The sequence below is a fragment of the Amphiura filiformis genome, chromosome 15 (assembly GCF_039555335.1).
Source record: "Amphiura filiformis chromosome 15, Afil_fr2py, whole genome shotgun sequence".
Classification (NCBI taxonomy): domain Eukaryota; kingdom Metazoa; phylum Echinodermata; class Ophiuroidea; order Amphilepidida; family Amphiuridae; genus Amphiura; species Amphiura filiformis.
The window spans coordinates 47214482-47286570 of NC_092642.1; the positions used below are offsets into that span (position 1 = coordinate 47214482).

Genomic DNA, 72089 nt, shown 5'->3' on the forward strand with positions numbered 1-72089 from the left:
TGTTGCTGATCATCTTTAATGTTATATTAATTAATAGATATGTGTACACTAAAGCAGTATACAGACTTTTTATTGTACGTACAATATTGTATGTACAATATGTACGTTATTTAATCTATTGCCATTCTATTTCCAGTACTGTTTAAGTTCTAACGAATGTTTGATGACGTAAAATCGATAATATATTTCTGCTAGGTATTGTATGTAACATATTATCGATTTTTCGTCATCAAACATTCGTTAGAACTTAAACAGTACTGGAAATAGAATGTTAAAAGTGATATAGAGGGTCTCATTGCGCGCTGAAATTTTGGGGTTTGAAGAGGAAAACTTTTTTGGCCCCCCCTTCCCTACCCCCTAAAACTTTTGGTCCCCCCTCTTTTAAGGTCCAAAACTTTTTACCAGCCCCCCCCCCCATCAAAGTATTTCTGAACACTCCCTTAAAGTGAATTTAATAAAAATTTAGTTTTTGTGACCAATCTAGACAAACTTTTGAGCAGATGATGGTGGATGCGATATCGCTATTTTTTTTTTTTTTTTTGGATTAACACATAATCATGAAATCTTCACAAACAATTCTAAATTTGTTATGTGGTGTCAAAGCAAAATTATCTTACTCTAAAACCGTTGGGGTTCTGCAAAGTACCCCACTGCAAGTATGTTAATTGTCCATTTCTAATCGCTAACCGTGTATTGTGAATGGGGCTGTCAGCCCTGTATCTTCGCCAGCCTCGTACGTCCGTGTTGCGTGTCCTATGCCGCCTGCTTTTGAGCTACAGGCACCTGAAAAGCGCCCTCACCAATTTCAGCCGACAATTTCTTCCCATTGGTTGCTTTTGCCGAGATTTGACTGTTCCATCTCGCCCCCCTAGGACACAAAGGGGACATCACTTCTCACCCCTCGGACACGAAGGGGTCATCACTTCTCACCCCCCACACAAGACATCTCGCCCCTTGGTTACAAGGGGACACCTATTTCAATTGTAACGCCTGTTCAATTGGCAAGCCAAGCGGGGGGGCAAGCGATTTTTGGCACACATTCATGGGGCGCCTTTTTAATAAAATGCTCTGAAAATGCTTGGGAAAACAGTACGGAAATGCTTTAACATGCAAATTTTCTTGCTTGCTGCACTCGCAATATATATCTAGACCATTTTTAAACTTGAAAAAGTTTGCAAATTGGGATCCCAAAAATTTAGCATGTTCAAAGGGGGGGGGGCAAAGATTTTTTAGCGGGCCAAGAGGGGAGAGCAAGCAATTTTTGGCAGGCTGAGAGGGTGGGTCAAGCAATTTTTGAAAGGCCATTTGGAAATTTTAATCCCCGGAGGGCTCATAATTATTGCACAGCACCTCAAGAACCATATGTCGGAGACTGAACGAACTTTACTTTTTCTGATTCTTTATGATGAGACCAATATATCGTTAGGTATGGTAACAAGATTTGATCAACTTTCAAATTTCACCCCTGTATAAGTGGCCATTTTGGATTTATGCAAATTAGGCACTGTTCAACTACCGTATTCATTCCATTAAGCACCAAAGTCATTTTGGGTAGACGCTTATTTTTTACCTTGTTTACCTAATTTTCGTAAGGGCTGATTATTATAAACAAATTTACCTACGTTATAATAGGGTCCCGAGACATTCTAGTAGCTTTTCTGATACAGTAAATCATAATGTATTGCAAGTTTACACAGGACTTCAAATCCTCAAGCTAATCCTCATTCTGGAATAGATTCTCGCCGAGACTCTTCCATATGTAGTCAAAACAAATGAGTGACAATTTTTTAGCATATCATATAGTGTTTCCCATTTTAAAATGGAATAATATATTTAAATCAAACATTTAAATATTAGTAAGTCTCCATATTGGGCTATTCCAATTGAAATCCACCCCACCCTCAGAAAGTTGACCTTAATCTCCCACACAGGGGGTGTAGATTTCAAATGGAGTCGCCCATTCAGGTAACCCCCATATGAAAATCACACTGTGTGGAAGATTAAGGTCATGTCTTCCATAGGGGGAGTACAGATTTCAACTGGAATAGCTAATTTGCTCTTTCATCCCCATACATTTTGTGAATAATACTTTACATCTCTCATTATTCTGGGTAAAATGTACATAACAGGCTACTCCCAATTGAAATCCAGACACCCTCTATGGAACACATGACCTTAATTTTCCACACAGGTTACCTGAATGGGCGACTCTACACCTGTTTGAATCTACACCCGTGTTGGAGATTAAGGTCATGTCTTCCATAGAGGGTGTATGGATTTTAACTGGATTAGCCCAACCAGGGCAGTACCTTGCAGTTATTAATGTAACTAGTTAGACTGGTAGTTCTAGAAATCAACAGTATGACCACACAAATTAAACAGCCTACTATTTAAGATTACCCACTTTTGATATAATTTTTTACCCATTAGGCAAGGAAGCCCCCAGGTGGAGAGGGGGGGGGTACTCAGTACAAATGACCATATGACAGGAATGTGCCTCAAACATGGGTCGCATTTTGGGTCAGTATTATCAACAACTCCTTTTTTACACCAATTTTTCAAAATTCCCCCAATTGTTTGGAAAAATTGCCCAATTGTGACCCAATACAGTCCACTTAGGCTTAAGTCATATTTTTTCAAAATTGAGTTATTATCAGGTTTATATAAAGTAACATACTCCCTTTTTGTCAGTCCAAACCCCATGTTTAAATTATAGCCTATTTGGCTGCAAAGTTAATAATTTTTACAGAACTGATAAACTAGGAGACACAAACTGAGAAATAAGCTTTAAAGTTATGTATTTATTTAACTCTTTTTTACCAGTCATTTTTCAACAACTCATTTTCTTTCACTTGGCAGGTATGTTGACGAGGCATGAGGTTTTTTCTGTGAGTACTGTCTGCACATTTTTGAGCACCCAACCCCCCCCCTTCCCCATAAGTAGTTTTCAAATTTTACCCCGACATCAAAATTGCCCATCACTGTATGCTAGTAAGCTTATGCTAGTGGGCATCTTGCTTGAAATTAGTCAATTTTGCCAAGAAATGAAGCCTTAAATTCATTATACAATGTTAATATACATTTATTATTTGTACACCAGACCAGCAGCAATGTGTGACTAATATTCCTTGTGACACCAAAATGAAAATATAATAAATACCATGTATGTAACAAATATAATAGGCTTACCAAGAATCAAGCTGGAGTTAGTTCAAACTTTGGTGGGAAACTCAAACTTATTCTGGTTTATATATCCATAATTTAGAGGTTACAAATGCCAATACGACTATACGCCTTGTAATTTAAATTGGGTCATGGGAGAATTGATTTTAACCCCCTGTACATTACTGGTCATCTAACAGCATTTCTGATAACTTGAAATACTCATTTCAATTGCCAATTGAATATATGAATACAAAACCCACCCAAGTCCATACGTTGGCCAAATTGAGTTAAGCATGGGAAATTGTTGCTATACATAGGCCTGTCATATGTATGAAAGAACAACTCAAATTCATCATCTGTGTCTATTGAGCATGTGAGAAATAGTATGTATGAAAGAACCACCCAATTCCGTGATTTGAGTCTTGTAACACATTGACAGAAATCCAGTATGTATAAAAGTCCACTTGTAACACATTCATTGCTGGAGAGTGACTTTTGAAAAAAAAATGGGTTTAATAAAGGAACGTATGTGGTTTATATTACATGGCCGAAGGCTTATCAACATTATACATACCTGTGTGCTTTATTTTGTATTATCTTACTAGTGGTAATCTCATTCCAACGTTGTTGTCTTTGTATATGATTAAAAAAACCACCCAAGTCCAAAATTTAAAATGAACCCTACAAAGTCCCTGAAATGCTAATCGTCATATTTTATACAGTTTAATCCACTCATTTGCACGTAAAACTTACCATTTTGACCAGGTAAATCTAACTTAAGGAATTAAAATGATACACGGGTTTTTCTTTCAAAATCACTTCCCATGGACTTGGGTGGGTTTTGTATTCATGTATTCAATTATGGCTAGGCTTTTAAACTATTTATGGTCAAACTTGCATTTGCAGATGTTCTTATTAATACTCTCCTTGATTGGTTCAAAATTGGGCACAAATGTTCATTTTGGCCAATCGGCAGGTAGTTCTCACGGGGTTAAAAAGATTAAAGAGGCGTAAGGTGTTGAAAACCAAAAACCTGTTCTATGACCCTGATTTTGCATTTTGGGAATTTGTTTAAAACAAATTCAGAAAATGTTCAAAACATTGTAAAAATTGTTCAAATTTCTTTCAGATCTTTCAAGCTTTCTGTGACATTTTTAGGGACATCCAGCTTTGTCCCAATGTTATTTTAATTACCCAGTCCATATTAGTCGAAGTGGGCAATATATATTAATTGATTGCCACTGTTTTTCATTAATCATGTTAAAGCCATAATATACAATCTTTTACACTGGAATTTGTTATTTTTTTCCAAACCCAATTTTTTGGAATATTTGTAACATTTACAGACATGTCCCAATTTACATCTAATTGGAATCAGACAATTTTGTTGTTTTAATTATCTTGAATTAATGTCATAATTATAACATTCAATCCCCCATAAGAACTCCATGTTAACCCGCTGAGAACTACCTGCCGATCTAACATTGCCTCTGATTGGTCAATCACACAAAATCTTCACTTCAATCACCAATCAGAATGGAGTTTTGCAAATAATGCACCCCATTTTTTGTGTGGTGAAATTATTCTAACAATGTTGCTGATTGGTCCAATTGATAATGAAAACTTCTTTTTTGGCCAATCGGCAGGTAGTTCTCATGGGGTTAAACAGCCAAGATTGTCAGTGGGGTTTATTTCATTTTACCTCATTATTTTGAATAAAAACTTTCCCGACAGTTATTACCACATGTAGTATAATTGGGGTATTCCATTTGAAATCTGCTATAAACCTGTGGAAGATTTAAGACAAGTCATACACAAAGGGAGTATGTTTTTCAAATGAAATTAGCTACGGTTAATTATTTTCAAACCCATAATCCCCTATATAAGATTTTACCTTTATCTTCCACAATGGGAGGAAGTATTTCAAATGGAAGTTACCCAATTGTCTATTCTTTTTGAAACTCATACTCCCCTGTGGAAGATTTTAGCCAAACCATCCACATGTGGAGTGTGGATTTCAAATGGAACAGCCTATTTTAGGGATTAGTGCCAGAAGGTCCGATCTGCAATAGCTGCCCCATAGACATTTGAATAATTTCTGCATTCTATATTGCACAACACCTGGCAGCTATTGCAGAAAAGGCATTCTTTTCCAAAACCCTCACGTATTTTTAGCATAAATTATGTAGGAGATAAAGTAGACATCCAGGTTTAAAGGCAAGAAGGCCCTATCTGCAATAGCTGCCAGGTGTCATACTAGATGTGTACAATATAGAATGCAGAAATTGTCCAAATATCTATGGGGAGCTTTGCAGATAGGGCCTTTTGGTCCTAACCCTCGATTTCATCATCTTTGGTAAAGTGCAACCAAATTAAAATTTGACTTAAATCATACATTATAGCTTTAAGTATTATATACTGTTCAGTTCATCATAATACACATTTTATATCTTTCTAAACAATAATAAAATTCTACAAGTGGAAAGAAGGGTTACGGTGATTTACATAAAATGGCAACATATGGACATAAAATCAGATTATCCCTTTTGAGCCTTATTTGTACTTGGATTTGAGAACACACACTTATCTTCATTAAAATAGCCAATTAATTAACAAACCTGATGGACCTCTTCAATCATGACCTTAAACTTAACCGAACCAAACATCAAAAAACCTCATTTCACAAAGCATATGCACGCGCAAATAATGCGATTGCGTCATCATGCGAACAAGTCATATGGCCACAGAAAATTTGGCCGGCCAAGGTAGAGACCTGTGGCAAGGTAGGCCTGTGCACACCTTAGGGGTCGGTGGTTCAAAACCATACCAAAGAAAAGAGTTTTCTCCTCTTCTTTCTTTCTTCCTTCCTACCAAGTTCCTCCTCGCCAAAAAGCAACTGTGGCGTTAGGGTCTAATCTTCCACACAGGGAGTGTGCGATTTCAAATGGGTTACCTGAATGGATAACTATTTGATATCTACACCCCCTGATAAGGGAAATGTCTTCCATAGGGGGGTGTATGGATTTGAACTAGAACAGCCCAATATAATGATGAATAGTGTATACTTGATGTATACACAATAAATTACTTATCGTGGGCTTACTGTTGCCGTTTCCTCACCCTATAAAAGCACTTTATACTCACACTTGTATTATAAAACAAAATTCAACTTAGGCAAATTTATCACTGAATTGTTTTCTGATAAGAGGTTACAAAATTCTAGTTCAAAAGCCATCATAGCAATAGTCTTGGTCCAAGGCTTGCAGGCTTAAGTCACAGAAAGCCATATGATATAAGTCTATTCAAAAAGACTTGGTCAAGTCTATCATAGCAACAAATTTACATCCCCAAATCCAAGTATAAATTGGGGCTATTCCAGTTGGAATCCATACACCCCCTATGGAAGACATAACCTTAATCTCCTACACAGGGGGTGTAGATTTCAAATGGAGTCACCATTCAGGTAACCCATTTGAAATTCACACTCCCTGTGTAAAAGATTAAGGGCACATCTTCCGTAGGGGGTGTATGGATTTCAGATGGAATAGTCCATTAGGCCTGGGTTACAAATCCTAAAACCACAGACAGTGTGCAAGATAATTTAAACAAGCAAAGCAAAACATAATATTTGAGTTATAATCTGACTTTCATATCAAGGAGTAGTGCAAGTAGGCCCTATCTGTAATAGCTGTCAGATGTCATATGTGTACAATATAGAATGCAGAAATTGTCAAGTGTCTATAGGGCAGTTATTGCAGATAGGGAATTCTTGCTCTGACACCTCAATATCAAAGGTATTGTGCAAAATTGGCAAATCTGCAATAGCTGTCAGGTGTCATGTGTACATTCATGACCATATTTGCGTCCCAATCAAATTGTTTGTTAGATGACATATGCACAAAGGCGAGGTGGATGTTGATATCCATCAATGATTATATCACTCATACATAAATTCTAGACAGTTCATTGGTTGATTACCATTTGCCATTTTTACTATCACCCTCTCCGTGTGATAGTCTTTACCATCACAGTGCCTGTCGTAGCGCGCCTGCGCCAAGCCGTGCGCGGACTCTTAGACTCGCCGATTTAGTTATGGAGTGGATCCCAAAATGTGAAGTATACAACGGCAAAACATGGTGTTATGTTGATGAAAAATGTATTTCCTACCTTAAATAGTATTTTAGTAATAGAATTTATGTATGAGTGATATAAAACAAATATTAACTGTCTTAGATTCGTGTAATGGTCGAGATATAATCACTCGGTGAAAGATGTATTGTTCCATTCCACTCGCCGTTCCGGCTCGTGGAATGGAACAATCCATCTTTCACCTCGTGATTATATTTCGACCATCACACTCATAGACAGTTAATATTTGTATACTATCGTATGTGACTTCCGCATGTGCCCATCCCAGGTGCCAGAACATTTCACACACATTTGCACACAGCGTGATTTCGCACTGCTGTAATTGCCAAATCTGTTTTAGCCTGTTCGATTTTTTGAAGGGTAAAATTGTTTGTTTCAACAAATTTCAGAGAGCAAATTTTGAGATTTGATTAAGTGATGAGTTTATAAATGACTGTTATGAATTTGATTAATGACTTACCATTAGTTATTCGCTTTGTGCATTGTAGCTTTAAAACCTGTGGCCTGTTTACACTGCACTTTGCATCAGTTATATATCGGACGTTAGAGAGATTGCGATTTCCAAACGTACATATCGAACGCCTGTGCTATCTATTCAAAATCACTCTCCTGTGACAGGTTTTTGAATAGATTGCACAGGCGTTCGATACTACGTTTGGAAATCGCAATCTCTATTGTGAAACACTGGGGCTATGACTCTCAGGATATTCTTTCACATGCACAATGCCCTCCACATAACTGATGCACAGTCCTTATCCCATTAATATAGAATACAGAATTGTCAAAAGTCTATAGGGGCAGCTATTGCAGATAGGAGATTTTTGCACTTAACCTTCATATGGTATACCTATCATCTCTACATAATGTTATACACAAGAATATAAGGTTTTGTATTTTTATAGAAAAAAGTTCATTATGGTTTTTTGTATATACAAAAGCTACATGATGAATTCTATCATTTGGGCCACAATTCCTTTTCCCAGTCTTTATATGATCATGAAGCACAAAAACCAAGAAATGCAAATAAGTGACATAAGGCATTTGATTGGTTTTGTAACTTCACTTGCTTTTTAGAATGGGCTTTTCATTCGAAATCCATACTCCTTAGATGGAATACCCTAAAACCTCGTCTACACGCATATAATGTGACTTTTATGAAAGCTAAATTAAAATGAGTCAGCGGTAAATATGCCAATACGATAAATTGGTCTTACAATAGTACTTGTTTTTGCTCAAACTCCATAATATTATAATTTTGTCGATGGATGGCGTCTGGATTAATCTAGCTTTCATCAAAAGCACTCTATATGCGTATAGACAAGGTTTTACGGTATGTGCTTTTAACCTCCCTCACAGGGAGTATGAGTTTCAAATGCGGTTATCTGAATTGGTGACTCCATTTGAAATCTACACCTCCTGTATGGAAGATAAAAGTCATGTCTTCCATAGGGAATGTATGGATTTCAACTGGAATTGCTCCATTTGGAATCTACACCCACTATGTGGAAAATAAAAAGTAATGTCTTCCATTGGGGGTGTATGGATTTTAACTGGACTAGCCAAAAAAATCCATCCATATCAGCCCAAACATACTGTGTTGTCCTCCTCTGGATTTCCCAAGGTGGTTCAGTTGGTCCGTTACTTATTTTCTTTTTATTATTACTATTATTCACTTAGTTTGACTATTCTCACCTTGATAACACCCAAAATTGTCAATTTGGGTGCATTTCATCTCCCTCTAACACCACCCAATGTGGAAAATGTTAGAGAACAAGACTTTGGGTCATTTCACATCTTAAGTAATAAACTTTGATCGAGGCTACGTTCTTCTCGAAGTTTGTTGCTGCTCAAAAACGCTATGACGTCCGTCCCAATGGAAACGCACCATAAGCTGTCAAACTATAACTTAGTCTTTATCCTGGGAAAAGGAAATGAGGCTCACAAAGAAATCCTGTTCTACGGGCCTGACCGACCCAGATTTTGCGTTTTAGGGATTTATGAAATTAAAACAGCTGTTTTGGGCCAAGCTGAATTGATTTTGACTGAAATTGTTTGAAAATCTCAAAATATGTTCAGATTTGTCAAGTTTTGGGTGATTTTATAGGGTCTTCTAGCCTCTTCTAGTAAAAACACAAAATCCTGACCGATCAACCCTACTTGGCAAGTCTGCCCACCCGTAGAACAGGTGTTTCTTTCGTCGTCTAATAGAGTATCTATTGAATTATTCTCAACTGAGGAGATTTCTGATTTCTTTATGCATGTGGCACAGGAAGTCTACATATGAGGATGATGCGTTGGAACCTTTGTCTTCAACCAGGAAATGACGGAACCAGGCTTCTAAGGTGTCGCGTTGTCTCACCAGGGCAAGCTGCAAATACAACAACAGGAGGAGAAATTCTTTTAAATGAAGTCAGGAATAATAATACATCACATATTAAAGAAAGCTTATGCTTTGTTCTTCTTTTTTTAATGTCAAAGCATTAGGCAAAAAAAAAGAAGGTTCGCCTCAAAGCTTGCGATTTAGTTTTTTCCAGAAAAAATCGGCGAAAATCAGACTTTTTTTTATTTTAATACCATGAAAAAAGTCGGGAATAAAAAAAAAAAAAAAAAAAAAAATTTGTGGTGTTGTCTGGTAAAGTAGCTTATAAGCTTCCTGGTAAGCCTCCAGTGCACACACCTTTTAATACCTTGAGAACTACCGCCTTTCTTACAGTGCACCTGATTGGTCAATTACATGATATAATACTCTGAGTAACCAATCAATATAGAATTTTTAGCTCTTAGCAATTTGATGCCCTACTGACTATTCTTACCATATCTCTGATTGGCTCAATGCATGATATTAAGCTACTTGCGGTTCCGCCATTATGCACTATGTGCGGGAGAGCCTCGAACTGGCAGCATACATGAATGGGAATTGAACTAGTCATAACGCTCTGTGTAAGGTTACATAATTCTTCCTTTCATGTATGCTGCCAGTTCGAGGCTCTCCCCGCACATAGTGCATAATGGCGAACTGCAAGTAGCTTAATAGCCCTCTTTGTAGCCAATCAAAAGAGTTCTTACTGGCCGATGGGGTTAAAACCCAAAACATTGTTGAGGGGCCTGTTTCACAAAGATTAACAACCAATCTTAGTCTTACGTTTAATTACCACATATGAAACGCTAAAAACCAATCGTAAGATTGATTGAAAAGTCTTTGTGAAATGGGCCCCGGATGTTTTCTTGTATGCACTCACCTTCATATACCGTGGCCTTTCTCTCCTGAGGCGATCAATCAAACCTCTGACCTTCAGAGATGTTGGATTATCCAAGCTGAGCATCTTGCTCGAATCGATGTCAATCTGAGCCGCCGAGTTGACCCCAAACACATTCTGTACCCAGTCATTGCTGACATGTAATCCTATCCACAGGAACATCATCAGGCCATTTTCTAGAATGTAGACTTCATTTTCTTTGAGTTTGTCTGAGGTGCATCTAACGGCGACTGGTAATTCACAGGTTTCAATGTTCTCAGGAAGGTCAAGCTGATGGGTAAATAAAATATACAAAGGTTATTCAGTGATGGTGTACCTCAGGGTACCATACTGGGACCCCTATTGTTATGTATGTAGTATGTAGACTTTATTTTCTGAGTTTGTCTGAGGTGCATCTAACGGCGACTGGTAATTCACAGGTGTCAATGTTCTCAGGAAGGTCCAGCTGATGGGTAAATAAAATATACAAAGGTTATTCAGTGATGGTGTACCTCAGGGTACCATACTGGGACCCCTATTGTTATGTATGTAGTATGTAGACTTTATTTTCTGAGTTTGTCTAAGGTGTATAATGAGGACTGGTAAGTCACAGCTGTCAATGTTTTCAGGAAGGTCAAGCTGATGGATAAATAAAGTATACAACTTTAGGTTAGTCAGTGATGGTGTACCTCAGGGTACCATACTGGGACCCCTATTGTTATGTATGTAGTATGTAGACTTTATTTTCTTGAGTTTGTCTAAGGTGCATATAAAGGCGACTGGTAAGTCACAACTGCCAATGTTCTCAGGAAGGTCCAGCTGATGGATAAATAAAATATACTGAGGATAATCAATGCTGGTGTACCTCAAGGTTCAATACTAGGACCCCTATTATTATGTAGTATGTAGACTACATTTCTTTTGAGTTTGTATAAGGTGCATCGAATGACAACTGATAAGTCACAACTGCCAATGTTCTCAGAAATTTACTGCTGCGGTAGAACTTACATTTATAGCAATGGTAATGGAATTGTATACGCATGTCCTGCCATCTGATCTACTGCAGATGTTGAGGGCACACCCACAGACATAACAGTGTCCATAACACCCCCTCCCCCCACACACAGTATTACTTACCAATGGCAGTAATCTTGGATAGAAATATGCGTGTGATGAGGCCACACCCATAGACATAACAGTGTCCATCAACCTCACACACCCCACCCCCACCAAAACCCACACCCCACCCAGTATTACTTACCAATGGCAGTAATCTTGGATAGAAATATGTGTGTGATGAGGCCACACCCATAGACATAACAGTGTCCATTACCCCCCCCACACACACACACACCCCCTCCCCCACAGTATTACTTACCAATGGCAGTAATCTTGGATAGAAATATGCATGTGATGAGGCCACACCCATAGACATAACAGTGTCCATCAACCTCACACACCCCACCCCCACCAAAACCCACACCCCACCCAGTATTACTTACCAATGGCAGTAATCTTGGATAGAAATATGCGTGTGATGAGGCCACACCCATAGACATAACAGTGTCCATCAACCAGCTGCGGTCATCTGTTGTGATATCTGTGCTACCACATAATGCATCACTCTTCAAGATGCAATTGGTATACAAGGGAAGAAGCTTCATACACTCTGGTAGAATTAACTGAAATTGGAATAAACCAAGTAGATTAGTAAATTAGGCTGTGCATAAAACCAGCGGCGTTGCTAGGGGTTGCGGCGCCCAGGGCAAAGATACAAAATGGCACCCAAAACTTGTGAATGTACTGACCAAAAATCTTTTTGACCAGAAATTATTAATCGTTGACCATAACTTTTTTTGCCCAGAGGTGGGGCTGTAATATTCTTCCAAACTTTTTTGCAACACACTTTTAATATAGACAGCGATACAAAGCCCCCCTAAGATGGTGCCTGGAGCACATGCCCCCTTGCACCCTTCTAGCTACACTACTGCAACATACAACATTAACAACCACAATCATACTACCGGCTATTCCATTCTTTATTATGCTGCATTCTGTTTTTTGTCAACCCCTATTAATTTCTTTCCATCATTATTTCGGCACCCCCAATGTGGCGCCCAGGGCACATGCCCCCCCCCTCCCCCCAGGGTACAACATGTCCCCGCCGAATCTTTGTAACGTTCCAGCTTAAAGCCGCATATCATTCAATTTCGGATTCGTGCTGATAAATGGCAGTACATTATCTGCGCTCCATGAGTGCCAACTCAAGATGGCGGATTTACCATAGCGTTACTTACCTGTCCTTGTGATGAGGGCGCTGCACAGTTGCGTCTATAGCATCCTAGGATCGTAGCACATCTGCTGATGAGGTGATCACGAATTGCTTTGGGGTTAGAGTTGAATACTGCCTTCATAGCTGAAAAACAACCAAAAAACAGTTATAAATTAAAAATCCTTAAAAAACCTCTAAAATGGTTATGAAAGTCTCTAACAAGGCTTAAATCTAGGAAAAACATGTTAACTAACCCTAACTGTGCCCATGGTTTTTTGCTATCGGAAGGGAAAGAAGAAAAAAAACAGGAAAGAAGATGAACAAAGAAGTCACTTGGTACCTCCGGGATTTGAACCTCAGACCCCTTGCATGCCACAGAGAATATCACCAGCCTCTAGCCACTGGGGTTAAGCTGGCCTGGCCAGTGATTTCCTGGGTATATACGACTTGGGCTAATTGCGTCATTGCATCACATGGAATACATGCACGAGCAGTGGTTTTAATAGTGAGCTTTAGTGAGCTCTGGTTGGGTTAGGGTTAAGGTGTGTGAGCAGATCAACAGCCTCATCTCCTGTGATAAATTTAGTGCTGTATATTTTCAGAATAAGAAGTAATTTCTATTCTACAGTAGGGTACACCCTGTCAGCCCGAAACCCAGTCAGTCCGAACCATCGCTAGTCCGAATTTTAAGCTTACCTAACGCTAACCCTAAAAATTTGGACTAGCGGTGGTTCGGACTGACAGTGTTTCGGACTGATGGGGAGACCCCTACAGTAGAGATTTCTTACAGTGTTTGGCAAGGTAGTTGACCATGCAATCGGTCTCACAGTTGCGGTACATATCAGCCATTTGTGTGCAGCAATTGAATGACAAGTTGAGTATTCGTAACCTACGTTGGCCGCTTATGCTTGTGTACAGGAGAGCAACCTGCAAAAATAAAAGTACGGAGGTGAGTTATTATAATGGGAGTTTATTATGTTAAGGCCCAAAAAAAAGGTTTGTCTCAAAGCTTGCGCGCATTTGTAAAATCGTGCGATTTGAAAAAAAAAAAGAAATGCAGAATTTTCTTTTTAAATAAAAAAAAAAAAAAAAATCAGATTTTTTCCCTCAAAATACCATAAAAATACCAAGTCGGGAATAATAATAATAAAAAAAAATTGCATTTCGCATTTGTTTTCAAACCACTCGAGAGCTTTGAGACAAACCTTTTTTTTTGGCCTAAGCTTGTGTACAGGGCTGAGTACAAAACCTGTAGATTGTATATTCCAGTTGAGGACTTGGGTTTTAATCTTCCACATAAGGTAAAGGTAAAGGAGACGATCCTGTATAAACAGTGATCGGAGTGCCCATCTCTCTTTCATTGGCGATTGGGCCAGACTCCTCCATGTACCGTATGACGCTGAGTATAGTCCCACCCCGCTTTTGGGTGAACATTTTTTCAAAATTGGGGGTGGGACTATACTCAATTTCAAAAAAATTTTTTTTATTTTTTCGGTTTTGTAGTGTCCCTGGACCTAGACCTAAATGCTAGGATCATTCATGGTTGACCCGAAAAAAAATTTAAAAAAAAAATAATTTCAAGATGTTTTGTATTTTTAATATGAAAATTGATAATTTGTATTCATGTCATAGTCTATTACCGTACTGACGCGAGTATAAGCCCACCTTCGAGTATAGTCCCACCCTAATATTTGGGGAAATTTCAGAATTTGTTATTTCCCCGAGTAAAGTCCCACTGCCAATTTTTAACAGAATGGTTCCGAATTTGACAACCCAAATCATGCAACTTCATTTGCAAAATCACCTCAAAATTATTTTTGTGACTAAAATGGAGCTTAATTTTCATTGCTAGATTATTTATTTACCTTGAAACATCCTCAATATAGTTCACATATTATTTTAAAGATGATATAAATTCAACAAAACATCAAGCTTTCACAAAACTCTCGCTGGAAAAATGGAAAATGAATCAGTTGTTTTGTTTTTGTTTACACTCAATCAATCAAACCACTTTCATTTTATTTTATTTTCAGTCTCATATTTGTTGTCAAAAATCAATCCTAAATATTTAAAATGCTCCACATAAATCATGGATACATGAAAACATTATTTTGGAATTTTTGAAGGATTTTGATGTGAGAAAATGAAGTCCAATTTAGTGAAAATAAACTCTACGGCCGTGAACAAGGCCTCCAGTAAATACCATGTGGCGAAATCTTGTTTTAGAGTAGGCGTAAAATAAATTAAAAATGATAGTTTGCATGTCATTTCTTTCAAAGAAATTGACATATTTTATTAACAATAATCCCAACATTCTATTTAGTGAAGGTAAGGCTAAAATTCCACCCAAAAATATGAGAAAATATGAGTTTTTTACAACTCAAGTGAGACTACTTTTTAAGCTTCTGGTGCGAATATCGGAGACCTTGACGTGTATTCACTGTTTGGAAAGCTTAAAGGTGGGCCTTGTTAACTAGCATTTCCTGGTGGAAAGTCCCACCCCCCATTTTCGGTCATTTTTCACCCCAAAAAAGGGTGGGACTATACTCGCGTCAGTACGGTAATGATTTCAAAATGCATTGAATTTGAATGCATTTTGAAATCATTAATAGAGTATGACATGAATACCAAGTATCAATTTTCATATTAAAAAACAAAACATCTTTTTTTTTTTTAATTTCTGAAAATTTGGGGGTGGGACTTTACTCGAAGGTGGGACTATACTCGCTTCAGTACGGTAATGTTGCTATAGGGGATCGCTACACCTCCTCTACAGCGAGTCTGTTACCTTCCCAGCATTTAAAAATGCCGGTACCCATTTAAACACCTGGGTGGAGAGGAGTAATCGAGATAAAGTGCCGTATTCAAGGGCACAACACGATGGCGTCGCCGGGGCTCGAACCCGCAACCTTCCGATTATGAGTCAGCGCCCGTTCCGCTAGGCCACCGTGCTCCCAGAGGTGGTGTAGATTTCAAATGAAGTCACCCATTCAGATAGCACCATTTGATATTCACATTCCCTGTGTGGCAGATTACGGTCCTGTCTTCCATAGGGGGTGTATGGATTTCAACTGGAATAACCCAATGGGATTGTATTATGCTAAGCTTGTGTACAGAGCCGAGTACAAAACCTGTTGATGGGCTATTCCAGTTGACATTTATGGAAGACATGACCTTCATTTCCCACACAGGGGGTGTACATGTCAAATGGAGTCACCCATTCAAGTAACCCCATTTGAAATTCACACTAGCTGTGTGGAAGATTAAGGTCATGTCTTCCATAGAAGATGTATGGATTTAACTATCCATTAGCAGATTTTAATTGAATTCAAATTCACATTTGCACAGAGTCGGTGTGAATTGCACTGGAAAGTATGGCGACTTTTGAGTTAAGTGACCAGTACAAATTGGGACTCGACTCACCTGAACAAAAGCACCAGCATCTTCGGCAAGTTTGTCGTCGTGTTTGATCTCAACGGTGACCGCCTTGTCGCTATCTACGGAAGCTAATTCGACATCGGTAGTATTGGCCATATAGAATGTGCCAAAAAAGTCTGTAGGCCGTAATCCAGTACTGGCTCTTACTCTCATCACGGCATCAAAACCAACCGCTCTCTTGATGTTGTGAGTAAGATCACGGATGAATCGTTCTCCATCATTGGCAGCCTGGGAGTTAGGAGACAAATAAACCGGTCAACATTAGAGGTCCCTGAATTGCTCATTGGGGAATACCATAATAGTTACACAGGCCGAGTACTTGGTCTTACTCACATGACAGCATCAAAACCTAAAACCAACTGATCTTATGATGTTGTGAATAAGATCACGGATGAATCTTTCTCCATCATTGGCAGCCTGGGAGTTTGGAAATATATAAATAAACCAGTCAAGATAAGAGGTCCTTGAATTGATCCTTGTGGAATACCATAATAGTTACACAGGCTGAGTACTGGCTCTTACTCACATGACAACATCAAAACCTAAAACCAACTGATCTTTTGATGTTGTGAATAAGATCACGGATGAATCTTTCTCCATCATTGGCAGCCTGGGAGTTAGGAAATAAATAAACCAGTCAAGATTAAGAGGACCTTGAATTGATACTTGGGGAATACAATAACAGACCCAGCACTAGCTCCTACTCTCATGATGTTATCATAACTACAGGATCTCTTGATGTAGTGATTAAGATCACAGACAAATCTGTCTTCATTATTGGCAGCCTGGAAGGCGTGAAATAAACCAGTCCAGTGTATGTACAGGTATGTTTTCATACAATTGGGTTTGATTTCACGTAACCCATCGTAAGTACAAACCCATTTCAAACAAATTTTTAATCTTTACCCAGAGCAGCCAGCGCACATAAATGTTGAAAAAAAAAAAAAAAAAACAGTGCATCTGGCCGTATTTGTACCAACAACCTTTGTAATACTAGTACAACGCTCAGAGGATGAATTAAGGACTTCCCATCATACACTATAACAGTGTTATCACCAGAGTTTCAAATGCCACTTTACTTTTTAAATCCCACTGAATTCTGTGCAAAAGATGTTGTTTTAAAATTGTGTGTGCCATTATTACTTGGTCGATTTCAGAACAAAAGTGATGTGTGCATACAGGATAATTTACACCTTCTGTAGATTAAAGTGTGAACTCGACTGGCATATTGACAGTGTTTTTATTATTCAAATTTAACCATGCACATCTATGCAGCAGCAGAGCAGTGGTGTCATGTTTCCTCACACTGCAATGCTAGGTGCATGGTTAACCCAGCGGGGGTGTTGGGTAGTACTTAAATCATCCTCTGTACAACGCTCTAACCAACAAAGCAACAGAGGTACGCTGGCGAAGAGCAGAAGTATACTAACCTGGAAATAGTTGTACTTATACACCTGTCCTCCGGTAAGTGTGCTAACTTGTCCTATAGTAGCCAAGTCCACATAGGCATTAGGAAACAGGAATAAATCGACGCTACACCCAGCACCTACACAGTCTTGGCCAAGTTTTGTGTAGAAATTAATTTGTGGTGCGAGTAACGTCTGAAAATGTAAAAGGAGAGAGATACAATGTTAAACCATTGGTTGGTATTTCTTATGATTTCAATACAATTTATTAAACCAGGGCCCTAAGTGCTGACATGGGTCAATTTGTACAGAACTGTACTCAATTTTAAAACTGATATGCAACATGCATACTGTATTTCCTTGAATAGTCACCCCCCCCCCCCTCAAATAAATGCCCCCACCACTTTTTCAACCCAGATGTTTCAAAAATGCCGATATTTCCATGCTATCTTGTGTAGTAAGCTAACCAAGTTGCACACATGGTCGATAATCGGCGAAAATCTGGTTGGAAACTCGGAAGTGAACTAGAAGTCAGTGTTTCTAGTTCGTCATTTCAGCTGAAGTTTTAAGCTTACCTAATGATTTTTAACGGAAAATATCCTTCTAAAAAAGACCTCTAATAAATGTCCTGTTTTGAAAATGCAACGCCCCCGGGGGCGCTTATTCGATGAAAAACGGTAATACATATTGAAGAGATTTTATCTGTTCCATATTTGTGACACTCTCAATGACTTCAAACTCAGCAATGAATATATCTGGCTGACTTTGGTAACACAATTTCATAGACTCCGCAGGCCTGTAAGATAGCGAATCAGCTGGTCCCAATCATTTTCATAGAAATTTGGCCTTGAGGGCTCACCTTACTTCTACCACTACATTTAGGTAAAATGTTTATGAAGATTGGCTTAAGGTTACACGAAGAAACGTATCAAAAACGTATAAAAGACGTATAAAGTTGTTCTCTAAAACCGTGTTTTCTCAGCAATCAAATATCGCAGTGAGTCAAATGTTGGTGCATGGATGTATCTTTACATTATTTTTGTCTGTTTATACAAATTTTTAGAATCCGTTTGAAAATCCTTCGTTTAAATCATTTTTACGCACCATGTTCACAAGATCAAAAACGTGTTCCATGCAGTTTTTTTCAAATGTTCGCTCCGTATATAAAACCACGCGGAGCGATTGTTTTCTCCTTTTTTGTATCGTACTACAAATCGACCAAAGAAATAATGTTGCCATGGGGAAGAACCAAATACAATACCGATTAACTTTTATTAGCCCGTTTTGGGGAACAATTTTCAAGAATCTTGTACCACAAAACACTGTTATGTTACATTATCGATATCTGGATTGTGGAACGTTAATCTTGATATCTAACTGCCTACATTATTTCTCAAATGTCTGTCGCTTACTTTACCATTTGAATTTCACTCCAAATTTAAGCTACTTTTGCAAAAAACAAGGTTTTTCGCCACCGACACCTCCGACATTTTCTTGCGGTAATGAGCTTGTTTATCATAAGAGCCTGTTATGCACTATTCCATAATAGTCAGTTTGAGATCAATCAATTTCATATGTCCCCAAGTGGCTCAATCGGTTAGCGCGCTGGACTTACGTTAGACTATATGATACTATAGTTTTGAGCTAGAAAACTTTGGTACGTGTTCGAGTCCCCGTGTTGTCCATTCCATTTATTTTATTGTATTTTTCTCTCCCTTTTTTTTTTTTGCTTGTTCGTTTCTTTCTTTTTGACTGCAGCGATTGTTTTTGCCCGGTTTTTTTTCCATTATATAATGCATGAATGCCTAATAGGCGCGGCCTGTGAATATATTTTTACAAATTAGATTAACAAAATATTGGTTGTTGGTTTTGTTATTGTTGTTGTAGGCCTATATATTGCATAATCAGGGTATAAATAGGCCTACTAGGTCTATTATAGCATATAGAAGCATTGATTTATTTCACGACAGATCATCCAGGATCATTTTAAAAATGGAAAATTTAGAAAATCAAAAGGAAAATTGCCGAAAACGGCTGCCCACAATCAACCCCCCCATCAGCCCATATGGTCCTATCATGGTCGCCCCCTACCTATCCCTGCAACCGTCGGGATGATTCACGAGCCGCGGTTTGTCCGTGGCCCTAGTTCAGATTGATACACTATTGTACGCGTGAGTTCATTCTTTTCTGCATGGCTGTTTCCATTTATTAACTTACGCCCCTCTGGAATCAAGCCTTGAAAATCAATTGTATTTAACCTTAAAAGAAGCATTTACCTTTTCCTTGTCGGTTCCCAGTAACTTTCTGTCATCTCTATTCTTGAGTTTGCCTGGTGCTTCTGCTATAGGTAAAGAAGCATGGAACACATAGAGTTTGCCTACACAGTCAGCAGCCTGTCAAGAAAGCAATTGTCATATTGGGTATTAATTGAATTGAAAATGTGTGTGTTAAGGATATATGTGCATGTTCTGTGAGTGGGGGTGTGTATGTCAAGAGAAGGGGGGTGTTTTGTGTGTGTCTTCTGTGTGAGTATGGGGTGTGCATGTCTGTGCCACCTTTGTTCCATAACCAGTAAGGTATAGGTCATTTTTTGTTTCTGCAATAATCCTTCTTGAAGGAGTATTTTGTGTTCTAATATCCTTTTTTGTGGCATGTTTCAGTAGGTATTCACAAGAAAGCTTAATCCCAAATTTTCAGTTGATACCAATTTTGCGAGTTATGCATGATTATGTGTATGTGCAGTTTTTTAAACATCCATCTTATTAAAAGTGGTGTGTACACCTTCAAAGATGAAACATGAACTAGTTTCCGATACATTCCAATGCAATCATAAAACATGAGAAACATGTTGGCAATGTCAGAAGACTAAAACTTAAACTGCATTTCACACATGTATAACTCGGTCTCACAGCAAAATTTATGAACTCAAATATTGCATACCTTGAGAGCTTCCAGACCAGCTTGTACCACAGGTCCAAGCATGGTCTCTGTTTCTCTTGTCTCAGCAAACATTTGTGGTATCTGCTCCAGTAAACTGATGAAAAAAAGAAAGAAATTAAATAGAAATGATTAAGAACATGAGAAAGTCAAACTTCTAAACTGTTCGCTTCTGAAAGTGTTTTCGCGAAAATAAAACCCTTGTCAAAAATATATCTCTCACGAAAATTACTGCTTATACAGTAGTGCTCTTTTGCACTATGAATGAACACAGAGATGATATCTTCCCAGAATCCTTTGCGACATGATTCAACACCTCATTACATCAAATGACACTCCTATTCTCTGTGTCAGGATGACGTCACACAGTGGAAAAAGCCTTGTAAAACCAGTGTGCGCATGTGCAGTTCCCCTTCCTCGAGCTGGTTGCTATGCGCACGATTGGGCAAATTGGACAATGTTCCCGGATGTCTGACCGAGAGAATTACTTTCTATAGGTTCCCTTTGTTTTCATGTTCAGAAGAGACTGGCTAAACATGGGTCGGTAGTCAAGAAATAAACACATTTTACAAGATCTGTAAGTGCTCTGCTCATTGGGATAGTTTTTGTCACTATTGACCCATGTTGCAATAGATAGCTATTCAGTACAGAAAACTGTAATGGAAGAAATGCATTGTGGGAAGTGTATATATCTTCTCTGGAATGTGGCTTTTGTTCACTCCAGCATTTTTATAAATATTAAAACAGAAGTTAGTACCTTTCAATAACTGCTCTTGATTCCGACAATTTCACCATGAAGCCATCAAGTAGTGGCATGAAGACATCACTCACATCTGACACGACTAACATTTGAGGTTGAGCGAGGGCGCTGTTTAAGTTGTAGAAATGTAGCGTGGAATCGTAGGTCACAAAACCAACTCTGATAGATGATTCCTTCATGCCATGTTCTCTGGAATAAGTACAAAACAAATATTTGAAGCAAATGAAACAATTACAAAAATATAACTGATTCCAAGGACAATATTTCTAGGCATGCCCCCAACCCCAATTAGTTATTCCAGTTGACATGACCTTAATCTCCCACACATGGGGGTGCAGTTTTCAAATGGAGTCATCCATTCAGGCAACTCCATTTGAAATTTTCACTCCTTGTGTAGAAGGTTAAGGTCATGTCTTCCATAGGGGATGTATGTATTTCAACTGGAAAAGTCCAATCCAAGGACACAACCCTGAACATTCACTCCCTCTTTCCAAAGGCCCAGATGCTGTTTATTGTGGCAGCATTATTTAGCAATCTTCTAACACAGTATATGTACGATACCACGATGATATGCGACATTAATCATATACACAATGGCTACAACCTAAACACCCCTGGTGTAACACCCTTTTCTTCTCTAATCTGACTGCGAGCTACATGTAAAGGTTGCTTTTCTGTCCCATCTTTTAGTGGCCTAATGTTGGGTTTTATACTTTCTGCCAATTGCCGCTGACGCTTATCACACCGCTTGAACTTTTATGCAAGAGGAGCGGCACACTGCTGAGCGGCAGCGGCATGAATATGAAAGCCAATGTTGCCGCTCAGCACCACCAAAAAGCGTATTCTGTTATCATGCGTCAGAGCGCCACTTCTCCTGAGTTGGAATGATTTCAACTCTGATTTCAACTCCGCTTTGGGCAAGCGGTGGAGTGATCGATATATCGGCTTGTCGCTGGTCACCCCTAGCGTTTATGATGCAACTGCCCAGTGAAGCAAATCGTCGTCAGAGCGGCAAATCAGCAAGCGGCAGAAAAGTACAATGTATGAAACCAGTATTATAGAGCTTACCTTGGCAGCATATCCAGTAGTGTTGACATCTCTTTACAGAGTAGATGCACCATACCAGTCTTGACACTTTGATATGTGACATCAATCATAAACACAAAGGCAGGAGCTTCTGGCAATTTGCTATTCTGAAATTGGCAAGAGGTGAAACAAGAGTTTTGTTTAAATAACGCTCAAGTAAATCGAGGAGAGCCTGGCCCTAAAAAAAAAAAAAAAGAGGGTCAACTCAAGCACTTTGGTCTGTGAACATTGCTCCGGCCTGACTTACTTATTTACCTTGATGAATATGATCAGCATTGACAAAGTGCACAGATGTTCGTTCACACACACACACAGGTTTGGATCATGATAAACACATTTTCAACTTCCAGGTTTCAAACTTTACTTTTGCTACAAATCTTGAGTCAGAAATTCAATTGAATATACACAATGTGCCATTTTAGATGTGCGGCTTGTGCGCGTACTTCCACACATACGTTGCATCCTATAACCTCATTGTGGGTATGTTGTCAAGGTTGAGTGCCGCGAATGTGGCGTTCATCATGCTGTGTTCAATCAATTGCATTTCTGAATATATTACCAAATGCTGTATTTGATTAGTCTGATACAAGCAATTATTACTAGGCAACTTGTGAGATTTTGACTTACTTTACAATAATCTGTAGTGGCTAAGAATTCATAGGCACCAAGTGATAATTCTGGCCTATCGTAGCTATCTACACGTCTACCCATATGGTCTAGTGGTTGGAAATATTCCGGTGGAACTGAAATGAAACAAAATGTGATCAGTTAGTACAATACACCTGGGAAGACGATAAGGGGAGTAGCAATAGCTTACATGCAGCACAAATGTGTCCTTTATAAAAATCAATGTTGAACTTTCATGATCAAGAGTATTTGTGGATGAGTGAGAGAAACTTTTTCCTCCCAAATAATTTGTTTTTCAAAATTTTTACATAAATCACATTTCTGACAGAAATCTTATTTTTTACTAAGAATCACATTCTTGACCAAAAATCAGTTTTTATCTATAAATAAAATCATATTGTTGACCATAAAATCATATTTTGACCACAAATCATCATTTTTGACCAAACATCACAGTCTGACTAAGGTGATACTGACCTTCTGTAAGACCTCCACAGAATGCACACTGGAACCTTCTACCACCATCAAGAAACTGCATATAAGGACACATGTAGGCTTTACATCTGTTGCATCGTACTGGACCATTGGGCCCATGATCAACTATCGGTGGTTGTGCCTGTAAAGAGAGAAATAATACATCTGAGTAATATGGTGTTCCACAAGGGTAAAATTTGGGCCCTTTAGTATTGCATTATACTGCACTATCAGTCCACTATTGACCTGTAACCTACAAGAGGTAGTTTTTATGTCATGCAATGTTAGAAACACCTCCCCCCTCAAGCTGCCAGGCCTTTTAGGCACCTGCTATATTCATTTGCTTCTTTTTATGTTATGGAATGTGAATAAGTTTTAATCTAATCGAATCTCATATGGAGTGTTCCACCAGGTTCAATATTGGGTCCACATAGGCTTTTTACACTTTACAAGAGCCCGAGATACCTGGGGTCCATTTCACCCAACTTTACGATGCTTCGTAAGTCTCGAAATCATTAAGTTCCTTTTCACTCAACTCATTTATGAACGGTACCCTTCGTAAGTAATAGGGATTTACTAAAGGGACCCTTTGTGACGTTACGTTTAATATTGGGTATTCGTAACTTTATTAACTGTTGGTTACAAAAGCTTACAAATTTAGTGAAATGGACCCCTGATCTCTATCTTATCGCTTGTCGGTTTTGAGTTCACCAAACGGTGATATAACGACTGCTATAGGAATATGTGACTGTTCATATCCTACGAACATGGAATGTTGTATATAGTGGATTTCATAAGGGGTGTTCCACTAGGTTCAATATTGGGTCTGCACAGTTTTGACATGTTATATCTTACCTCTGTCGGTTTGAGTTCACCAAATGGTGATATAACAACTGCTATAGGAATATGTGACTGTTTGATCATATCCTGTGTACATGGAATGTTGTATACAGTAGATCTCATAAACCGAGGACTACAGTTACCTGAAAGAAAACAAAATTGCAAAAGTTTTTATTCAATTTTTGAAATCTAGTATACTCTTCAAAAACTTCGAGGATGGTGTATACCAATGCAGAGCGGCTAATTGATGTCAACAAAAAAGGACAAGACGACCGAGTGGTCTCAGGCGCTTCGCTATCGACCAGGAGAATATGATCTGTGAGAGTTCAAGGCCAACTATTATCTGACCTTGTATGTATCCCTTTGAATTTGTATGACTACAGATGACTTAAATTTTTTTTAGGAGAAAGGCTGTTAAATTGTCTTGTTGCTACTGGCACTTGGCCAATCATGCAATTATTTTGTCGTAAAGAATAGGAATAAAGGTTGCTGCCTCATTCTTTTAGGGATGAAAGTCCACTTTTTTGACAAGAGCCTTCAAATAAGCCTGAAAAACAGCATGAAAATAACCAGAATGGCTTTAAAACGGGCTGAAAATAAAAGAAATTGCGTATATCTGGACTTCAAAAAAGCCTCAAAACTTATATCCCTGATCCTTTACACCCAATTAATGTGTCCCTGGCAGTAAAAACATTTAAATAATGGGTTAGGCTGTGCCTCACCCACTATTTACGTGCCGCAGACACATTATTTTTGCAGGATAGGGCATTACCCTTTATTTCTTTAAAAATATACAAGGAAAGGTGCATACAATGGATATCATAATTATAGTGTTCCACAAGGTTCAATATTGGGCCCATATGTTTTAAAGTGTATAAGACCATAAATGGAACTCACCTTGATCTATTACATCAAATTCTGTGGAAACTAATGGCGGCACCTGGCCTCTAAGGTTGGTGGCAAATTGAGACTTGCCTCGATTTCTTCTATCGTCTTCTATAACTTGGATCTGTGGGGTGCAAATAATATTTACACAAAATGTTAAATTTCGTTCCTCACGAGACTTGTGTTTAGAATATATACATTAATAAAAACATTGTGTAACTGAATGTTTGGATTTTGATATAGCTATACTCTTGGAGGCAACTTCTTCACAGATGGGAATCTTGGATGTAGAGTACCCAATGTAATTTGCTAAAAATGCTATCTGAGATGACAAGCGAGTCCCTTAGCTATCCTTAATGCTCTGTGTGCAATAGGCTTCAATATTCAACAAGTTTATTATTAAGAGATTATTTTTCCAAAATATCAAGAACTATCTCAAGAACCACTGAACCAATACTGGGCGTGTTTGTACTCAGTTTAATGTATTTTTCATGCTGATTCCAAATATGGTCATGAAAATTTACAAATTTTTTTGAAACTTGTCGTCTGGAGAGAGTCAAGAGAATTAACTACTTACAACGCTAGGCATTTGATCAGGATCCAATCTTCTTGGAGCTGGCTGCTGAGCTTGTTGCATTCCTGGCCCTGGGCCCATACCACCAGGCCCTGAAGGAGGCCCTCCAGCCCCGCAAGGCTGTCTAGCACCTGGTCCCGGTGGGGCCCCCACAGTCTGGGGCACAGGTGGCCCACCAGGGTAAGCTGGTGGACCCATTTGCTGTTGAGGAATGCCAGTGTTGCCCATTTGTGGACCTCCTGGTGGAGGACTGTATCCCATATTCTGTTGATAACCCATTGATGTTGGGGGACCTGGCATGCTGGAGGGGGGAGTCGATGGTGGTTGTCCGGACATACCGGACGGAGGACCGGACATAGGGCCAGGGCCAGACATTCCAGGGGCTGTCATACCCATGCTAGTTGGGGGAGCTCTAGAGTATGGAGCTCCTGCCATTGAATTTGGTGGTCCCTGTTGTGGCCTCATTCCAGGCCCTTGCATTCTCTGCAATGAAATGGAAATGTCACAATATTAATCTGGATTTATGGACTAATGTCAGAAAAGATATCTTACTCTTCCCACAATCCTTTGCAGCATGATACATCACCTCATTTTATCAAATGGCACTCCCAATAATTTGTACAGGTTCCATTTGTTTTCATTTAAGAATAGACTGGCTAAACATGGGTCAATAGTCAAGAAATAAACATATTTTGCAAGATCTGGATGTGCTCTGTTCATCGAGATACATTTACTCACTATCAACCCATGTTGCACCAGATAGCAAATCAGTACAGAAAATTGAAATGGGAGAAATGCACTATGGGAAGTGTAAAATATCTTCTCTGGGAAAACCTGAAACATCTATTGCACATACATGTCTGTATTCTCTTTAATTAATGCATTGGAGTGTCACATTTTCCAAAAGTAGGGGTGTTAATTGAAGGTCTTTTTACAATGATAATTCCAATTAAAAACATTGCCAAAACAAAGGAATTTCTACAAAAAACTGTAAACACAGTCAATAACAATGGACGCACACATATCAAGAATACGAGTACTGTAGCATTTATGGAACAGTGTGAAAAATATTGCAGGGGCGTTTATTAGAGTAACCGAGCATGTACGGCAAATACTTGTCCCCTTGTCACATTTGGCTGGTCCATTTGAAATCAACCATCCCTCTGTGGTAGATCTAGTTAAAGTCTTTCACAGAGGGAGTATGGGTTTGAAATAGAATAGACCATTGGGTAACTTCCACTTGAAATAGTCATTCCAGTTGTGGAAGATATAGGTAAAGCTATATATAGGGGAGAATATGTTTCAAAATTATTAACCCTAGCCAATTCCATTTGGAAAACATACTCCCTCTGTGGAAGATAATTCTTAAATCATAGGGGGATAGCAGATTTCAAAATAAAATACAAGGTGAACAACCGCCCAATAGGAATGACCATGCCAAGCACTTATTTAGGCAACAGGGCACTATATTAGTAATCCTTATGGGCTAATCAGTGGTTCACAGCAGCTTAGGAGAGTGACAAGAACCCTCTGCTAAATCATAATCCCAAATAACAATATTCTAAAACATCTGTATCTACAGTACATGTACATACCTGTGGTGGCATTCCCGATATATTCATCCCTGACATCTGATTGGTCACTTGGCTTGTAGGGGGCGCCATACCAGATTGATACATATTTTGCGCTGGTGGCCCACTTTGTCCTCTAAAAATAAAAGAAAAATAAGTACGGTAAATAAGGTTTGAATGTTGATTAGGCAAAAAAAAAGGTTTGTTTCAAAGCTTACAAGTGGTTTGAAAACAAATGCGAAATGCAATTTTTTTTTTATTCACGACTTGGTATTTTTATTTTTTTTTGAGAAAAAAAGTCTGATTTTCGCTGATTTTTCAGGATAAAAATAATATTAAATAAAAAAATTTCCGCATTTCTTTTTTTTTTAAAATCTCGCGATTTTACAATGGGCAAGCTTTGAGACAAACCTTTTTTGGGGGCCTTATAATAACTTTGATCACTCAGGGTCCATGGGCACTGGACCCGATTAAAACTGGGAATTTACTTATTTTCCAACCTGATATTCAGATGTCATTGGTGCTATTATGACTAGTGCATGTGGCATAATGTGAGTGACACGCATACAGATTACTGGACTGTAAATTATTAGCTTCCTGCAATTGAACATTAGATTGTGCTAATTAGTAGCATGTGCAGTTGATTACACTACTACTACGTGGACACAAATATATGTTAATTCTTTGCATGCTGGCCACATAGGCTTCAACGTAAAAAGTTTTGAGATATTTTCGAAAAATATCAACTATTTCAAGAACCACTGAACTAATACTAGGCTTGTTTGTACTCATTTAAATGCATTTTTCATGGCAATTCCAAATATGGTCATGAAAATGTTCAATTCTGAATTGTTTAAATTTTTAAAGAAAATTGTTTAATGGACAACAAGAATGGCTTCTATTGTTACTTGGGTTTTAAAGGGTAATTCAAACTTGAGTATTATTTCAAACAAAATGTATCTATGTGAATAGCGCAAAAAAGCACACTGATTTATAGTGTGCTATGCACAGGCATAACGCCTACATGTTGATCCATAAGCACTTAACAGGTTGTCACTGACCAACAGCCCCACATCATTCCATAGACCATCTATCAGCAACGCAGGGACTTTGCTTTGCGCATACATGTACACCTAGACATTCCACGATTGACTTTCGCAATTAGGATCAGCTTCAAGAGTTTCAAACAGGTTACAATGAGACAATTAGCAGTAAGTTCCTTGTCCAGGGCAATTTCAAGCTAACTCAATTTTTCCACAAGAGCATACCAAACCTCCACCAGGGTTGGAACCAGCAACCTCTCATACCATAGTCAAATGCCTTATCAATTGAGCTAACTTGACTACTACTACTACCAATGCCCACTAAGGTGCACCCTTTTATAGCATAATTTCAAGAAACCTGGAAACAATTGAATACCTGAGTGGAAGAAGGGCCCAACTCCATCAAAACTGTTTTTGAGATATTAAGAAAAAACTTAATATGTAGAAAAGTTTTATAGACAGAATGTTTTTATCTTCAGGGGACCTTTAATACATGAACATACAATATTACATACATTCAAAATCATATATGATGTTTCCATGGCAACGGTACAGGTCTTAATACGAGCTGGAGTTGGGCCCTTCTTCCACTAATATACTGAAAGTGCCAGTTCCGTGTTATAAATAGCTACAGAAATGAGGTAATCACCATTAATTGCACAAGTAGAACTCATGTAATATGTTAGCAAGAAAGTTTATAGTAGTGAAAAGCAGATTTCATGAATGAACAAAATTCCTCTTTAACCCTATATTTGTGGAAGAAGGGCCCAACTCCACGGAGTTGGGCCTTTCTTCCATGAAAACCATGGCTAAGTGTACATGGAAAACTATTTAGAGAGTGGATTTTGGCTCATCTTTCACACATAAGGAAGAACAGTCTGCTGGCAATAAAATGCTGGGTCTAACTCATTTTTGTAAAAAATTGGAGTTGGGCCCTTCTTCCACTCAGGTATTCAATTGCTTATTCCTATGGAGCTTAACACAAATTTCCCTCAAAAATCCAAAATTATCCGACAAGGGGTTTCTTGAATACGGTACCTCACTTTTTCTAACCTTCTTTACAATTTAATCTTTGGGAGGGAAATCATACTTAAGGGTAGAGAAAACCACCCAAATTTTCACTTTTGGGTGCACATTTATTGGAAAATTATGCATCCCAAATCACACATTTTGGGTGTTTTTTAAGTCGGATCAAAGCACCTAAATGTTTAGTTTTGGGTGCACATTTGAAAGGTTATTGAAAAATGCATCCCAAATCACACATTTTGTGTGTTTTTAGGCTTGGAAAAGTGCCCACATTTTCAGTTTTTGGTGAATATTTGACAATTTATTGGAAAATATATCCCAAATCAGACATTTTGGGTGTTTTTCCTGTCAAATCTTGCCTGTTTTGTTGCATGCTTTGTTGTCCATACCCTGCTCCAGGTGGAGGCCCTGGCTGTGCCATGCTATTTGGTGGGTTTCCAAATTGGCCTGGTTGTGGTCCTCGTTGTTGCTCCCGCTAGATGGCCCATTCATAGCTGGCCCACTTCCAGGGTACCCTTGTGGCTGCTGTGAATAGCCCGGCCTATCTCCATATGCTCCTGGTTTTGGTTGGCCCACTTGTGATCCGGTTGGTGGCCCAGTCATTGGCCCTGTTGGTGGTCCAGTTGGTGGCCCTGTACGAGGCACAATCATAAAATTGGACTTTTTTGGAGAAGAATATTTTTCAATGAAAAGTAAATTATTTTACTTTTAAAGAATGAGGCATGAATTATGTCTGCAATCATCTATCAATCAGCAAATTAGATGCGCCTGATTCCCAACCTTTGTGACCAAACATTGTCAATGATTTCCTACATTGTATAATGTATATCTGTAAGTATTTAATTGAAGGCCTTATTTTTTCATCACGAAGGGCCTTATTACAAAAATATTTCTTGAAATATGACATATTTAGGTAGATCATCCAAGTTTGATATATTACCCAGGGTTCCAACAACTTTAAGCCTTTAAAGTTCAAGGACTTTTCAAGGTCCAAAAGCATGATTTTCAAGGACTTACCGCAACACAAAAAGTTGATACGGCTCTCCATGCGGCACAAATAACGAAAGTGACAGCTCCTCTCCACTCCCCAAATTTGGTCAAAATTGTACTTTAGGTAAAATTCCAATTTTCAAGGACTTTCAAGGTGTTTTCAAATTCAAGGACCGTGGGAGCCCTGATTACCCATATATCAACACTGTGACCATACATACCTGTAGGTGGTGCACTTGAAGCAGGTGGACCTTGGTTGCCTTGGTAACCTCCTCCTCCTCCATAGTAATTATTTTGTGCAGGAGGCTGTTGCATCATATTAGGTTGACTGTGAGGTGGTTGGCCATAGCCAGCAGGCCCACCGTAACCACCTGGTCTCATGTATTGACTCATCCTAAAATACAAAATGAAAAAAGATAAAGTTTAAGTCACCAGCAGGACTTGTGGTATACATGTGGTCAGCATAGCAGGGGTCACTCTGTAATCTCTGCAGGGGGTAACATATCTAACTCGCCATTCTATCTCGCTTTTTAACTAACTTACCCATTTTTAGCTCGCCATTTACCTGTCCCCCTGTGCACAGTTTTATTGAACAGATCTAAACAGATCAGCAATCCTCAGTACAAGTTTATAAAACATACGGGCCTGGAAGATGACATTTTGATATCAACATCTTTTTCAGAGATGCTAATTAGATCAGACTCTATATTTTGACCACTAATTAATCTACCACTATAAGGGAAATATCAAAGAACACCGCTTACCAGATATATGCACATTTACGCTTTATATCTAGTCGGTGAGAGTGTATAGAGTAGTGATGATACACGTATATTTGGTGACACATAATAAAGGCAATTCGCATAAACCAGGCGTGTAAAATTCACGCGATAAGTTAGGCACCGGAGTTTCGCGCGATTTAAAACGGCAAAATGCGCTGGCCACTTTTCAAAATGCGCGAAAATGCGCCAAAAAATAGGTCAAAATGCGCTAAAATGCGTGATCCCATGTTATCAATGCAAAACACGAGAAAAACATCGGTAAAACCATGGCCTGTCAATCAATTACTTAACGACTTCGGTTCATTTCAGTTTCTGGAAAAACAAAAAATAAAGATGGCGACCATCACAAATCGTCGATCGAAATGTCGAAAGCAAGGGCAAATTTCCCCACATTATGCTTGGTTTAGTGATCGTTATTTGTATTTTGATGTACATAAGTGAAGTTAGAACCAATATTGCGTGAATTTTCTTGTAAATGCTGCCGATTTGGGGCATAAAATCGTAAGTTTTAACTTTAAGCTTATCGATGGGTCAAAATCGTGAACATTCTCGATGGAACCCAAAATGCGCTTTGGACACCCAAATGCGCGAAAATGTGCGCTTTTGCGCGAACCGCGCAAAACTCCGGTGCCTACGATAAGTAATACACTGAACAGTAAATCTAATTTCTGTGGCAATGTTTTTCCTATTTTGCAACTTGTGATTAAAATGTTTGAAAACGTAATTATTTCAATATTTAGAATGACTTAGTGGTATGATAATTTTTTTATTAGGTTCAGCGGAGGTGTGGTATGGGAAATTATTGTGCGCTCAGTGTCATACTGGGACGGTTCAGCCTTCGTCTTCACCCCGTATACACTTCGCCTGTGATAGTTTCCCGTACCATACCTCCGCTTCACCTAAGGACTAATACCGGTAGCGGTAGTATAAAAGGTCTTCCCAGTGTTTTTCTAGCTGTTCAATAGACATCACAGAGTATCCCATCATGCATTGCAGTGTATCTGCTTGCTCCATAGCAAATGTATGTAAACAGGATTAAGTAAGAGCCGCTTAGATATGGATAGTCTATGGATAGTTAATATGGATAGTTTCACAATACTTAGTTTGTGGTCATATTTTTTCTAACAAGAGTCTAATCACCCCTAATTTTTAATTGAAAGTTGAAGTGAGGTATTTTGTGTACATTTTCTATGACACCTGCAGTTCTATTATGGTACCGCAAAGCATAGTGGGTAAGGGTGTGAGCGAGTCCCGGAATTCGAGTCCCGCCTGATAATCCTATTACCCGGCAGGAAATTCCCTGCCCGGTACCAAATTTAAAAAATAAAAAATAAAAAATAAAAAATTGAATTTTGCACATTGTTTTGTGTTTTTAATATGAAAACTATGTATCAATTTTCAGATTAAAAACACAAAACAATGTGCAAAATTCAATTTTTTTTTTTTTTTAGGTCAACCATGATCCTAGCATTTGGTCTAGGTCCAGAGACACTACTTTTTTTTTTTTTTTTTTTCATTTTTTTTTTTGCAATTTCGGTACCCGTTACCCGCCGAAAAATGCTACTGGTACCCAGGCACAAAATTACCCGAAAATCACATTAGGATACTCCGTTCAGCTGCTGTGGATAGACATGGTCTCTTCTGAATGTCAATGTTCAAGTGAGACAATGTGCAGTGAAGTCATGCACAAAAACCAACTATGTGGTGACAGATGCAGGGAACAATTCAACTGGATTGAATCAACCTTTCCATGTGCAAAGTTTTACATGTATAAATGTACATTATAATTTATATTCTTTTACAAAAATTCTATAGTCTAGATCACTCTCAGGCACAGAGCATACACGTAATAGGCTATGTATGATGCATCCGTCGCTTTTTAAGTGCCATCCGAATCGAATTGATAGTCAACTCAACAGTAATTGTAATAGTCTTGCCAAACTTGTATCATATGTTGAATTGCAAGACTTTGTATTTTTAATTAGGTTTAAAATAAATGCATCGTTCAGAGTGAATTTGTACAAAATAATGTACACGTACATCAAATCTTGTGTATTGTTTTGTACAATTTCTCAAGAAACAAGTGATACACATTTATTCACCTAATAACAAAATTCCATCGGGTATGTTTTTAGTGTAAAGTTGAGAGTCTTAATCTGATTTTACTTTTGATGCCGAATTCAGCTACAAGCACTACCAGGAAGTGATTAAGCACGATCGATATGCATCTATTAATGATTTCAAAATGCATTCAAATTCAATGCATTTTGAAATCATTAATAGACTATGACATGAATACAAATTATCAATTTTCATATTAAAAATACAAAACATCTTGAATTTTTTTTTTTTTTTAGGTCAACCATGAATGATCCTAGCATTGAGGTCTAGGTCCAGGGACACTACAAAACCGAAAAAAAAAAAAAAAAAAATTAATTTCGGTACCGGGAGGGTATTTCCTACCCGGTAATGTAATCTCGGCCGAAAATGCCAGCCTTAGCATGGATCAAATGGTTGTTGTGGACGATAGTTCAATGGTAAAACGTATGCATGGTGTGCACCATTCTGCATGTGGGCGAAGCTCATTAGCTATGCAAATTTCAATGTGCGCATGCCCACTCTGCCGATCGAAATTATGTACAGTGTCAATGGACAATGATGGAGCAGTTTTGTTAGTGCATCACTACACTCAATCAGGGCTGTCAACTTTTTGGAATTGCTTGGTGTGAGACAGAGCCGTACCGGGATTTGTCGACTACAATGTCATACCTGCCAACATTGAAAACCTAGAAAACAGAGTACATGGCAAACGTAGGGCGCGAAGCGCCCGTAGTATCGCCTCTGACGGCGGGGGGGTCCAGGGGCCCGCTTAAGGGCCCCTGGTGGGGTCCAGGGGCAAAGCCCCGGTGGGGGTTGAGGGGGCGAAGCCCCCCAAAGCTAGAGGGTTTCTACACTGTAAAAACCCTTTATAAGCCCCTTCACAGAAGACACATTTGATAGAAAAACAACAATAAAGAACAAGGTGAAAATGAAGCCCTAGGCTTTTTTATACACTTTGAGGAGGGATTTATACTCCATATATCTAGCAACAATTTCAACACATATTTGATGACTACAAGCATTGAAAAAATGTGAAAAAACATTCTGGGACCTGTTTTTAAAAGTTTGAAAATATGCTTCCTTCACACAGAAAATGTGCTTTTAAAAATGCAGTTTCCTATACTTTAGTACATAACGATCATTCGTTGAAGCGATTTTTTGGCTTTATAACAAGGCCTACGTGACTGATAGGACACTGATATGATGCACAATACAAAGGTGAACATTTAAAAAAAATCCATTTTTTCTTAATTTTTGCTGAACCATGAAATGGTATCAGCCTATAGGAGTGAATGTTACTTACTAGCTTACTTACTAGCTTACTTACTAACTGACTAACCATTTGGTCTGAAATGGACATATCTCTAATTGCCACGAAGGTATGATCCCATGAGGGGTGTCATATGAAAGAGAAAAACATAAAGAATATAATAAAATATTTCCAAACGTCAAGGTCATCCAGGGTCACGGGGGTCAAAAAAGGTCTTACTAACTGACTAACCATTTGGTCTGAAATGGACATATCTCTAAATGTTACGAAGGTATGACCCCATGAGTGGTGTCATATGAAAGAGGAAAACATAAAGAATATAATAAAAATATTTCCAAACGTCAAGGTCATCCAGGGGTCACGGGGGTCAAAAAGGTCATTTTAACCGAAAATGGTCCGATTGAGCTTAAATTTAAATGCAATGATCCTTAAGACATTCTAAACATTTAAAAAATATTTTAAAATTCATTTAAGGTCATTAAAGGGTCATAAAGGGGTCAAAGGTCAAGTTTTTCAAAATGCTCCAATTGAGCTGAAATTTATATGCAATGATCCTTATGATATTCTAAACATTTTAAAAACATTTTAAGATTCATTAAAGTTCATTAAGGGGTCATAAAGGGGTCAAAGTTCAAGTTTTCCAAAAATCCTCCGATTGAGCTGAAATTGAAACGCAATGATCCTTGTGACATTCTCAACATGTTGAAAATATTTTAAAATTCATTGAAGGTCATTAAGGGGCAATAAAGGGGTCAAAGGTCAAGTTTTCAAAATGCTTCAATTCAGCTGAAATTTAAATGCAATGATCCTTATGACATTCTTAACATGTTTTAAATATTTTAAAATTCATTTAAGGTCATTAAGGGGTCATACAGAGGTCAAAAGTCAAGTTTTCAAAATGCCAGCTTCTCACGATCAAGGTATATTAAAACGGCAAATAATGAAACAGTCTTATTAAAATTAATACTATCCTGCACAGTATTGCTGCTTGATCAGATCGTCACAGTCATCCGCCTAACTTACCTCGTGCCCTTGCAAAGGGCACAGTTGCTCTAGTTTATTTTATATTCTTTACTTTTCCTCTTTCATTAACACCACTGGCGTTCATACCTTCGTAGCATTTCGAGATTATGTCCATTACAGACTCAGGGTGACAGTGGTATAGGCCTACCACAATATACTGCCGAAGCCACATGGTTCAGCTATGGTGCGGTTATCGCTCAAAGTTTTTGGTGACTTTAGAGAACCTCTAGACCTATTCTGAAGGTTTGCATTTGAGGAGGTATTTGGGCAATTCCGCGGTAACGGAATTACAATTCAGAGAATTTTTGGCCCCAGTTTTAAATGCTGTGGCTTAGTATTATGGTCAAACTGAATATGAAAACTTTTATCAGGTCAGATAATACCTCTGCTATCATATAGAAATAAAAATTTGGAAACTTCCTGCATGTGGAAAGATCCAAGACCCAAAGAGTACTGGTAACAGAATTACGGCACAAATTTGGGTCTTATTTTTCCCTTGACTTTGAAAAGAATTTCTATGAAATCTATCAGGTATTGGCCTTAGGTTGATCTTGATTTTTATTACCTATGGTGTCAACTATAACCTGGCATGAATTGTTTCGGCTATATTTTATGGATATTCCAGTACTAGACCTTTTCCCAAAAAGGCAGCAGTAACGGAATTACTAAAAAATGGTAACGGAATTACGCTCTGAAATATACCACAATAAATAACATTTCTTAAACATCAGATTGTCAGAAATGGCTTTGTTAACACTTCACAAGTTCCCAACTTTAATATCAACCATAATACATGTCACCTGTATTTCAAATTTGGTCATGTGACTTCTGTAGATACGATAAAAACTATATCAATAATGGAAAATACAATATTTCACATATAAATTGTACCCTGAAATGTAATTAACCACTTTCATTGAATTCCTTGACCTCAAAAACATAGAAAACAGCACCAAAATCAGTAGAATAGGACATAGAATAAAAAGTTACATAGACATTCGACGCAAAATGGTAATTGTCAGACCCCCACAGACCCCCTCTCCAAATTGGTTTTTGGGCTGCATCAACTTATTTTTGGCCAATTTCAATGAAAATGGTGTCAAAATGCTCAGGAGATCCTACTGCACCAAATAAGCTAAAGCCCTAAAGAATTTAAAACATCACCCATTTTTTTACCCCTATACAGCCCATCCATAATTGATTTACTAAATTTGTTGATTTAGAAAACAACATAAAATTTCAAAGTAATTATGGTGAGTGGTGACCATACAAGTCAATCTTTGTTTGTATGGTGTCAACTAAACCCTGGAAGGATTTTGTTGGGTTACATTTTTATGGATACTTCCATGGTCGACCTTTTCCCCCAAACAAGGCAGCGGTAACGGAATTACGAAAATGGTAACGGAATTACATTTTCAGACATTCACCTGGAAAAATGGACATTTTTTAACATTTTAAACTTCAGATCATCAGAAATGGATGTGTTAACACTTCAAATGTTACCAACTTTAATATCAACAAAAATACAAATCCTGTTTGTCAAATTAAAAACTATTAGGGGGATATACCTCCTCAAAATTGCTTATTTGGAAAAAAGCGACATGACACTGTTCTTTTAAATAAAATGGTATATGATGCCAATATGCAAGTCAGTTGTTGTTTGTATGGTGTCAATTATATCCTGGCAGGATTTTAGGGGGTTATGGGGGTTCATGGGTAGGCCTACTCCATACACAACCTTACTATAATAGGCAGCGGTAACAGAATTACAAAAATGAAAATGGAGTTACATCCTTGTAAGTTTACCTGGAAAAATCACAATTCTTGAACATCAGATTAACAGATATGGTTGTTTTAAAAGACTTCAATGTTAATATCAACCAAAATAGAAGTCACCTGTATGGTAAACTGAAAACTATTGGGAGGATATACCTACTAACAAATTTTGTTTATGTGGGAAAACAATATAAAATTTCATGGTAATTAATGGGAGTGGGCAACATTCATGTATAATTGTAAGTTTTTGTTTTTATGGTCACTGGTTTCAAACTCTGTAGTCCTGGCTCAGTTTATGGGATAAAGCATCCTATAAATCCTTTACTTGATCGAACTGTTGCCTCCGGCAATCATGTTGCAATTATGTAATTCCGTTACCAATGTAATTCCGTTACCAATGTTTTAATAGGAATACATTGAACTATTTCAGAAATTGGTGTTTTAGGCTTTAAGTAGACTGATGAAGGAAGAGAATTTACAATTACAGAATAATTCAGCAAGAAATAAGCTCATGAGGAAAACTTCTTCCATATTTCGTAACGAATTACAACAAAATATGGGCAGATTTGGCAATTCTCTCCTGCAAATACCATAACCACTTGTACAAAGTGCTTTACCAAATAAGATCCCAGGGTTAAAACATGTAAAAGTAGAAAGTATACATAAGAATAAGTTTTTGATTCAAGGATTTATTGAATTTTGTAAAATTTAGCCAAGGGTCCTTAAGTCAAGCCAAAAAAATGTTCAAATTTCAAATCGGATTTTTAGGAAAACCACTGAAGTTATTCCAAAACGGTTTTCAGTTCCTTACAATTTATGAATTTGTCCACACAGGAAATGTAATTTCATAGAGGTTTGATAAACTTTAAATTTAGCTGTTTTTGCCATCTCTCATACGGAATTGCCCATTTATACTCCATATCTGGCAAAACTTTCAACACATATTTGATGACTGCAACCTTTGAAAAAATGTGAAAAAACATTCTGGCACCTGTTTTTACAAGTTTGAAAAATATGCTTCCTTCACATAGAAAATGTGCTTTGAAATTGCAGTTTCCTATACTTTTGTACATAACGATCATTCGTTGAAGTCATTTTTTGGCTTTATAACAAGGCCTACGTGACTGATGACACTGATATGATGCACAATACAAAGTTAAAATTCAGACAAAAAATCCATTTAACAAAAAACATGTCAAGTTTTTGTTGACTTTGGAGAACCACTAGACGTATTCTGAAGTGCTAGGATCATTCACAGTTAATTTGAAAAATATTGGAAAAAAATTACAAAAAAATTACAGTTTGTTATCCTTAAGGGGGTACTACACCCATTGATTTTTTTTTTTTTTTTTTTTTTGCATTTTTTGCATTTTGTGAAGAAATTACAAAAAAAATTGGACAAAGTGGTATGCAAAATGAAGGGGCAAATCTTCTCGCTTTTATTAGTGGCATCGGTATCAACGTAGCTTACATGCTTTTAAAAGTAGAAGCCAAAAGGTGGTACATCACTGATGATTTAAATTCACTTCATTTTGGAAAGCTTACTATCAACGGATTTCGTTAAAATTTTGGATATGTGTTGCTAACACGTTAGGGAAATAAAGTTGATATGTAAAATGGGAATAAGTGGTTCCTGATTTCTTTTATGACTTCATGAACTTGGTGCTCCACAACTATCAAAAAAGGAACTGGTTAAAATGCTTCCATTTTCAATGTTGAGCTATATTTTGTATTTTTAACTTGCGACATTATTTCAATGAAACTTAATTAAGCCACAGGTAACAGGTTACCACAACCATACTACAGCAATGTTGAAAAAAATTGTATTTCTTGTCACCTGTACCACCATATTGGGTAGTTTTCCGTAAGCTTAACGCTTGTGATTTTGGTAACTATTTTATATTTATTTGTGAAATCCATCTTAACTAGGCATTCTAAATTGTACTCACCATTTACATCCCAAGTTATATTAGTATATCCACCTTGCACTTCTCGATATATATCCAGTTAAAGACAGAATATCAACATTATTCCTCATTATGATATCACAAACTCTCACATGTGTATTCAAAATTGATGCTTAAATTTGACCTGAACCAATTGACCTATAACCTGACATATGGTGACCTAATAGCCTTTTCTTCTCCTAACAACACATTATAGTATTATTGACTAATGACTATATATCCATTGTGTAAGTGTTTATATATTTTGCATGCACCACTAGATTTTCTATAGAGAGTATAACAAAGGATTTAATGTATTCTATTCATGTACCCTACTTGAACATGTTGAATAGAATAAATCATGGTTTGTTATGAAACACGCAGCTGAGTAACTAGGATACAGTAAACAAAATATATATAGGGCTAAAATGACTTACTACAATTGTTTAAAAGCACTTTTTTTTCTTCTTTTTTCATATTTTTTTTTATTTCACATGATCCGTGCATATATCGCCTAGGTATAAATGAAAAAATATTTATTTAGACCAATCAAACCAATATATGGGTGTAGTATGCCCTTAATATGGAAACCACTAACTAATGTTTACCTCTTCATCTATCACATTATTATACATGCATTGGTTTTCCATGCATTTATAATATGTGGGGGGGGAGGGGGGAGGAGCAACAAATTATTTTGATGATGTGTGAGATTTTACTCATTTTACAGCGTTTTGCGTGAGATTTACTACCTAGGAGTGAGATTATATATACTACCTTGGCGTGAGACCGTGAGAAAGTGACCCAATGCGTGAGAGTTGACAGCCCTGACTCAATTGCACTACAGACTCAGTCAGACATAGCCCTAGAACTCTGGCCATAGTATCCGTTTTTTTTTTTTTTTTAGGGCCAGAGGCACTTACATTGAAAAATTTGTTGAACATACTTGAATGATTCAGTACAAGAAATGAAAGCATTTCAATGCTTGATCGAACCAATACAAATGTGTGTCAGGTCACTAATTAACATGATAAAACCCACTTGAGAACACACAATGGCCGGTCATTTCTAAAGATGCATTTATACTCAAACGCTTTTGCAGAAACCTGAATCGCACGCATGATCAGTGTACTAAATCGCCGTAGTATTTGCCTGCTGAGCATGCGCATGATTCGCTGTTTTTCAAAGGCGACATGTAGGCCTATATTGACACCCTCTGTCGGTCAACGTTCTCTAGAATTGCACACATAACTTGTGCAGTTAAGGGGTACTACACCCCTGGCCAATTTTGTGCCTATTTTTGCATTTTTCTCAAAAATTATAGCACATTGGTGACAAGTAAGATATGTATATTATAGGGCAAGGACTACAACTGCCGCACTGAAAATTCAGCAACTCAAGGCAAGTAGTTATTGATTTATTGATCAAATATTGGTTTTCCCTCATTTTTGACTGTAACTCCACAACTGCTGTCTGTGTTGAAATAAAATTTCCAGTGCAGTAGTTGTAGTCCTTGCCCCTATAATATACATATCTTACTTGTCACCAATGCGCTATAATTTTTGAGAAAAATGCAAAATAGGCATAAAATTGGGCAGGGGTGTAGTACCCCCTTAACGACAATGATTCAGTCTGATGATGAGTAACCCATTGGTATAAACACAGCTTTACACTTGATGACTAATTTACATAGGCACAAAAGACCGTGTTCATGTACCGTTACTCAGCCAAACATGGCAGAGTAGGTCCCGGATGTCCGGTACATGTTTCTATTTCCTCAACGTTATACCTTTCCAACAAGGAAAGAGATACGGTGCGACGTCTAGTCAGACTATAATAAAAATATTAAATTCTCGATCATGAGAGCCAACTTTAGTACGCACAGTTATTTGCGCCGAGGGTACTAGGCAAAGACCGGCGTTTAAGGCGCAAACACAGCTTTTGAGAATTGACCAATCCCACGGTAGTTGCTAGGCAAGGTCAAGGTTCGGTCATGCAGGTTGCGCGATTGTGTTATTCTATGAAAAGTACGCTGACGCAGAAGGTGTATCCTCTCATGATCGAGAATTTGTTATTTTATCTATAGACTCGCTCGCCAGTCCTACGATACATACCGTACCTAAGGACTGGCTCACGCCATTTTGGATGTCATTGTCAATGGGAAATACACACTTAACGATTTGCGCAGGTCAGAAAAAAAAATCTTTAAAATTTCATCAATGTATATAAAAATGGTACCAACTTTATTGTGCTTCCTAATTTAAGACTCGGTTGAAACAAAATTAAGGATCGAATGCATTTTAGTGTCCAAAAGGCAAAATTATCATCAAAGTTCTGCTGAATTCTGCACCCTTGCGAAGGGTTCAGAATTGAATCGAATAAAATATCCGATCTTTGCGATCAAAAACACAAAATTACAACTTTAAACATAATATTGGCAAAAGACATTACCAAACAATGCATAGAATAGAAAACTCGACGTCAACTTGTCAAAATATTGGAGAAATGTGCTCCCTAAACTTGTGGGGAGTAGGCAAAATAATTCCCATTGAAACGCTGCGGGGGAAACTGAAAGTGCATAATCCCCACTAAGTAGGTATGACAGGGAAACCTCAGACTCAGTTAACACATTTGCTAGTCAGCCAAAATGGCCTAAACCGCAATACAAATTTACATTGAAATTTAAAAGAACCGCTTGCTCAAGGAAACCTTCATAAATATGTTGTCTATACTTCACTTGACCCAAATATATGATTTTTTTGGTGATGAGAGACTCGCACATGGAATTTCAGAGGGATTTTGATAGCAGTTCCATTAAAAAAAGCTGCTATCGTCATGAGACTAAGATCTAGAAACACCCCCGTAATGCTGTTTTGGGGAATTTTGCTAGCAGAATCTTTTTGATGAAAGTCAATCTTTGACTAGATGTAGTAACTTTGCTACGGAAAGTGCTATGACAAAAAGGTTTTCAGTGTTGGCTTTCTTTACTCAAGGGCTTTAATTTGATATGTAAAATGATGCAGTTTGATTGGCAAATTTGAATTCACCTGGCATACCTACACTATTAAAGGAGGATTTCGTGATCCTAGCATCCTCTTTTTATGACATTTTTCAGTAGATATCCACGAAAAAAGCTTATTTCCAAAATTTCAGTTGATTCCGATTTTGCGCTTATGCAAGTTATGCATGATTTATGTATTACACTGCTCCATAAGCCCTTCCATAGACAATGTGTTGTAATTTCGCTCTGGTGCACCAGAACGAAATTCAAATTTGGCGATATTTTTGCTAAACGAATTAATCTGCAAGAAATATTTGGTACATAAACATTATGTAGCCAGAGGTATCCAGTGGTGTAAAAATCTCAACTTTTTTTGGAAAAGTGGGGGATGAGGCTGTGGATCACGAAATGCCCCTTTAAGTCAAACATGACAGACATGCCAAAATATATTTGGCACTTTACAATTTTATGTGATCAATATGTTTCTTCAAACAACTACTGTTACTAGTGCCGTACTATTACGCTGACTTTCGTATTCGGCGAGGAGGACGATTTCGACCTCCTGGTTTGTTTACAAACAGAGAGTAGACAAAAGACCGTCCCGCTTGTCCAAACACTCAAGTATCAGAAGGATGGTCCACAATAGCGTGATCCACGTAACATGAATAGGGATTTAAAAGCTGTCATGTAGAACCATGTGCTTCTATTGTCCAATTTGCCATCAAGATTTCATATCATGGAAACAGTTCAGACCCAGAACAGGATCATGTCAGAAATTAATATTTTGTTCTGGGTCTGATTATTCGGACTAACTGTTACTGTCACTGATTACCCATGTTGTATTTTGTTGTGCATCAACCTGTCAGCACATTCACTGATTACCCATGTTGTATTTTGTTGTGCATCAACTGCAACATTCAACAAATGTATTAACTCATGAATTGAGCAAATTATCGATAAGCTTACAAGTTACATTGTCATACATGTACACCCGTTGTCGTTGAACTTGAGTCTTGACATGCATGCATGTTGTCAATTTCCCGGCTCATATTTTAGATAATTTAGAGCAGATAGGTAATGAAAATACTTACAGAATAACTTGTGCAGCAAATGTAAGTTACGTCTTACAATCTCAAATGTTTACTGTTCTTGGTTCGTCAAAATAAATGGAAAATTGCAAGAAATTTACATCATTTACTTGCCACGTATGGTTACAACATGACACGAATTCCGGGTCCTTTTGCACATGCGTATCAGCCACGTCGGCATTGACAGTGCAGCAAGCAGAATCTTGGTTAGAAATCAAGTTACCTAACTCAGCTGTACATGCACACGAGTGTGACACGACCTGTGGACACGACATGTACGATGTACGTGCGCAGGAAGAGACACGCCCACAATTATTGTCATGCAAAATCGCGTTATCTTTGCTACATGGCATACATTTCGCGGGGAATTTGATATTGAACTCCGGGAGCTTCCGGGTGGTACAATATTTTTAATGGGCTCTCACGATCGTTTTTAAAATGCGGATGCAATCCCGGACACAACCTCCTATATAAAACCAACCCAATATAATAGATGATCGAAAAAAAAGCTTGAAATTTCACCTTTTCAAAACTGAGCAGCATTAAACTAACCGTATTGTACTGGCACTGTACTGCGTGCCGTGATTGACGATGAATGGAATTTATAATTAGTACTAATGAATGAGGTAAAAACCGGATGATGAGTATAATTAAATACCAAAATTTCACACGAGTTGTATGCAAAAATAGACATTACTTTACTGATATTGGCATTTCCTCATTAATATTACAAAATACTGACAAAACTAACCAGTAAGTAAACACGCATTTGTCCGATTAATTCGTGAAAAACAGAAGGTTGTCTAATCATATTCACCCATTTTACTGAATGGTATATTCAACATATTAATTATGCACCCTAATAAATTAATTGAATCAAAACAATGATCTGAATTTTAATACTTGAACTTGACGTGTAGGACAAATTTGGTTTTAAAACAATTTATTCTGTTAAAAGTTTCTGGTACTTTCTGGTCTCAAGATGCAACGGACAGTAAGTGAAATATAAGCTTTTATTTTATCTGCACACATCACTTTTAAAATAATCACAATTAAATAATCAAGTCATTTTGCAATATTTTTTTATTAAAAATTTACCAGGCATGATACTTGATATTTTACCATACATAACATACGATATTGTGTATGTATACAAATATGTTCGGTTACAAATTACTATGGTTTTAAAGAGTGATATTTTTTTATAATTTAATTTTGTCTTGTCGATGTAACATGGAGTCAAGTTGGCTAATTCCTTAATTTTTTACATTAAGTGCTGAAGTTGCTTAAAATTTAATTTAGACAGTATAAACTGAACTGCATACATTACAGCATGTATGATGTAGCCTTGCCCTTGTGCTTATAAAATATATGAAATTATTAAACTTATTACTACACTACCACCTGATTCCAGAAAATAAAACATGGGATTGAACAAAATATTTTCCTTTAGATGGTTCTAACTGTCAATAAAAGTATAATTTTAATATTTTTGTAATTTGAAACAGTATATGCCAAAAACATAGCAGTCAAGAAAAATATAATTTTAATATAATAATTATAAATAATAACAATAAAGATTTTGAGTGCCAGTAATCCTGTATGCACTATAAATGTATCGACTGTAGAGTTTGAATATTTTTACATTATTTTTGACAATTTGTAATGAAAAAAGAAAAGAACATGTGTTTTCCAAATGCCTTAATTGTATAAGTTTTTGAGCTTGATTGTACATGTCACACATAAACTGCATTTTTTAGCCTTCATCTCCAAAAAATTAAAATTTGACTTCCATTGCCACTTGGAACAAACTTGAGTATTTTTTAAAAGTATTATTCAGATTTCCTTTTACAAATTAAGCGTACTGTAAGCCGTCCAGCGCGTATTATTTTGCACATGGTCCAATGCACTCTGAATAATACTTTACTTCATTTCCCAAAACAGGGTTTTTCTGTAATAGGGAGCAGTACAAAACTATTATATTGTAAAACCAGCAGAACTACTAGTAGGCCTTAAAATATTTATTTATTGTGTTTAAGGGTGAACCAAACCTGCCTGGTCATCAAATTAATCGGTGACAAGGTTATCTCTGAATTTGACAGATGCTAATTGCTGCATCAATACGTACCTGTCAAATTCAGAGATAACCTTGTCACTGATTAATTTGATAACCATGTAAGTTTGGTTCACCCCAGAAGAACTGCTCTGGCCGATCTTCTTCCTTAACACAATAAATAAAGTTATGGTACAAATTTAAAAGGAGCAGCAACAATAACAATTATCAATGAAATGAAAGAAAGTAAATGAATAATTAATCACCAAGAGAGAGACAGAAAAAGAAAGTATAGTGAAGTTAGAAATTACTATGATCGATGCTTAATACTATAAAAAAACATTAGGAGGTGCCATATTTAGCTTTAGGTTTGGATATTTAATTATCTTCTTTATTTTCACCATTCCAAACCTAATGCTAAATAATGATAGTGGGGGACTTTCGGTTTTTTTAAATAATTATTAGAAAGTCATTCTGTTGTTTTTTTTAAATCATGTAATTTAGGATTTTAGGCCGTCTTATTAAAATTCTATTTGCAATTAATATTTGACAAGTTTATCTCTGAATCTGACATGTGCTAATTAATGCAATAAAAATTTTAGCCCCTCCCAAATTCAGAGATAACCTTGTCACTGATTAATTTGATAACCAGGCATGTTTGGTTCACCCCAAAATAACTCCTCTGACAGGGCTTCCTCTTTGACTGATCAATAAAATTACTTTGGTATTTAAGAATGAAAAGTATTAGCAAGAAATCAAACCATCATTTAAATCAAACAATTAAAATAAATATTTATATTACTTATTTATACAAATTTATATTTACGTACTTGTTTATCAATTTGTGTATTATTTTTTAATATTTTTCTACAATTAAAGCACATACCGTATTCATTCCAATAAGCTCAGGGCGCTTAACAAAGTCATTTTGGGTGGGCGCTTATTTTTAAACTTGTTTAATTTTTCGTAAGGGGTGTTTATTAGAAACACATTGTATGTTATAAAAAGGTCCTGAGATGTTCTAGTAGCTTTTCTAATGCAGAAAATGTATTGCAAGTTTACGCAGGACTTGAAGCTATTTCACTTTATCGACATCTGTCACTTCAACATTATTGGTACCCCTTAGCAAATTAAAAATACCCTGGGTAGGCGCTTATTGGGGTATGGACGATTATTGGAACGAATACGGTATCTTGTGTTTTGGATTCCCCCCCCCCCTTGAGGAGAGCTGTTGAAGATTGGTTTATTTTTTTTCAAACATGATTTTTTGGCCTATTTGTAATATTTACATGTCCCAACTAGTACCAAAAAGGAATCAGCCAAATTTGTTGTGTTTGTAGATCAACAGATCCTGTTCAACATTTTAAGTCATAATATTTATGATTTTATTTCCTCTGACAGAAGGGCATGTTAAATATCCAAAATAAACAGTAGAATTTCTTTCACTTTTCATTGTTATTTCAGCTCAAATGGACAGAAACCCTTCCCGAAAGTTATTACTAGTATTATTTCAGCATTTTCAGTATCAAAGAGGAAATCTAATAGTTGAAGGAAAGCGTACATTAAGGCTTTTTATAAGGGAGTGCTTTATAGCTGACACCAAAAGCATTTGTCAATTGGTTGATGCATTTACACTTGGATATTAATCTCTATTTCCAACATTTTTATTGATAATTTTGTTATGAAAACAGCAAAAATCACATGTTTTGTTTCTTGTGTATGAAATACGTTCATGAACGGGTATTACTTGTTGCTCGAGAAATTGGTTCACATGAGTGCATGAAAATAGGTTAATAAATGCGTATCACTTGTTGAGAGTAAAATTGTACAAAATAATGCACTTGCGCTGATCAATGTTGATGCGTCTAATTCACTCCCCCCTTTGGGGCTTGTGCATTAGACGTATCATCAGCGTGCGTGCATTATTTTGTCCAATTTCTCTCTTAACAAGTAATGTATACACGTTCATTTATAGGTTAATAACAGTGGCGTGCATCCGTGGCCGCCCCCACCCCGGGGCTGAAGAAGAAACAATTTTGCCGCCTTCCTTAAAAGCCCGAAAAGGTTGACCCAATTTTTTCACGGTCGTTTGAAAAGTGAAGAGAAAAAAAAACACAAAAAAAAAAAATCGCAGTACTAAGTTGTTGATGCGACTAATGCACGAGCCCCAAAGGGGGGAGTGCATTAGACGCATCAACAAGTGCATTTTTTTATTCATTCTTCAGGCAGGTTGATCTATTTATATTTGTTTCTATTTTATTTTGTTTATCCTGTTACCATGGCAACAAAGATCTCACTATATGATGATCTGACATGTGTTTACTTTGTTTGGTCGCAATAGCATCTGATCAATCACATCAATAGCATAGCATCGTTTGGTCGGCAAAAGATCCTATATCTAACATGGTTAAATTTTTTTATTTTTGCTTGCAGAAAATTTTGTTTTAAACCAAATAATACCATAAGTGTTGAAATTGCTTTGTTGCAGAGGGCATGTTTTCTTCAGCTGATACACTTCAGTTTCACGCATGTCGACTGCATATATATATGTCTTCTAACTGGCATACCTGCAAATAAAAAAAAAGACACATTTACTTTACAGTTTTCCCTCAACAAATACCTCTCTTAGTTGCAGTCTTGAAATTGTCGGTCGCAACACATAGTGGTGTACAGGATTGGAGTGTCTATCGTCTCAAATAACACGGGCGACATCATTATTTTAAGTAAAACAATGAGGCGAAAAATAATGATGTCGCCCGTGTTATATGAGACGATAGATGCACGACAGCGGCTAAAATAATACCTTTATTCCCATTCTTAAACACTTCAATTCAAATAGAAATATCATAAGTAATTTTAATCAAATTAAATCCTACATTTTACAAGGAACTACCGTACCTAGGGCTTAAAATCAATCAGTCCCGTTGTTGCTATGCGCCTCCGATTGGTTCAATATCGTGTCATATCACACGGATAAGAACCAATGAGATTGCAGGAACGTTCTCAAGTGTTCAAGAATTAGCTATATCCTATAGTTGCGTTCCTTTTAAAGGTCCGTAACCCGATCGACAACATCATCCCCACTGATTTTTGTCATTGTTTTAAATGAGTTTTTGGTATCACAAAATAGCTTTTATTTTTCTCATTCCTATCCTGAAATTTGACGCTTGTAGGTTAATGAACGCGTATTACTTATTGCTCGAGAAATTAGACAAAATAATGCACGCGCGCTGATGTTGATGCGTCTAATGCACGAGCCCCGAAATGATTCTCGAGCAATAAATAATACAAGTTTATTAATCTATTTCATACACGAGAAGAAAAAAACACGTGATTTTTACTTTTTTTATAAAACAAATTATCACTAAAAATGTTGGAAAACAGAACCAAATATAAATGCATCAACCTGTCCGAAAAATGAATCAATCCTACGCGACGCGAACGCGTAGTGCACAATATACAATCAATGCACGTTTCGTACTTTTCTAACAGCTTTGCTGATTGGCTGCTTTGATTTAGGAGTGTATGAATCCAAGTTGATGTATTTCCGGAGAAATCAGAGAATTCATGCCAAAATAGCTTCCCTGGTGGCTACCAATTTCTGGAATTCTGGACAGGCTTATCGTAGATAATTAGTCTCCTCAACAGCTAGTTTGGTTTTGCGTCATTCACATTGTGTGAAAAGAGCGAAGCAGTAGCACACTAACTGCTAAGGAGACTTCCGATCGACGACGATAGCATAAAGCTCTAAAAATTTTAAGATGGCTGTAGTCGGCTGTGTGGCGCAGTTGGTTAACGCGCTATGATTTGGTGCAAAAGATACCCGGTTCAATACCCGGTAGCGGCAGGGTTCTCTAGCTTTCATCTTCATTTTCAACCCAAACTTTTTTACATTCATTAGAAATGTATATTGCAAAGGGAAATACCTTAAACTTCATTCTTAAACACTTGAGAATGTTCTTGCAATCTTATTGGTTCTTACCCGTGTGATATGACACGATATCACACACTTTAGCGTGTGCGTGTCGACGCGATACTTGTGCGTGTTGTTTGAACCAATCGGAGGTGCATTAGCAACAACCGGACTGATTGATTCTAAGCCATAGGCAGGGGTAGCGTTAACTCCCGATCGGGGGTGAATGACCCCTAAATAAAAGAAAAGCTCTGACCCTCTACTTTTGGACCTTACTCCTACTGCAAAATATTTTTCACCCCCGAGATTTAGTTTTCACCCCATGTATTTGGATTTTCTGCAAGCTCTGGAGTAAAAAACACGGGAAAACAACCCGCGACTTTCGGGCCTTAATGCTACCCCTGGCAGGCCCTAGGTAATTCCTTGTAAAATGTATGATTTAATTTGATTAAAATTTGGTTTATTTATGATTAATATATTTATCTGAATTGAAGTGTTTAAGAATGAGAATAAAGGTATTGTTTTTAGCCGCTGTCGTGCATCTGTCATCTGAAATAACACGCAACATCATTATTTTCGCGTTCGTGTAGGATTGATTCATTTTTCGGGCGGGTTGATGCATTTATATTTGGTTCTTTTTCCAACATTTTTAGTGATAATTTGTTATATAAAAAAAGTAAAAATCCAATTTCTCGAGCAATAAGTAATACAAGTTCATTTAGAGGTTAATAACTGCGCATCGGTTATTTGGAGGGCATTGTGAAAAATCTAAACATTTTGCCTTTGGAACCGAGGGATATTCCGACATATTACCGATGCAAAGTTATTAACCTCATTCATAACCATCACTGTTTAATCTCTTCATCTTACAAAGTAACACAAAATTTTGCTCAAAAGTTTATAAAAATAGAACTGATGATTTTTACATCTTCCCTTTCCAAAAATCGATCAGGCTAAAACATGAAGACCAATAACAAAAGTGCATATCACAATCTGTGCAAATATGGTAGCGCGCAATCCAAATAGGGCAGACAGCGTGCGCGCAGTTTGTTCGACGCACAACAACACGTGAATGCCGGTGTGCGACATTGGAACAATTACGCATTTTGCGGTCAATTGCGAGATATTCATAGCCTCATTAATATACGCGAAGCCTGTAATCCAATCAAATTGCGAGGTCATTAATAACTCACAATGACTCCGGACGCGCAACAATGATTTCTGCGCGCACGTGCGTGTATAAGCTACGCGTTATGGCAACGCACATGCCTACGCGATGCCGTCGCGCTTCTGTGATTGGTAGCTCTTGTTGTCGGTGCGAATGTTATATTCGCCTGGTTGATTTTTTTGTAGGGTAGGTTACAACAATGATTAAAACTGGTTATATTTAACAGCATTTTTTATGGCATAAAATAACATAAAATGCCATTTTGATTTGTTCCAAAATATTAGATAGGACGGTAATGAATGACAATAATAATTGTCGGGTTTTGTTTTGGGCCGAGGTATTTTTCCTCTGGAGCTACCGCTACCTCGGAAAAATACCTCAGCCCAAAACAAAACCCTCCGATTTCACACAATGACCTCAAAATAGATGGTGCGCAGTTATTATTGTCTAATTAATGACCTCGATTTGCGTTTTCACAAATAACTAAATGTAATTGGATCGCACACATCACGTTTACTAATGAGGTTATGAATAACCTATAATTACTAGTAGCATATTCTTTAAAAAAAACAGTTGCTCGGAAATGTATGTTGTCCATCTATGTGTTACGACCAACGAAGCTTTTAAGCTTTGCTTGAGCCTGCTCCCATCAGGATTCAAGTGTGTCCACTCCGACCGACTGGTTAAACAAGAAAGATGTGGTTTCTCTGTTCAAGTACACTTGAACTGTGCCATTGGATATTATACCACATGTTGCCAGTATTGATTTGATCCCTAATTGTGCAGTTGGAAAATCTATATATTTTACTAATTTTGCTCGTCCAATAACTTGTAAAGTAGGAATTGATATTTCTGGTCATTTTGGAGTCACTTTTGTTTATCCTGTTACCATGGCAACAAAGATCTTTTAACACTATTTTTTTAACTCCTAAACAAACCATTATCACTACAAAATAATTTTTTTTTAAGTATTTTTTTTTTCATTTTGTCTGCATATTGCCGATTGTGCCTGATGGGTCTGAATAGGTTTTGTTGCGCAAAATTAAATGAAGCTCTATGAGGTATATATGCGATTACGTTTTATTCATAGAATTATTACGAGCATTGCACAGTACCAAGAAGATGTGTGTGAACTGTCTGGTCGCAAACTTGCAATCATGTGTCAATATACTGTATGTGACCATTGTAGGCTTACACAGTTGGACCGCTATGTGAAATCGGTTCCTGAGGGTAAGAAATCTCAGATTATGGTCCTATTCAGTTCTGAGTTGTGGCCCTTTGAAGACCTTGTCCAGCTGCAGTGTACAATCATGAAGGTCAATGAGGTTCACACAGGGCTAAAAATTTGGAAGGGCAGAAGTCAGATCCTACAATTTTTTTAAAGGATGTCCCTGGCAATTTCAATTTTATGTTCTAGAAAAATAATTATCAAGCACAAATCATGGCTTTATTTCAAACAAACTCATATTGACCATAAAAACAACCAGCTCTATACATGTGATATTAAAATTCTTATTAAGTTTGGTTTGCCATATACTTACATCCAGAGTATCATTTGCAGAATTTCAAAGTGGTGTTTCTCACATATTGATGCTACAAACTCTAGTCTATGTTGTTGATATTTTCCAACCATGTAGTGAGGGTCTACTTGTAGCATGGGCCTGTAATCACAATTGAAATAACCAGCAATTATTGTTTTAAGTACAACTACATAAGCTACTCCCATCAAATGATGTGATGTGAATATTTGTCTTCCAAGAACATGATCAACCTCTGAAAGCCAGTAAAGAAAAATATGTCATTAAGGTTAGATATAGAAATCTACAGTTTGAGAAGGGCATCAAGGCAATTTCTCAAAAGTGAAGAAAACACACACAAACATAGATAGATGATTTTATAATGAAGGGGCAGGGCTGGGGCACCGACGGCAACTTCATTAGAGGGCAAGGCAAGTGACCGCCTTGGGTAAAGGGCATATTTTGAGGGCATTACGGCAGTGGGGTGGGCACCCACGGCAAAATGCCATGGGTGCCGTGGGTTAATTCGAGGGCTGGATATGATAATACATTTTATAATGGTACATGAGGCACCATTATGTTAAATGTACTGCACCACGCCATTTATTTTTATATCATTGGTAGGCACGACTGTACATGGTGTCATTTCAGCTTCATTCAACAGCTCATCATATATAGCACTAGCAGCGGAAAAGCAAATATGAAGCCAGCGCTAAAGTGTTGCTGGATCACCGGGTAGTTCAGCTCTACAGCGAGGAATTCATGGTTAAGTCTTTGGCTAATCTAAGAAATGGATCCTTTGTGATCGGTAGAATGATATTTTAGTGTCCAAGGGCTAAAAAAGACAAAATGAACAATATAAGACAGGGTTCGAGGTTTGAGGACGGTTTCACTGCCAAGTGTGAAAAAAATATTTACATGTAGGTGTGAAGAATACTTCTAAAAATGAGCATATAGTATTTCTAAGGTAAAAATGTCTGAATTTTCAATTTCTCTAACTTAGAATACTGTATCTTAAGTCGTTTTTGGGTTAAACATGGATTTATGGCAATTTTTACTGAAAATGACCAGTTTTAGGTGAAAAAAAATTCACCATTAATTTTTAATCCCTAATATTTTCTACTATAGATAAATGTTGTCTTTCTCTGTTATTTTGTATTACCTGATGGTTTATTTGTTCAAATAAAACTGTTTTTAATTGATTTCTTACTTCAAGGTTTTTTTTTAAATAAGTGACACGATCTGGTCCATGGGGGCCAAAGGCGGCATATTTGAAACTGAGATAAAAGTAAAAATATGGAGTAAAAAACAATAAAATACATAAGAAAATAGACATCAAAACACTTCATAACTCTAGAACCAAGTATGCTAGACCTTTGGTGTTTTCAGTAAATGATAGCCTATTGTATGGATAATGTAATAACTACAGTAACTCGGTTTTCAAAAATGCCTCCTTTGGCCCCCATGGACCAGATCGTGTCACATATTATTATTTTCTTCTAAAATTTCCCCCACCCCTTCTGACTGCTCTAGATCCGCCACTGCTCCGAACAGAGTAGATTTCTTTTTGACTGGGGTGTGAAAAAAGTGCCTTGACGTAAAGTGAATCCAGCACCTTTTGGCATAAGAATAAGTATATGGTACAAAAAATGTTGCCATTTACCATTGACGAGTCATGAAAATATCGGACGAGCCAACGGCGAGTTCGATATTTGTATGACGAATCCGATATGTTATGGTATCATGCGAAATAAGCCATCCAATATTATCATTATTAGGTTTTCTTAACTCCTAATAACCCTGAAAACATAATAATGAAGTTGATCGGTGATTGTGTTCTAAAAGCTTCAGAGTGGATTAATGAATTTGCTTCCGTCCAGATAGCCAAACAAAGAAACAAACAAAGAAACAAACATCCAGGCAGGCAACCATTTGGATGATAACATAAGCCCCACATATGTGGGGGACCAAAAAGACATGGCAAGTCAGTCTGTCCGTTTATCATGGTTTTTCCCCTCACCTGAATCTCAAATTCTTTTCCTATAGGTAATATACTCTGACAGCATACTGAGGCATGTCGACATACCAGGTGTTTTGGTCATACCAACTGGAGGAGGCCACATTGACGATATCAGAGAAGGTGTGAATTAAAAAAATGTATTTTAAAACATTTGCATTAACCGCATAATATGTGACCCCTCGGCACAACTGAGCCCTGAAGTCGCCAATCGACATGTTTAAGATATACAACCAAACTATTCTGCTTCAAATTAGCCTTAAGATGATGAATAACGTGTCTATAGTACTTGACATTTAAGCAGTGAAAAATCAATAAAACAGTCAATAAATCCTTTGTTTCCTATTGTTTATTGTTAAGTTCGATGGAGCATATCTCAATAGTGGCACTGGCGACATCCGGCTCAGTTGTGCCGAGGGGTCACATATGAAGTATTCCTTGTTTCATAAATTGTTAAAAACAATGTGTTCAAGTCTCATTGAAATCCCTTTTTGCACATTGGAGAAATGTTAACCAAATGTTAACCTTCGGTGCCATAAAATAAGAAATGATCTCACTTGACCTTAAGGGGGTACTACACCCCTGTGGTAAATTTGTGACTATTTTTGCATTTTTCTCAAAATTAATAACACACTGGTAACAAAAGTTATGCATATTATTGGGGCAAGGAATCCAATTACTACACTGAAATTTCAGTGACTCAAGATGAGTGGTTTAGTAAATATGATAGGAAATGAGGTACATCCTAGCGGTACCTCGTTTTCTATCATAAGTATTAAACCGCTTGTCTTGGGTCATTGATATTCCAGTGTAGTAATTGGATTCCTTGCCCCTATAAAATACATAACTTTTGTTACCAGTGTGTTATTAGTTTTTGAGACAAATGCAAAAATAGTCAAAAATTTATTGAGGGGTGTAGTACCCCCTTAAATAAATAACAGCTTTTAAATCCAAATTTATCACTAATCCCAAGTATATTACACCTAAAATGGATGATCACAACATTTTGAGGCAGGATAAATTCAAATGGTTGTCAGTTAAATGGAATTAACATTGTTTAACTTAATAAATTAAATTAATTAATTTCTAACATAGTCAAAACAAATTCTTTCTCTATTTCTGGACCCGAAGTTGTGCGGTGCAGGTCCTTGAGCGACGTACCTGTGGTCGTCCTCCACGTAGGAGGAAATGACCTGGCAAATGGGAAATTGCCAGATGCTGCAATTAGCAATACCAAAGTACTTATGGCTGCAGTTGAGGAGATATACCCAAGAAGTATTATAGCCTTGTCGGCCATTCTGCCCAGATTTGACATGTAAGTAGCAAAAAAACTTGGTAAAATATCTCAAATTCACAACTGCTAGTGGAAAATTCTTGTAAAAATTACAGCCATTATGATCTAGTTCAAATTGTTATTGCTTTTCATATTTGACTCTCACCTGCACACATATTGATGTTTTTATATACACAGCGATGACAGACACGTGTCCAGAATGAACTGGCTGCAGCAAGAGCTGTGCAGTTCTCAAGAAAACTTCACGTACTTGGATTTGTATGATGATGATTTAGAATAGTAAGTACACCCCATTCACAATGGCAAATTTCCATACATATTACCAATAATTGTGCAAAATTTCATTCAGATTCCCTCAAAATATGTCCTTCACCCAAGGCAGTCACTTGCCGTGTCCTCGAATGAAGTTGCTGTCAGTGCCTGATTTGAAACAGCAAGCTTAAATGTTCACAGAATGTCAATGAAAATGATAAGAGTAAATGTTGTCTTTTTACAATGCCAATTTATAGGGGTGTTAAGGAAAAACTTATGGGTATTTGCCCTTATGCAATTTTAATGATATCCGTATGTGATAGATAAAAAAAAAAAATTCTCACCTGTGTTGAGATGTTCATGCATCTAATGCAGATGCCCTTATAGCTCTATCTGCCATTCTTGAGCGCTTCTCACCACTGCAGTCCAGGTAAAATTTTCAACATTCTCGCATTGCTACATGTCGGTATGGTTGCTGGAAGAGGTTTGGTGGAAGAAGTTACAATGGTTAAACTCTGCAAACTAGATTAAAGCAAATGCTAATAACTTATACATGAGAAAAAAAACACTTATTTTTATTACCAAATTGCAACTAAAGCTGTCGGAAAATACTAATGTTAATTCAATGCATTGAAATCGAATTGAATTAAAATTAATTTTGGGAGATTTTCGATCATTTCAATGCATTGGAATTGAATTGGAATCGAAATGATTGGGCTTGGGCATGAATTGAATTGGATTGGAATTGAAATCATCGTGAGCAATGAAGAATTGAATTGGATTGGAATTGAAATCATGTTGAGTGATGAAGAATGAAGTGAAATTGAAATGAAATTCAGCTTTGATTTCAATTCAGCATTTCAATTCACAAGCTGAAGCAGATGTCTGGGATTCCAGATCATTCCACCTGTAAAAAGTGCCCTTCCCCGTTCTGAATTCTGATACACTGCCACGTCTATTCACACAAGTGACATTTGCACACATTAAAAATTTAGCATCAATAGATGGCACCATATAACATGTATAATGAGACCACCCCCAACTTGCCAAAGATCTCAAACTTAAAGCCCCTATTTTTCTCAAGCTCCTAATTTTTATGCTCAAAACTTTGTACATTTGAACAAATTGTGAGAAAACCATTAAAGAAAGTGCTCATATCTTTGAAAGCTTTTTTCACACTTTTTCAAAAGCACAAGGATTTTGGGTGTAAAATCTTAGGAGGAGCAGGAGACAAGCATGATGCTATCTAATAGTATCAAAACCTTGATCTTTGACATCTTTGAGGTCAGTGTGGGGACAGGGTCCCATTATCCATTGTACCACACACCTTAAGTTTAGAAAAGAATGTGCATGGTGGACAAGAAGTTCAGATAAATATTAGGAAGCCAGTAACCTAAGAACTAATAAGTTCCAAAGTGTCATAAAATAGGACCCAGATGTCAAGGATCACTTGCATTGTTTGAATGTGAAAAGTGACTTAAGGGATCTAAAATGAGCGTTTATTGCGTTTCGACAGTATTTTTTGTGGGACATGAGAGCACCTCAGACCTATCGAATTGCATTCTGAATACGAAGCATGTCTTTCTGATATCAAATAATTTTCATTTTTTGAAAATCACAATATAATACAAATTTTATGACAAATTATAAAAATTTGATATTTTTCAAATTTTGATATATAACAGTACTCGGTAAATTATATAAATCTAATGACATATTCTTAAAGTGTATGTAGCAGGGAGGAAAAGCCGACGGTCAGTTGAAAATTTTGTTCATTATATTGAAGATATCGAGTTTTTCCCAAAAGACCTAATTTTTTGGGAAAAAATCCATATCTTCAATACGAAAGGTCAAAATTTTCAATTGATCGTCGGCTTTTCATCCCACCTACATACACTTTAAGTATAAATCATCAGATTTATAAAGTTTACTTCAAGTACTGTTAAATATCAAAAATATCAATTTTAATGATTTGCTATAAAATGTGTATTAAATTGCGAATTTCAAAGAATCAAAATTATTTGATATCAGAATGACATTCTTCGTATTCAGAATGCATGGTTCGCATTTTTCTAATATTTGCTCTGGTTGAATCACGCTGATGACTACGACTGTATGAATTGTATGAATATATGATATACTTACAAATATTTCCACATATTTTTACAGCAAGGACGGTATCCATATGTCTCGGTATGGTTATGAGATTATTGAGGATGTTTTGGCTGACAAGCTACATTGGTTGCATTCAAGTAGAAGAAAGAAGCAGATAGAGGAAGAAAGAAAAAAGAAAGATTACATTAATCGTACTTTATCAAACAAGGTAAATAATAACCATAACACATATTTACATTATTAACTCACATTCATAACAACTACTGAGAGGCAGTGTACAAATTAAGTGGTAATCCGGGCGTCCTGACACCCAGATTTGCCATCGGACAACCAGAAATTCACTGCTGGTTATCCGTCGGACACCCCCAATTTTGTCACCTTCGTGCAGTATTAAAATGCTAAAAAGATTTAGTCGCAATATTTTATGAAGTTTACTTATTGGTTATGTAGACCTTTGGCTTGTGAGAAAGGGACTTCCCGCAAGTTGAAGGTAGTTAGCGGGCTGGGTAGCGGGTTTGGACACTTGCATGAACTGCTCAGTGGAAAAACAAAATGTAGAGGTAACTGTCCACAAGCACCTTTATTGGTGGGCACAATGAGTATAGCACCGGTGATGATGATGAGGCTTTGCCTTCGACATCAGCCAAAAAAGCTACTGACCGTCTTTATGACCAGAACAAAAGAGATTTTGGATTACCAAAATATCAAGACCTAAATTGTGACACGATCTGGTCAATGGAACTAAATATTTTTCTTTTTAATCAGAAAATCAGAGTACTCTGATTTTGGGGGGTTTAAAACTCTGGAAATCAGCTGACTCTGCCAAAATCGGAGTAGTTCGCAGGTATGCTAATGTTACAAATCATGATTTATTTCATTTTCATTCCAATGCCTCACATATTGAATCAAACAACTGGAAAATGTTGAATCTTAATAACGACCATAATTTTTTTTCCTTAAAGGCTTCAATCATTCTCTAATCTATGGTTTGACAATTATGACAAAAGGTCTTGGGTTCTAACAGAATAGATTGTATACACATCATTCTTCCTGGTCACTTAGGGAATAAACGATATGAATTTCTGTTTTTACTATCTTAATTTTGCGTCATAGATGACGCCCTTACCTTTGACTGCATAAAGGAAAACTAACTTTATCATCAAACTGATGTTTCTTAAATTTCAATCGTTTATAGACATACTTCTTCAAACAGTAAATTTGTAAGGCAGGTAATCTATTATATAACTCTAAATGAAGCAAGATTTTTCATCATTTTTTTGTTAAAGGGAAAAATGCAGCCATCACCAAAGTGCCGGAAGACATTTATTAAACCGAAGGTAAATAAGAAGAGAACAAAACCAAGAAAACAAAAGGATAAAATCACCAGATACGTTGCCAAGTAAGTAAAGCTTTATCTTTGTTTCAAAAACACAAAGATCATGCACCAATTATTATGTATTTGTTGCAGCATTTGGTATTTAGGGGTTTGTTTTACTGTATTTATGCGATTATATGACTGCTATGTGTTAAATTAAAACAAGCTTCAATTAATCCTTTATTTTGCTATTGGAAACCACATACATAGAGGAATACTCATATGAACAAGAAATTATTAGGGGGGTATGGCCACCTTTGAAAGGCCATTGAAAAATTTTCACCACAGTCCATCAAGGTGGACTCAATGGCATCATTACCTGTCTGTTGTTGACGTGTGAGCCCTCATACAAAGTGTCACAAAATTAACATTTTACCATTTAAGTTTACTTGTGATGCAAGATGACTACCCTCTTAGCTAATGAATCCCAAATCCAATGTCACCCATAAGAAAATAGTGAAATATGCATATGTGGAATGATTGCACAAATGTTAGCTATGGTCCTCTTCACCTGATCTAATATGTATATTTATAACATACCTCATTCCTATTTGATCACAGGGATTGGTACCCTGCTGGTGACATGCAGATGTTGGATGGACCCAATGCCAATGGAGTGGGGTCCACTTCATACTTAGTGCCATATGGCTCTTATAGTTACAAGGTAATGAAGGTGTGCAGGAAATTGAGGCCATAAAAATGCAGAAGCAACAAATACAAATTTGCTTATTTCTCACAAACTATGATTGCTTACAGAGATGAAGCTTTCATCCAGAATTCTCTTGGACGTCTTCAGCCCCAATAACTGGCACGTGGGGGCGCTGTTGGCTATTCTGAGCCATTGACACCAGACGGTGACAGTCGGCTTAGAAGAGAGTTGTACAATATATTTTAAATGAATCAAGAACATATGAATCAATATTATTCAATATGGCAACAGAAACAATTAAAGATGCCAACCCACATGCATAATCTTGTTACATGTATGGTGATGCCCATGGGTAATGTGGGTATTAAAATAAGTGCCTTTTAATTATTAAATAGCCTAAGATGACTGTTTAAGGCCTACTATTTTCTTATGATTATACTGAAATGATATTCTTTAATTACAGAGTACTGTCGTAACTGGAGAGGTTACCATGGGCAGAAATTTGAAGAAAACAAAAAAGAACAAAGCCCAAAAGCTGGTCAGCACCAAAAAAGAGGTACGTCTTCAATGTTAAACTCAAAGTAAGCTATGGAATTTATAAACTTCCACTGCTTTTTATCGCTACTTGTATAGATTGTTACAAAACCACATGACCAAAATCATGTACCATATCGTCAGCCTGCTACGCTAATTGCCTAAGTCATTATTTGTAATTATGATAACAAAGAACAAAATGTGGTTCAAGCATGCATTAGTTACATTATCACCCTAATTATTTCGGATTATTCCCTTTCATTTGTATCATAATCATTTGTTCTCGTGACAAGATTGGTGAGTAAATATGTTTAAATCCATGCTTGAACCATATTTTGTACTTTGTTCTCAAAATTACAAAAAATGACTTGGGCAAAAGTGTAACAGGCTGACGAGATACATAATATCTGCAACATTTGAAAAACCAAAAAGGGAATTAAAATTATGTTACAATAATTGAATTTTGTAAAAGAATATAATGGAGCACTACAATGGGAGGGTGAGTTAGTGCACCGGTAGTTCCCTCGCTTTGAACCACTGAGGTCCCGGGTTCAAGCCCTGCGCAGCCCAAGGACTCATGTGCACTTGGTTTATCCCGATTCCATGCCCGCTCTCGCAGGTTTTCTACGGGATCGCCCGTTTCCGCCTGCTTTAAAAAAATTGGTCATTAGTTGTTTGGTTAGCAAAAACTTCCTTCACCCAATGGAATTTGGGGGGCTACACAGATAATTGGTGGATGTTACTATCTAAGTGCGGATAGGTTTGTGCTATTCCGGCTGCACAATGCCTAGTTGATGCGATCTGATTGTGACGATTCACCATGGCAGCAAAATTACAGCGCTTTGAACACTCTGTGATCTACGGTAAGGCGCTATATAAATACCGAAATTTATTTATTACAAAATGGGTACTTCATTATCATTTGATTTTGTAAACACCATATATTTTTACTCACTCAACATCCCATAGTATACTTTATGTAATCCTCCCTTTAAATTGCAGAGCAACGACGAAAACATCGAAGAACTCGTCAAGAAAATATTTGGCACAGAAGCCACAGATGAAGCAGGCTCTACTGAAAAGGAAACAAAATCAGAGGAGAAAAACACAATATCTGTTTGTGGTAAAAACAGTGCAGGTAAACATACTCAAAGAATGGATAAAAAAACATTTAAATTCCCAGCAATCATAAAGTCAAATAAAATACCACAAAGATTTGCCTAATGGCACACTTGGGCTCCTTTGCCTTGTGGTAAATTTCATGTCCAAATAGAGACCTCCATCCTCTGAAATCCCAACAAGAATTAATGTTCCGTGCCCTTATTTACTGACGGGGATTTTACTGGAAGGCACTCTTAAGATTATGCCTAAAATTCCAATTAGATGAGCCCATAGCACCATTCTAAGGTAAATCTTTACGGTATCATTTAACGAATCAAAAACAATACAGACTTAGGCTGTGTTCACATTACACAATGTGGGTTCGTACCTGGGTAGTAATGTGGTGTTGATCCATATTGAATCCACACTGATTTCGCGTTCACACTACCGGGCTTATCTACATGGAAAGTGGGTTATAAGATAATCACCCCACAGAAGCGAATAGCGGTGACATAGTGGCGGTTATCGACCTACGCCAAATACAGAAACATAGGCTATTTATTTGGGATTGCCCGTAACACGGCCTGTCTGATCGTACAACAAGTAATTTATATAAGCTTATGTTGAGCATACAGTAGACTGAAATATTTTTAGTCATGAAGTAAATTCCCAGTGTACACAGTTTTTTTTTTCCATTGATGTACAACATCTCGGTCTGTGCGATCATGGCAACTTCCGGTATTTGTGGAGTCGATCTGGATTGACATTATATTATCCCGGTTGTTAATCAGTGATAAACTCACACTTATTTGTCATGCAGGGAACTTTTTTACGCACCATGTTGTTTTCATTCTTTTGGATGACTTGGCTAAAAAAAATTGCCTTTTTATTCGGAAGTTCTTTTGCGGCTATCAACATAAATATCATTAATCTTCTTGTATTATTGAGTGGCAATGATTATACTGGACATGAAATAATCCTGAATTAGACGATCTTTAGCTTGATTTAGTTGTTGAAAGGGATTCAATCATGTTTCACCATTGTACATCACTGATTAACAACTGGCTTCCGGCGAAGCTGCCCTCATGATGTAAACCACAAACACGACAGAGACGCATTGTTGTTAATCTGTGATGAACAACTGTGAAACATGACTGAATCCCTAGTCACGTCCACACATTCTTGTTTTACCATCTTCATTCCAGAAACAGAAAAGACAGGAGATGAAGCAGATGAAGCAGCCTATGACAAGGAAAATATTGAAGAGATAGGGCAAGATAGAGAAGAAAAGCTAGTAGGAAAAGGGCATAATGGTACAAGAAAAAGTGAGAAAGTAGTGCTTTGGGAAGAAAGAAAGATAAATGAAAAAGGACACCATGGGGGTGGAGTGTCTGAAGTCACTGATTTGACAAAACAACCAACATTGCCATCAGAAGTACCATTTTTGAGTAGAATATCATATTTAGGCAGGTGTTATCCCACACCACGTTCCTTTGATGAAGTCTATCTTGATTTTAATAACCAAATTGTCCTTTCCAACCCAAATGAATGCAAATTTATGCCTCCTTCAAATGACCTTGACAAATATATTGACGTAATGAAAAAGAAACCGACACCATCGTTGGTCAAGCTAGCTTACGGAACATTTGATCTCAAAGGATTACAACAATTCAGGCGCATTGCTGAAGAAAAAATAGTTACCTATGATGTCCGAGCAGAACAGTCATGGTTCTCAACACCACTGAACCTGCAATTTAAACCTGCAAAAGAAATTGAACAGAGTGTTATTGACCGGTTTCAGAAGATTCTGAATGAAACTCCCCCAATGAGTCGTGTTTCATTAGGCTCTTTATCACCAATTTTTGTTGAGGATCTTAAAGACCTACCATGTGACAGGTGGTTGAGTGATGAAACTATCTCTCGTATTTCGGAAATTATAAATAAACAAAATTCAAACACTGATTTAATTGTTAATTATAATTTTATGAAAGAAAAGGAGTCATTTCCAAACACTTTAAAAAATAAATATGAGCAAGGTGACAAGGACAATTTTCAGTTAATTTTGATATTCCATGTACTCAAAATCCAAGGCAAGACATATTTACACCCCGTCACCATGAACAATATCACATACCAACAAAATCATTTCACATTTGGTGTATATAACATTAAAAAGAACAAATTCACCTATGCAGATCCGATGGGGGGTCCAATTCCAGAAGGGTTTCAAACAGATTTTAAATCAATTTATGAAATGTTTCATCAATCACCACCATGTTATAAAGTATGTCACCAACAAGATGTATTTGGTCAACACTCAAAATGTGGTACAGAATGTGCACGCCTATACCCTGTACAAGAGTGTAGCACAATTTGTGGCGTTGCAGCAATCATTGGCATATCAATTTGTGCATTTGACAGACAAGGATTTAGTACAATAACATCAAGAAAACCATTGGGGAAAAGTAGATATGCACATCTGAGACAAATTTCTAATCATTCTCGTTTATTACGTCACACCATAATAACCTGGCTTATTAACAACGATGTTGACTTGAGATATATACAAATTGCGCAGATGCCTGTCCAACCTCAAATGTCATTTTCCTTCTCCCAAGCAAAATCAGAAAAAAGTAAATCCTTAAATAAGGTAAACGCCACCAAAAAAAGTATCAAGCAGTCATTACAAATCGATCCGGTTACACCTGCCCCTTCAACACCTGCCCCTTCAACACCTGCCCCTTCAACACCTGCCCCTTCAACACCAGTCCCTTCAACACCTGCCCCTTCAACACCAGTATCTATAAAGTTACAGTCAAAATCACCAAAAATGTCAAAAAACTTTAAACCCATCCCATCATCCAATTCATTTACTTCAAGAACAAGTAAAACATCAAATTCACCGATCCAAAAGCCTGTAGGATTTGACACACAATACATTGTAAAAATGGTAAAATCGCATTGCATTTATGTTGTTAAAAAAGGAAATGGTAGATACATTCGATTAAGAGTAATAACTAAATCAGGCAAGTCCCTAACGAAACATTTTCCCTGTACAGATAAAGGCTTTGATGACAATGATTGTGTTCAATCTGTAAATTCATTTCTCAAAGACAAAACTGCATTTAGCAAATGGCTGCAACCAAAAACTGCTACAAAAATAAAATTTGATATAGCACATCTCAAAAGTATGGTAAAATGGAATCAATTTCAAGTTGAATCTATTCATAACCAGAAAACAATTCGTCTCAGGGTTATAACAATTGCAGGAAGGAAACTAACAAAGCGATTCCCTTGCACTGATGAAGGATTTAATGACAGTGATTGTGTTAAAAAAATAAACTCATTTTTATCAGACAGACAAGCTATAGAGAACTGGTTAACAGAATGGATATATATTTGTGATTTGAATGATGGCATAGAGACTAAGAGATACTTGGATAAACTTAATTTTAATTACACAAAAGAAACTAATTTACTTCAGAAAGACATAATTCCTATATATGATCAGGACACACTTTCAGTTTCTGTTACTAGTCACCCAAAATGGGGCAAAACCCATCGTACTGATGAAAGTTATGACACTGGTCAAATTAAATCAAATTGTGGTGAAATTTCACTAGTCAATGTTTACATAAGATGCTCATCAAAATCGCCAGAATGTTCAGCAGATTGTGGAATGGCACTCAAAGATCTAAGTAAATCTTATATAAATTACATACCTTCTAATTGCCCAGGTTGCCACATACAATTGTTTCAAAATTCCAAAACATGCTCCTTGTGCAATGAGACAAATACTCAACATTGGCATTCTATTGCTGATCAAGATGCTTGTAGAGCTTGTTATCAATATTATAACAAGCATGGAACATGTAGGAAACAAAATCTCTTATTAAAACAAAAACCAAAGTCAATAAATTCAACTCATTTAAAATGCAAATGGCAAATGAAATTGGTGAAAACAAGCATCATGCCAAACAAATGGAAAGTTTTCCACCATACCAATAACAAAAACTATCACAAATCTACAGAAAATCCAACACAAATTAACAAAAGACCACCACTCTCAGTTAGGGATGAGTGGGATAAACTTCGATCTGCAACCAAAACAACACCAAATCAAATTGCTAGTACTGAAATGCGAAAATCATCATTGAAGGTGATTAATACCATGGAAACTACTCGTGATCACTTACAGCAAATAAAAAGTAGATGCGAAGTCATCGACAAGCATGACATTCAAGAGGGTATTGGAAAACACCACACTATTCGAAACATTCGATCAGATTGGCGTCAAACTGAACTTATTGTAGAGAACAATTTTAAAGATGTAATATTTTTTCAGAGGGGTGACTTATGTCTGGATCGTCAATATCATTTAATATTAGCAAGTGAACAAAATCTGGTAGATTTAGGTTTATTTGGAAAAAGTATTATGGGTTACGACATCAAGCAAGACTTTAATGATGCCCGCTTCAAAACAGGGTTTCTTACATATGCTGATAAAGATGGCTGGGGCCGTACCGGGGCAATTACTATATCAAATATTGAAACCGAGTATGCCCACAAACTACACCTTGAGTTAATTATGGCAAATATCCCATGCAATGACAAGTACTGCAACCATGACAAACAGTTACATGTTTTTGACGATAATTGTGGATTTTTCTGGATCAGGCCATGTGCTATTTCATCCCCCATCAAACCTGCGATCCAACACGACAAAGCTATTGACATTAGAAAAGCAGTACAAAACCTTTCCCTTAATTCAAATTTGTGTAACTTTCATGCATTGCAAGCATTCAGGAGATTTGTTCGAGATAACCCCCAAATGCATGTAATTATTAGACCATTGGAAATTGGGTTTAAATGTGTTATGCGTGCATGGGATGTTAATACTACAAATTCCCTGATCACAGAATACATCAAATTTATCAGAAACATTTCCAATTCTCTTCTTGATGATGCCAGTAAAGATAAATTGATAACTTACTTAGAAAGAAATTGGTTCTGTTCATTGTGGAAAGATACATTTACTGCGAGTACAATTTCACAAATTCCCATTCCAGAAAGGACAAATCCTCTTCTTTACACAAATAATTTGACTGAACGTCGCTTTCTAGATGTGGACGTAACAGAAAACAACAAACATCTCAATAAGTCTTTGGCTTCAATTGTTTGGAAATTTATAGACCGCACATTAAGAAGGGATACATACAGAACACAATCATCATGCCAAAAGCCTGTTGGCCAAAAGAATAAAAAATTGAAAACATGCCAATTGGCAATAGATATTCTTAACAGTGGGCATATTGTATTTGATGATGATTGGGAAGTGCATGGTTGGATTCTAGTTAGAAAAACAAACACACAAAGCAGTGAGCCCCAAGACTTACCTGATTCCTACTTCTTGGGATCTGATGGTGACATTGCAGATGCCTCCTCCCAATCATCGAGTCAAACCATTGCAAACCTGAAGAAATTGGAGCAACAAATACATTCAGAACATTCTTATGATGTGACTACCAAATGCAAGAAAATAATATTTGAAATGTCTCAGTTAGCTTATCATATCTTCAGAAATGAATTAGCAAATCATCTTCCATCTTCTATCCTCTCAAATCACACAAACCTTGACCAGTTTTACTTTGTCAATATTTATTATTGTATTTGTGCATGCCCTCAGTTTGTCTTAAAAGGTCAGCATCATATGTGTAAACACATACTTGCTTGTATTGCCCATATATATAGAAATCAACTGCCAGAATCTGCACACATAGGGAGAACCACAAATTTGGAGAAAAAAAGTACCTCCCCTCATGAGCATGAGCAACTTTTGGAGAATGCCAAAAAGGTTGTACCCTGTTGGCCTGAATGCGAGGAATCGCCTCATACAGATGATGAGGAGTCTTTTTTATTACTGAAGAATTTATTGCAAGAATCACATCAGGTGTTGATGGATGCAAAACCAACATTTATGTTGAAAGAGCTAAAATCATTAAATCCATCACAGGACAAAATAAAATCCTTTCATGGCAGTCTTCCAAAACGAGCCCCGCATAATTTAGGTTACAGGAAAGCTCATGGTCCTTCAAAGGAATCCTCTTATGTTTTAGTTGATAGTAATACTAAAGAAGAGCAAGATCCATATAAGCCAAATGTCATTTTTCCATCAAATGCTCGACAAAGGCATGGAGGGCGCCAGACTGGCCGAAAAATTGTAAGATCAGCTGGCAGAATGAACTATAGTAACATTGTTACCGAAGCATTGACCAAGATGTCAATATTGGCCAAAAAATCAAATAATCTTTCACAAAAATCAAACAATAGTGAACTTACCTCTTCACCCGAAATGTCATTTGACTTATCCCCTTCATCACCTGACAGTGCATCTGTGAATAAACCCGAACATCAAAGCGTTGGCCATCAAAGGAATCTTTCATCACCCAATAATACATCCTTGAAAAAAACAAAAAATCAAAGTCTTGGTCGTCAAAGGAAAGTGATTAGGTCTCAAAGTGCAGGGAACATCATGTGTTTCTACTGCATTTCCTCTGGAAAGGGATCAAAGAATCTTTTTCGTAACCAAAAAGAATTAGATGAGCATATAAAGCGTTCACATAATAAAAATGCAATAGTATGTGCACACTGCTACAATTCAACCAGCAAGACAATATCACAATTCAAAAATGAAACTGCATTAAGGCAGCATATTGCTACTTATCATCAGCCTATACCAGCAATAAATATTTCAAATATTGAATCGCAGGTTGATAATATCCTAATAAATTCAAGTAATAGCAAATTGAATCAATTAACCACACCAGGTCTTCAAAATCTTGCAAAGCGAAAGCTTAATAAATTGACACTTTCCAAGAGAAAACTGTCAGCCAATGAATTAATAAAGACTGAGGCAGCAAAGAGGACAAAGTTGGACATCCTATGCAAGTCGTGTCAATTGCCAACAGACATGTCACAGGTCAACTGTTCACAATGCAACATGCCAATGCACATGAAGTGTTCTAGTATAACTGCTGATAATAGGCAAATTTGCAATGACTGTGATTTAGCACTTACATTACTAAGCTTACAAAACACTGACTGAGAATATATCTATGGATGTTCAATTTATTATTAAGCTTTCGCTTTGCAAGATTTTGAAGACCTGGTGTGGTTAATTGATTCAATTTGCTATTACTTGAATTTGTTATGGATGTTTATATATGTACATATGGATGTTCATATGTACATATATACATTGGTACATTGTAAAACAATTTTGTGAGGATTGTATTAAAAAAAATTATGATAGCATACATGTACAGGTACTGACCTGAGTGTCATTGCATTTGGAGAAGCCTATGCCTCATTACTGTCAGGGTGGTCTGAGGACACACCATGAGGTAGGGATCTAGCTTTGCTTTTGTGACCAAGATTTTAAAGCAATGTAGCGAACAAAAACATGGTCATGTGATTCAATGACAATATGCATACAGCTGGGACCATGCTTCAACTAAAATTGCATCTAATAGAGGGTATCACGTACCCTAGTCCTGCTTGCTAATGCTAATCATGACTAACAATGGGTCTATCAACTTTTGTGACATTAACTTGGGTGTCCATAGACTATGCCATAGTCGATTTTTGATAAATAAAAATGTTATTAATCATGATGAACGCATTCAGTTGAACTCGAAATTATACTGATATTTATTACATCAAAATAGTATGGTTATGAAAAAGTTTATATTTTATTTGTGATAGTAAAAGTAACGTATACTTCAATACTGAACAATTCTAATTTTAGAATCTGCCACTTAAAAATCGACTATGGACTTCCACTTTTTACCCCGGGACTTCGTTCTCTAAAACACACTGTCAATCACACTTGTTAAATCAATAAAATCTAACCATAAGACTATAAGCATGGTGGTACAATACGCGCTAGATGCGTATGTTCATCCACCAACTTCCGCGCCAGCACAAAGGCGCCGCATTCCCTAGATAGTTGTGTACCATGTATAGTTAATGGTACTAGTACGTGTCGGAAGGATTTAAAAAACAACAAGATCTGTGCGACCAATCACAAGCCAGATAAATTTAAAGATGCATTACATCATGGGCAATTTTAGTAGGCCAGGAATCCAACAATCTCATCCATAGAGGCTCATAGACTGCCGTGTTAAGCATGTTTTACCTTGCTCAAGAAACACTAGCCACGAATTTGCTCACGGATGCGCTCGCATTCGTGAGCAAATTTGTGGCTAGTGTTCTCGAGCAAGTTTTACCGCAATCCAAAGTCAGTAACTCCACTTGGGAAGCTAACAAACAGAGGCCGTGTACGGTGACTGAAAAGATCAGTTGTGAAAATCTATCAATTGTGCACACATTAATTAAATGTAATAGCCAGAGTGTGCACAATAGGCAAGTGGACTACGGAGAAGTCTAGGGTGTCCATAGATGTAGTCTATCTACCGGGGGTAGTGCTGGCTTCAAAATTTAAGGGGTCCGAATGATTTTTGTTGGACTCATTCAGCCCTCCAAAAGTCAAATTTAAGGGGTCCAATGGGAATTTTAAGGGGTCCGAGTCCGACTCTGGATACATCACCCACTAATATTAGAGGTTACGATATGCTGGACATGGGGGTTGTATATTATGCATTTTACATCAACAAAATACAGCGTGCAATAATTATGAGCCTCCAAGGGGGTAAAATTTCCAGCCAGTATGAGTATCCATTACGATAAAAATATTGGCCAGCCCATCCATTGGATAGGCAAAAGACAAAATCCTATCTTTTATTCTCATTCTTATTCAGTTTTAATGTAATTTTTGCGAGTAAAACTGCCTTTTTTCAGAAAAAAATAAAGTTACTTTTGTAAGGACATCCCAGTTGTTTGAACGAAACCATCACGAACATCTAAGCCGCCGAATCGCGTTCTTAGTTCTCGCACGTGTATTACGTGAACACATTATCGCGTCGTGCAATCACCGAGGAGCAACAAGCCATGACTAATAAGTAATATCACTATCAACTAGTCTATTTTAGTCTAGAGATATTTTAATATGTAACACCAGAAAACCAATCAAATTACATGAAGACGCTCATTTGGGCTCTAAGGATGTTGCATCCCTATGTACCGCTGTAAGACTTCAGGTCCATAGATATCATTATGTTTATGATAAAGACTGAAGTCTTGCTGGCAGGACTACTTTAATGGTTACACATGTATTGTACTAGTCTAGTCATGCTAGTACCGGGTATGCATTGCTTGCATGTTGTTGTTTTTTGGACTGCTATACTTCATCAAAAGATCGTCCTATTTAACTTGAGATTGACCCAAACATGCTATAAAACTAGCGGCTAAAAACTAAATTTATAATGTAATGTTTATTTTTAATCTCACCTGTCAAAATGTTCAATCATAGCAAAAATTGGACACACGATTCGGATCCATACACTTTCCAACAAAACGCTAATTGATTTCAGCAACAGGTGCAGCATGCAGCAGGTCAAACTGCAGGTGAGTCAGACTCGAGGGTGCAGTGTACTTGTAAAAAATGTAGACTCAAATTTTTTTCTAATCTTTTTAAAATATGAAAGATATAAAAGTCTTCAAGTCTGATATTTTATTTCAAGCACAAAAATACTTTAATGTAAAATCTGCATGTTTAAAAATAAAAAGTAAATGATCAAAAACATGTATGTGCGAACGAGTATCATAGAATTTTCGATATGAATTATGGGATAGACCATTTATGAACTCCTCTGTGGAACTGTGGGATAGCATTTTCGATGAATATTCAATAATTCAACTTTAATCTCGGTTCACGCCCACATGCACAAGATGCACCATGCATGCCAAACAGAAGGGTCGCGATAAGCACTATGCAGCACATTCGTACGTACATGTACAATGTATGTATATCGTCGTGTGCATGTACAGTAGGTAACTTGATTTCTGACCAAGATTCTGCTTGCTGCATTGACAGTACAGGTCAACTCTAGAGGGCAGCAGTTGTGAATTTCCAGCGGGTGTCACACGCGGTTGGCAAATTGTAGAACAGAATACCTGAGTGGAAGAAGGGCCCAACTCCATTTTTTTACAAAAATGAGTTAGACCCAACATTTTATTGCTAGCAGATTGTTCTTCCTTGTGTGTGATAGATGAGCCAAAATCCACTCTCCAAATAGTCTTCCAAGTTGGCTACACTAATCACGGTTTTCATCAGGTGCTCATGGGATAAGGCCTCCAGTTTAGGCCGAGGCTCCTTGGCTTCTTCCACAAATATTTGGTTAAAGAGGAATTTTGTCCATCCATGAAATCTGCTTTTCACTACAATAAACTTTCTTGCTAACAAATTACATGCTTCTACTTGTGCAATTAATGGATAAATTACCAAATTTCTAGCTATTTATAACACACCTGCTTACGGAACTGGCACTTGCAGTATAGCCTATTAGTGGAAGAAGGGCCCAACTCCAGCTCTTATTAAGACCTGTACCGTTGCCATGGAAACATCATATAAAATTTCGAATGTATATAATATTGGTTGTTCATGTATTAAATGTCCCCTAAAGATGAAAACATTCTACCTATAAAACTTTATTAAGTTTTTTCTTAATATCTCAAA

General features: G+C 37.1%; 1 protein-coding gene and 1 long non-coding RNA gene across 6 annotated transcripts; both read right to left on the reverse strand.

Annotated features, from left to right (window-relative positions):
- Positions 1-1800: 1800 nt before the first annotated feature.
- LOC140171740 (protein transport protein Sec24C-like) lies at positions 1801-43614 on the reverse strand. Of its 3 annotated transcripts, XM_072195058.1 has the most exons (20): positions 43469-43614; positions 30701-30873; positions 29849-30121; positions 27445-27556; positions 25853-26332; positions 25288-25399; positions 24406-24533; positions 23554-23692; positions 23077-23192; positions 22432-22556; positions 21361-21552; positions 20607-20700; positions 19943-20059; positions 17691-17861; positions 16246-16488; positions 13611-13749; positions 12848-12966; positions 12053-12232; positions 10554-10841; positions 1801-9682 (listed from the first exon to the last, which is right to left on the reverse strand). In XM_072195058.1, exons 3-20 carry the CDS (start codon positions 29908-29910, stop codon positions 9542-9544), a joined length of 2958 nt encoding a protein of 985 aa, XP_072051159.1. In that variant the 5' UTR covers positions 29911-30121; positions 30701-30873; positions 43469-43614; the 3' UTR covers positions 1801-9541. The 3 variants fall into 3 exon arrangements, with proteins under 3 accessions (XP_072051159.1, XP_072051158.1, XP_072051157.1); XM_072195057.1 differs by lacking the exons at positions 1801-9682; positions 10554-10841 and adding an exon at positions 11058-11189 and having other exon boundaries at positions 29879-30121; XM_072195056.1 differs by lacking the exons at positions 1801-9682; positions 10554-10841 and adding an exon at positions 11058-11189.
- A 4043-nt stretch (positions 43615-47657) lies between these two features.
- Positions 47658-68637, reverse strand: LOC140171741 (uncharacterized). Of its 3 annotated transcripts, none has more exons than XR_011861634.1 (8): positions 67793-68637; positions 66850-66926; positions 63155-63213; positions 61308-61424; positions 57825-57912; positions 56024-56154; positions 52141-52260; positions 47658-48085 (listed from the first exon to the last, which is right to left on the reverse strand). It is a non-coding gene; the product is annotated as an uncharacterized lncRNA (long non-coding RNA). The 3 variants fall into 3 exon arrangements; XR_011861636.1 differs by having other exon boundaries at positions 56024-56201; XR_011861635.1 differs by having other exon boundaries at positions 61308-61427.
- Positions 68638-72089: the final 3452 nt, after the last annotated feature.

Coding starts and splice junctions, on each gene's coding strand:
- LOC140171740 (XM_072195058.1), bottom strand. CDS start 29,910: ATGGCACAGCCAGGGCCTCCACCTGGAGCAGGGTATGGACAACAAAGC. Junction 23,193..23,553: donor CTGTGGAGGTCTTACAGAAG/GTCAGTATCACC, acceptor GTTTCATTTCAG/TTCCACCGGAATATTTCCAA. Junction 13,750..16,245: donor ATGCTGGTGCTTTTGTTCAG/GTGAGTCGAGTC, acceptor TTATTTTTGCAG/GTTGCTCTCCTGTACACAAG.